At 53.8% G+C, this 60,948-nt stretch overlaps 1 protein-coding gene across 1 annotated transcript; it reads right to left on the bottom strand.

Annotated features, from left to right (window-relative positions):
- Positions 1 to 2,322: 2,322 nt before the first annotated feature.
- Positions 2,323 to 19,865, bottom strand: OAF (out at first homolog). Its single transcript, XM_010981322.3, has 4 exons — positions 19,092 to 19,865; positions 5,574 to 5,708; positions 4,544 to 4,724; positions 2,323 to 3,383 (listed from the first exon to the last, which is right to left on the bottom strand). The coding sequence occupies exons 1-4, from the start codon at positions 19,362 to 19,364 to the stop codon at positions 3,118 to 3,120; spliced, it is 855 nt and encodes a 284-aa protein (XP_010979624.3). The 5' UTR covers positions 19,365 to 19,865; the 3' UTR covers positions 2,323 to 3,117.
- Between the last annotated feature and the right edge of the window lie 41,083 nt (positions 19,866 to 60,948).

Here is a 60,948-nt window from a genome sequence, read left to right as displayed (position 1 = left end):
TGTCTGCCAGCCTCCTGGGCAGCTCCACCCACCCTATCCAGGTTCCGTGAAGACCCTGGGCAGAGGGGCTCCAACTGTGGGGCTCCCCATTCTCCCCACCTAAGATTTCCCTTGACTAACAGATTGCAGGGAGAGGAGCCTGAAGAAAACCCACAGAAAGCACAGGCCCAGGCCAGGTTAGGTGACCTGCCCGGGGCGGCCTGGCACCACTTTAATCTCCTCTGGCTTGAAGAGACACTGGTGGAGTCTGGGCTCCTGGGCTCCCACTCGAGGTCCTTGCTTACCTTGGCAAGAGGGACAATCAGGAGCCCGTTCCTGCCAACACCAGTTGTAGGGGAGCTTTGGGAACCCCCCCATCCAAGTGCTCAGTGACGCTACTGCGGGGCAGGCCTGCTCTCCTCCCCAGTGAGCGGTGCTGAGGTCCCCGCTGGCCCATCTGAGAAACTCCTTTGGGCTGTGGGTGTGCGTGGGGTAGGAAGGGCGGGGACTGGAGCCCAGCTCTGCTCTCTCTGTCTGACCTTGGGTGGGTCCCACAATTTCATAGGTGAGGGACATCCATAGAATGTCACAGAATTGCTACAAGGAGCCAGGGAGCTCATTTATTTGAAGGCACTTTGCGAACCCTGAAACAAATGAGTGCCGTTGTAGGTGTGGTACCTCTCCCACGTGTTCTCACACGTCCACAAAGGCCTTTTGAGGAAAGGAGCACCTTGTCTCTCAGATAGCTGACCGTCTGCATCTGTTTAACAAGCTCTAAGTGATTCTGCTGCACGTGAACTTGATGTGCCCAGTTGGAGGCACCGTGAAAGAGCCAGAGCTGGGCTGGGGAAGCAAGGGGGTGTCGTCTGGAATGATGAGAGGCGTGGACCTTGTCTGAGTCTCAGGGCATCTTCATCCTTATCCACATCCCTAAGAGCAAGTACGAGCCCCAGGCAGGGCGGTCTGAAGTGACAGTGTCCAGAAGCCCCCAGCCTGCAGGGGACAAGTAGGCTTGGAGGGGCTAGTCACTCTGAAGGAAGAGCAGAAAAACACTCCAAGTCTTGAAAACATTACTTATTTTAAAAAATATTATTCTTAGCTACTTGGAAGTAAGTAGGCAAGGTACATGACTGGGGGACCCCCACCTCCAGCAATAGAGGCACACACATAGGGTGGGAGATGCCTTTCCAAGGAGTCCCCTCCCCAACCCGGAGCAGGGGTGGGGCAGGAGGTGAAGGAGGACAAGGCCTGGGGAGCAATACCTCCCTCCCTTGCCCCCCAGCATGGCTGAAGCTGGTCCCTGAAAACAGGGTCAGAAAGGGCATGCCCACCTGAGAAGGATGTCTTCTCCTCCAACTGCTAACTCGACCCCAGCCAAGCAAGCCTGGCTCCCACCACAACCCTCTGGGCAGCACAGTCCAAGGGGCAGCAGCAGCCTGTTCTGGGGGTGCCGGGGAGCAGAGTAAGGGCGGGACTGCCCTGTAAGCCGCTTCCCTCTCCAAGGCCTGTGAGGAAGGATCTGACTCCAGCCTCCTCCCTCCCAAGAAGTTGGGACCCCTGGGACTTGCCCAGCTCCTGAAACACTCCTGTCTCTGCCCTGTGCTCACACAGTCCCCTCCACCTTGCTGAATTCTTACCATCCTTCAGCCTCTTTCCAGGTCCCATCGCGCCCAGGAAACCTTCCCCACTCAATTCAGCTGCACATCCTTCCCTCCGGGACGCCCTCCAGCGCCCAGCCCAGCACTTCACACCACAGCCTCTTTGTGCTGGAAGACACCCTTGAGGTGAAGAGGCCTTCACGATGTCTGGTTTAGTTGTGTCCGGTTTCTAGATGAGAAAATGTCTGCTCTCTTCACTCACAGTAACAATACTAATAACAGCCAACACGGTGAGCACACACTATGCCACGTAGGAGTTCACTGAAGTCTCACAATGAGGCTCATTTTATGGCTGAGAGAGCTGAGGCACAGAGAGGTCAAGTAACTGACTCAAGGTTGCACAGCAAATAAGAATCATGGTCAGTATTTGAACCCTGGAAGTCTGGTTCTGGAGTTTTCACCTTATCTCTTGCTTCAGTCTATCTCACACTCTTGTAATGCCTGGCTTGCTCACCTCTGTATGTCTCATCTTCTTAAGTGCAGAAGTTTTGGTATGTCCTTTCCTGGTACTAATCCCCACTCCCCCATCCTCTCCCACCACACAGGCCGAGCACACAGCAGGTGCTTTAGAAGTTGTCCCAAGACTGTCTCTGATTCAGCACAGGGACACTTCTTCTGACACCAGGTGGCAGCATTGGCCAAGAGTTCTCCCAGAACTCCCTGTCTAGAGCGGCTGTCAGTCAAGTAAAAATTTAAACTTTTATTTCTGGTACAAATGATAAATACTTTGCATTAAAAATCTGGAATTCAAGTTTTCCTCATACTTCATGCTCCCTCCCTGCCCCAGAACCTTACAAAAATATTTCTGTTTTAGGGGAGGGGGGAAGCCAACGCCTGCTCCGTGGCAAAGTCCAGGTCTGAGGAAAGGCACATGTGGTCTGTCTCAGGGTGGTGGGGTGAGGGGCACCCACCTGTCCCCCAGAGGGTGTTGGAGGCCAGGATTGAGAGGGACGCACTGAGATCCGCTGTAGGGGCTATGGCATCTTCCCGACAGACAGCCTCCTCTCCAGGGCAATGACCCCCTCAATGCTGGGCAGTGGGAAGATGGGGGAGGTGCTCCTTCCAGATGGTAGGGCAGTGGTGGGTGGGGGTGTGTGGGGAGGTGGGTGTAATCAGCATAGACGCCTTCCAGGGTCTAAGCCTTCAAAGAGTTAAGCAGGAGAGTCACAGGCCATCACATTTTGGTTGCTTGAAAGAGAACACTTCAGGCGAGATGAAGGGAGGGCCACACTTGGAGAGCCCCCTTCTCCCTCTGTCCCCAAGGAAGGCACTGGGTGGGGGTGGGGGCTGCCTTCATGAGTTAACCCCTGCCCTGCTACACCCGTTTTCACAGTCGTGAGTGAGGGGGTCAGGGGCTGAGGGATTAGAGGAAGGGCGGAAGAGCAGGAAGGCCTCTGCGGGCTGGTCCCCCTCCGGCGGCGGGGGGCGGAGCGGCCGGCCCAGAGCCGTGGCCCCAGGGACCACCGCTCACCCGGCCGGGCTAGGGGTCCTCGTCCCAGAGGCACAGCTGCCTCTGGGGCACGTAGAAGTCGAAGCTGTAGCTCTTCTGGCAGCTGCGGATGCCGCACTTGTAGGGCGCCGGGCGGTCGCGGCTGTGGCAGTACTTGAGCGTGCAGGGGTACCAGGCCAGGCTCAGGCCGTAGCGGCACACGCAGGGCTTCCCGCGGTCCCCCGCCTGCCCGCAGCGAGGCAGCCACATCTGCTCTGAGGCCTTGGGCAGCGCCTCGAACACGGAGCTGTCCACACCTGGGGGAGGAGGCAGAGGTCAGGCAGGGGGCCTCCCTGCAAGGCTTCTTCGGGCATCCCGGCACCCCTGTGAGCTATGTGTTATCATCCCTGGTTTGCAGATGAGAAAACTGGCCCAGAGAGGTTTAATGTCTGGCTGAGGTCACACAGCAGAAATCAGGACTGGACCCCAGGGCTGTCTGACTCCAAGGCCTCCATTCGCCCATGCTGCCACCCTTTAAAACGTCTCTATACTGGAACGTTGATGGCATAGAGGTGTGGGGAGAATGAGGAGGTTGTACTGGAGCAGGGCTAGGTTGGGAAGGGCCAGCACAAACATGCTGGGGAATTCAGGGAGGCCAGGGTGCGGGGTATATCGGAGTGTGCACATGAAGGTTGCTGGGGGGACACAGCAGTGACCTGGCCCCAGGTTTGGCTCAGTGGCCACAGAAGGGACTAGCCTCTGGGGGACGGCATCAGGTTGCAGCTCGGTTTGGGAGGCAGCCCACTGGGGACGGGGTGTGTGTGGAGGGTATGACCACAGCTCTCCTGGGCATTTCTAAATCCAGCGATGCCCTGGGAGGGCCAGGCATTTCTCCTATGCTCAGCCGGGTGGGCAGAAGGACCAGGGACCTGGAGTCAGAATGGTGACATCTCCCTGTCCCTTCTACAGAGAGGACCTGAGGACAGTCCTGGGAAAGGTACCCAGAGATGGGCCAGCAATGAGGTCACATGGCCGGAAGCGCAGGGACCACGCAAAGACGGGAGGAGTTCTCAAGGATCCTGGAGGAGAGATGCTGGCACCAAGGAGGGTGTGAAGGGAAGGAGAGGAGCTGATTTCTGAGAGGTGACAGCAGAGGTAGCAGGTGAAAATGGGTGTTTGGGCTCCATCCGGAGCCTGGTGCCTGTGTCCCTCTCAATGACAGAGGGTCCCATCTGTGTTCTCACTAAGGGCAGAGACGAGGTGGGAGTTGTCTGGGAATTCCCTCCACAGGGCCCAGCAGGGTCACAGTTCTGTATATGCCTACCTGGGAATTGGTCTCTTTTATCTGGCTGACTCTTCTCACTAAAGAACCTCACAGGCACCACTTCCTCCAGGAAGCCTTCCCTGAACTCCCATATCACATCATTGCAGCCCATCATATCTGAGATGATACAGCAGTGGGCAGCACCCAGCTGACCTTGCTCCAGCCAGAACCGGACGTCCTCCTGGCGGGTGTAGATGGCATCTGCAGCCTCGGCACACACATTGCGGAGATGGGGGCTCAGCAGGCCCCCCTGGCTGAAGTTGACGGCGACATCCATGTGCAGATGCTCCAGACCCCGCACCTCCTCAGCCTGCCGCACCGCCCGTGGATTTTTCTGTGTAGAGGAGACGAGCCACTCTCACCGGGCCTTGAAGGCTCCCTGCCTGCTCCCAGGGGAACCCTGGTGGCTGAGAGTCAGACAGGCCCAGGCTGGCTGCCTTCAAATCCTTGGGGCCATCTGCAGGGTGGCAGTCAAGGGGCACCCAGGCCCCCTCCAAATGGGGCCACCCTCTGGGGCCTGATGGAGAATTCTGACATGCTGGGGGTGGTGCAGGAGGTGGGCAGGCCCGGCAAGCTGTCCCAGGGTCAATGACCTCTGGGATCCCATACTTTCCAACATCCAGGGAACTGAGTCTCTCTGGGTAAAGCAGGCAAAAGAGAGGGGCCTAGGACAGGTCCTGTGGATAGCTGAGGATAAGGCTGGGGAGAGGCCCAGGGTCCAGGAAGGGACTGGGAGCAGGGCAACAGGTTGTGGGTTTGCAACACTACACTGAACACTTTACATGTTCCATCCCACCTAATTCTCACTATAATGCATCTCTCAGTGCAAAAATAGGGGCTTTGAAGGTAAGATGACTTGTCCAGCGTCACCTGGATGATGAGTGGTGGTGCTGGGTCTGAAGGCAGATCCGACTTGCTTCCATCATAAGTTGGGGGGAGGTCAGCTTAGGGGACTGGAAGAATCTGGGAGTTGGGGGCTCAATGCAGACTAGAGATCTGGGGCTCTTGGGTCAGGTTTGGTCTGGGGCACAATCAGGGAGTTCAAGATGATAGTGCGAGAGGTGGGTGCCAGGGATAAGGGCTACGGTGGGTCAGGGACTGGGTGGGAGACTGAGGCTGGGGTGGGGTGCAGGCTAGGGGTCAGGCTGGCTGCAGGGGTGGGGGCTCTGGGGTGGGCACTCACCTGTCGGAGCTTGGCCATGGCCTCACTGGGAATGATCTCATTGTGGTGCAGCCGGGTGACAAAGCAGAGGGCCTGGAACTGACTCTGCCCCTTCTCCAGCTCCCCCAGGATCAGAGCCCGGAAGATCTTCACATCCTGATGGGGAAGGGCAGATGGATGGGGACCAGCTGGAGTGGGTGGGGCCTCCTCACTAGCCCCGACCCCAGTGCTCAGCTCAGGCCCTGGAGAGGACACGCCTGGACCCTGCCCTGCAGTAGACGCCTCTCTCCTGCTGGCCTGGGAATTTTGATCTTTCCCATTTAAACCCCGTGACTTAAGAGAACACACCCCAGATGTTCCAAAGCCTCCTGGAAAATTCACAGAGTGAAAGGCTAGAAAGTTTTTCAAAACAAAACGTGTAAAAGTACAGAACTTCACCTTGAAAGAAACAACACCCCGTTTTGGTACCTGGCTTGTTCACAGCTGATGCCCCCCACTTGGGGGGCACCCCCCGATCAGGGTGAGTCAGGGCCCCTACGACCACCTGACCAGGGCATCACTGGGGGAAGGGCAGCACTTTTCGCACGTACAGATCCCAGTTTCTCTCGCGACTTTCCCGTTCAGTAGTTCTGGGGAGAACGCCCCTGATACTTCTGGTCGGCCAGGCTCCGAGCCCACCCGCACCCCAGATGGAGGCACTGGGGTCAGGACCGGGTCAAGGGCAGACACAGCCTCAGCTGTTGTGGGCTTCTGGCCTGAGGGAGCCAGGATGGCTCACCTTTCCCCTTCTCTCTCCACTTCCCCTTTCCCCACAGGGGTTACTAACAGGCATTCTCAGCAGGCCAAGGGCTCCTTCCTGTTAGTGACTCACTGCGTGAATCAAGTCAATTGGGAGGCCAGGGGTGGGGGCAGAGGGAGAAGGGAGAGGGATGGGGTCCCTTCCCAGTCGGGCTGCCAGAACCCTGTGTACCTGTGGTGGTCCTTGCTCCCACCCATCTCTGTGCCTTGGCTCATTGCTCCCAGTGAGAAGTCAGCAGGTCCCAAGCCTAAATCTGTCAAGACCTCTGCCTGCCCCAGAAGGACCCCAGCCACAAGGATGGCTCTCCTCCAGGAACCCCGATGGCCCTGCACCAGTATGGGGGGCTGGGGGGTGTGGTGTACAGCTCTGCGTAACTTTGCATCCATCAATGTCCACGCCCTGGCCCCACCCACTAAGAGCGCCCCCAGCTACTGAGCACTTACTGTCCATCTGCTGGAGTGAAATGCTCGGAGAACAAGGTCTGAGGGTACCCCCTAGATTCTGGTAATGAGGCAATGAGGGGCCCGGGGTTCCACTCCAAGTCTGCAGTGTGTTGGCTGGCCCCCAGACATCTCTCTCAACTTCTCTAAGCTTCATTCGTAAAATGGGGATGGTGACGCTCTTACCTGGCAGGACTGTGGTGACAACTAATTGGGTTAGTGTGGAGGGAACACAGCAGAACCCGCCCGGAGGAAGTGCTCAGCGGTGACAGCTGTGACCATTATCACCAGGCAGGTGACCAGCAAGTACTGCCGGTGATCTGAAACTGGTGAGTGCTGTCATCCCACAAACCCCCATGCCCTTTGGAAGCCCTCTGACTCTGCAGGGACATTTCCCTACTTCCTGTTGCTGTAAATGCTCTCTGAAACAATGATATGTGGGAGTGTATGGGGAGATTTTCCACCAATATTTGCAGAAAGGGAAACTAAGGCCCAGCTGGTGAGAAGGGTTCTGTTAGGTTCCTCATGGCCCCAGACTTGCCGGGAAGGTGAATCAGAGCTCGGGCAACTTTAGCTTCCTCTCAACAGGAAATCTGTCCCGGGGCCATGAGGCTGGAATCTCCTTGCCCAGCCAGCCAGGGCCACACGATCTTCCCCTCCCTCGGGTCAGCTGAGGGGAGATGGGAGGCTGGTACACTTTGTGCATTTTCCACTCCGGGCTCAGTTCCTGCCAGGTGAGACTTGATACCAGACTTCCGTTCCCCGGGGCTGAGTCAGGCAGATGTCCCTGGCAGGACCCCCAGGCAGGATCCAAAATCCACCCCCTGGATTTTCAGCAATGACTCTTTAAAAGAATCCCATCTGGGACAGTCACAGCATCCTCTCCAATACCACAGACACGTGCCATAGCCTGCAGTCTGCTGGCCCCGAGTGGCTTCATTGCTTGGACACTACCTTAGCAGGAGACATCCTGCTTGGACCTCCACCATTAGCAGGAGAAAGTATTTGAATTTTTGGAGCAGACAAGGGGTGAAGGAAATCTGTTGGAGATTTTTTCCCACTGCTTCTGTATTAAATAACAATGTCAATGACAACAACAAAATGCCACAAAGTGGGACCCTGACTAGGGGTGAAGAGAGGGGCTGACTACTTTTTTGTTGAGATAGATTTCCTCCATATCTCCTATTTGTCTGTGCAGGACAAAAATTTATTGAAGTCTGTAACTTTAAGGGACAAGTCACTGTCACCATGAGTCAAAGAGGATATACCATCCTGTTTAAAATCTTTACAACACAAGGTTGGAACTATGATTATTACCAAGTTTAGAAAGGATAACTTGCTCAAAGTCATGGGACTAAGAGGAAATGTAGCTGGAATTCTAACCCAGGCAGCCCAACTCCGGAATCTGAGTTCTCACAACCACAATGCACAACTGTCTCCTAGGCCAACAAGTCCGGTGTCCCTGATGCCCAGTTAAAGAAACTGAAGCTCGGGCCCAGAGAGTGAGCGTGTTCTGCCTCAGGTCCCACAGCTGGTGAGTGGCTGAGCCAGGATGGGAAAGCAGCGCCCTCTTCCAGCTGTGCCCATCTGGCAGTGGTCTGTCTGTCCTCTGCAGACCTGCCCTGGGAGTGTGGCGGCTCCTATTCATGGTTCTGCGTGACTAGTGGCTCACAGACAACAAACAGCATCTGACACAAACATGAGGGTAAGGTGACGCAGGACCACCCTTCTAACCCGCCCGCCTGCCTGCCCAGCCCAGAGCCTCTTTAAACCCTGAATTCTCCAGGCTTCTTAATCCTGTCTCCAGAAAGCCACATTCTACATGCTGAGCCCTGGGAGGGAGAGGGCAGCCTGAGTGCCTGGATCATTCTGGCTCCTTCATGACTGGTGTCCTGCCTGCCTTCTACTCTGCACGCCTCAGACTCTCACCTCTGTTCTAGGGACCCCTTTCCCTCCCACACAGAGGGCAGGGCAAGGGCAGAGTTCCCCCTGCTTCAGGGAACCTCTGATCAGATGCTAAGCCCAGGCCAGATGGGAGCCTGGCTCCCAGATTGCCCCCTTGCCCGGAAGTCCTCTGGGATGATTCACCTGGATGTGGCCAAAGGCCCAAGGCAGATGACACAGCGGGGGAAGAGCCCATGGCAGGCTCCTCAGGTCCAGGGCTCAGGTTAGGGCTCCCGAGATGGGCAGTTTCTGTAAGTTTCCTTCTCCCACGAGCTCCCAGGAACCTCCAGCACACCAGGAGCAGGCTGCAAGGAGGAAGTGGACCGTATTGCACCAGGGTTGAAATCTGTACCACGCAGAGCGTGCGACGAGCGTGCAGTGGAGCTAGTGAGTGTCTACTGAAGTCCTTCGTGTGTGGTTTTCAGGAGCAGGCACAGGCAGGCTCTTGGAGAGCCTGGTAGTTAAGAGTGAAGGTTCCGGAGAGCCTGGTAGTTAAGAGCGAAGGTTTTGGAGCGCCTGCTGCCCGTGTTCAAATCCTGGCTTTGCTGATCCGAGCCACGTCACCCTGGGGATTTACCTCACCTCCCTGTATGTTCGTTTCCTCATGTGTCAAATGAGTGCAGCTAACAGTGCCTGCACCTCAAAGGATGACTGGTGGGAGGGAATGAGTGAAAGGTCTCAGGACAGAGTGGGCTAGACTCTTTAAGTTTTTCTACTATTGTTGTAATCCCTGGCCTTGCTCCAACTGTGATCTCCTCCGGACCTGCAGAGGCAGGAGGGAAGAACTTTCTCCCAGAGACGCACCTGAGGCCCAGAGAAGGCAGGTGACTGCTGGAGCTTGCAGGTAATCAGCAAATCAGTGAGAGAGCTCTGATTAGCATACCTGGGGTGGGGCCATCACAGGCATGAGGAGGGGAGGGGCCAGGGCAAGATGAAGGCCAAGGCCCCTGTCTTCAAGGGGCTCATGGGGGAGGCTGACTTACAACTGAAGTCAGGGCCCCATGATAAGGCCTAGGGTTGAGGTTTATGCTAAGTGCTATGGGGCAAAGGATGGATGAGGGAGTGCTTCTGTCCCGTTAGGGATGGGACTGGGAGGGGTGGAGGGAGGGAAGACTTCCTAGAGTGAAGGACATTTCAGTGGTTCCGGATAAAGAATGGGGGGCATTCTAGCAGAGAGGCATTGACAGAAGATAGGGAGGTATGAGGGTCTCTTAATGCCCCCACCCCATGCAACCCTCCATGCTGCTGTCATACGATCTGCCTAATGTCTTGCCGAGGCCCCTTTTGTCCTTGCAAAGTGTACCCCCCAGAGGCTGGCATCCAGATCTTTGATGACAGCTCTGAGCTTTGAGCCAAAGAGCAGGCAGTTCCCAGACTGAGCAAGGAAGTGTGTCCTTCCATGAGGTCTGTGCGTCACCCCTCAGGATTCAGTTCAAATGCATCCCTCACCCCTGGCCTCACCAACCCTCCAGCAGAGCTGACCAGGCCCGGCCCCTAACCTCCACAGCACCAACGCCACTGTGTTTGCAATCATCTCGTCCCTTGTCTTTCCTTCCAGACTCAGCTCCTAGAGGCTGGGATAGTATCTTATTTGCATATTTGCATGCTGTGTATCCCTGTCCCCTAGAACACAGCAGGTGCTCAGTAAGTATCCGGTAATGAATAAGTGAAGGATGGAGGGAACAGACAAGAGCAGGCCAAGGTTCTGGGGAAAGTGATGAGAGTACCTACTGGGGAGGGGAGGGCAATGAGTGTTGAAGGAAGAGGCTGGCAGGAGGGGCAGGGTACAGGCTCTGAGTGCCCAGCCAAGGAGTCTGAGCTTAATCTAGCAGATCACTGGGAGTCACCGCTGAGTTTTGAGCCTGGATGTGACATGAATGGAACTCTGGCTTAGAGCTGAATCAGAAACTTGAGCTGTGCTGCGCCAGTGTGCATCTGATCTAAAGGCTTCGGCAGAGGGCTCCTGTCCTCATGTGGCATCTTCTGTCCAGGCCACAAGTCAGCCAGGCCCTCCGTGCTCTGCTCCTGGCTCATAAATAAGGCTCCACCTTATTTATGCCGTATCCTCAGTGTCCGCCGGAGCACGACACAGAGCCCATTGAATGGATGACTGCTCTAGGGCCTCCATCGCCCCCCTCTCCTCCAACAAGAAGACTGCTCTTTCTTCTTGGGCTTGATTGCAGCTGGGCTCCTGTGGGCTGGTAGTCCTATAGCTGTGATTTTGGCTTCTAGAGGTTGAGGGGATCATTTAGTTCATGCTCCAGTGAGATCCCAGCAGGGGACGTGGACCTCACAGGTCACACAGCTGCAGAGCCAGGACCAAGAGCCCAGACCTCCTGACTCGGTCCCGTGATCTTTATGTGCTTCCAAACTCCCCCCGAGCCCTTGTCCAGATAGCTGCTCTTCTCTGCGTCCAATCCCTGCCCCGCTGCTTGTTGATCTGCTGTGTCTCACAGAGAGAAGTTGGTTCTGGGAAAAGCAGGGGGCAGCCCTCTGCACTTCAAGAGCAGACACCCCGTGCCAGGCCCTTGATGCTGCCTTCCGGGGGTGCTGGCAACAGGAGGGAACCCACCCATGCATGCAGAGCACACCGGAGCGCTGATGATTGTGGCGCTGTCACACCAGCCCCTGGCTGGCGACGTCCAGCCTTGGGTAAGACTGAAAGGGGAAACGAACTTCTCTCTTGCTTCAGCCGCTGTGGGGTTTTATGTTACTAGCAGCCAAGGTGAATCTTAACTGTACACACAGACGTACACTTGCTTTCCCCATTCACGGGCCACATGTCCATAATCTTTCACCCAGATCTGCTGATTCTGGAACAATCTCCCAACCCCCCACCCAGCAGCACCCCGCTTCCCCAGGCCCCCTCCTGCCCGGGCTCGCACTGCGGCTCAGCTGCGCAGTCCCTCCTCCCTCACATGTGTTGCTCATATGAGCATGTTTCCTCCCTCACAGTCTCTCCCCGGGAGCCTCCACCTCACCCCCATTCTCTCAGTCACACACAGCATCCCTCACAGATAGTCTCGCACGCCTATCTTCTCCCCAACAGTCTCTCCCACACCCTCCCCACCCCTGAATTCCCCTAAAGCCTCTCACACACCACGTCTCACACTCCATCTCGCACACACGACAGTCGAACAGCCTCCACACACATGCTGTCACCCTCACCTGCCTCCAGCAGTCACACCCTCTCGAGTGCAGCTCTCTTCACACACAGCCCCAACCGGGCAGACCTCCTCTTCTCCTCTGCCTTCCTGGCCACCTTCCCATCACCAGCCCCCCACCCTCCAAGCGCCCTTCCTCAGCCCCCTTCTCCTCCAGCCCACCCTGGGGAGCGGTGGTGAGGCTCCCCTGCCTCAGGCCTCACTGCCAGCCCAGCCTTCCACCACAGGGGAACCGAAAACCAAGAGGGCCAGAGGGCGGAGCTGCCCCTCTCTCAAAGCCTCCCTCCCAGCCCGCCTCTGGACCACGGTGCCCGTGCGGCCCAGGCTGGAGGCCATCTCTCCAGGGTCCCTGTGGGGCACCAGCTCCCCTCTCCTCCTGGCCCTGGGACGGCTGGCGCTGTCTCCTGGGAGTTTCCTCTGCCACTTTGGTTTCTTTCCATTCACACTGGAGTGTGTGACTCTGAGGCCTGGGCTGAGCCAATCCAAATATTTATTGCTCTGCTCCTGGCTGGGGCTGCTTTATGGCTGGAGAAGGGCTGGGGAGGTGAGGAGTCGGCCTGAAGGAGCAGCCAGGGACCAATGCCCTCCTAACCCCGTGCTGGCTGCCCTGGGGCAGACACAGGAGCACCTCGGCGGCTCTGCCCAGGCTCCTTGAGCAGGAACAGAGGTGACTGGAGTTAATCCAAAGCCAGGCCAAGCACATTCCCAGGCCGGTGCCCAGGGACATAGGCTGCCCCCATCACCAGCTGCCTGCAGACCTTCCAGAGCCTCAGGCCTGGGCCCAGACAGAGGCTTCTTGTTACGGGACATTAGCACAACCACCAGCTGTGGGTAGCGCCCCCTCCCTCCCCCCACCCCAGTGCCCCCAGCGCCCTGTCAGCCAAATCCCAAAGGTCACCACTGTCCTGACTGCCCCAGAACAATGTGAGACTTTATGTGGATCAAATGCGCCCCAATGTCCTGCTGACTCAGCGCTCCTGAGATGGGGCTCTGTGCTCCCCGCTCACCCACATTCCCAGCCCCCTCGCTCTCTGCCCTTTATCCAAACCCCTAGTGTAGCGGCTTCAACACTGGCCAACTGAGCCCTAATGAAGCTTTGGTCCCTAGAGAAGGAACAATGTGTATAACGGCGGCGGCGCCAGCGGAGGGCGCGAGGAATGAGGGCTGGGGCAGACGGGAGTCGGGGCGGGAACTGCGATTTCGCCTCTCACGTGCCTTCGCAGGCCTCTGCTTCGCTAAGGCCTCTTATTCACCTCTCACAGCATGCCTACAAGCATCGCACTCTTGTCCCTGTCGGGTTTGTGTTGTGTCTGAGCCTGGGGCTCAGAGAGGTTAAGGGACTTGTCAAGTCACACAGCTGGTTAAGGGCAGAAGGATGTACAGTGAGCACTCCAGAGTATCTATGAGATCTTCTAAAAGTGGCTCCCTTACCCCGCTCCGTCTCTCCAGAGGCCATGGCGGGAGGGGAAAGGGGAGCGTCTCAGGCACAAGGCTGTGAAGGGAAGGGGTCAAAACTCAAAATTTACAAAGTGGGGTTGGCAGGGGGTGGAGAGGGTCGTGATGAGCTTGGGGGAGGGGCCCAGCCCATCTCTAATGAGGAGCGTTTCTCTGTAGATTTGTTCCTCTGCACCAGAGCTTTTCTCAGCCTCCTTCTTCCCTTTTCCTTCCCCTTTTCAGGTTTCGCCAGCCTTCTGGAAGGAGCCCATCCAGATGCCGCAGTAGCACAGGCGGTCAGAATGTGGTGGGAGGATCCCTGGTTCCCAATCCTGGACTGTTAGCTGTCGATCTTGTCCAGGTCACTTCATAGCGCTGAGCCTCAGTGTGCACATCTGCACGTGGGATGTAGGGGTGAGGGTCCCGGGAGCCCAGTGTGTGAGGTGAGTGACTGCTCAGTGCATGAAACCCAGGGATACGTGATTCTTAGACAAGGCTGGCCTCTGTACCTTGGGGAGCCTCATAGGAAGAACCTCACTTCTGCCTCCCTCCACCTTCCCACCAGGCCACCCACTTGTCCCAGGTGGCGGTTTTCACAGCTCCACCTGGGATCTTTGGCTAGGACTTCACCTGGGCATGGGCATTCAGGGGTGGGAGATGCTTGCCGGGCTCCAGGGAGCATGTTTGAACTTTAGGGCAGGGCCACTGATCCCTGACTAGGGGAGGAATTCCTTAGACATGGCAGAGGGACCACTGTTAGACCTGAGGGCCCCGTGGACATGAGCTGGGTCATTCTTCCTGGTGAATTCTCATAAACTCCCGTGGGGAAATGCCCTGGACTCCAAAAAGGTCTGGGCCTCTCCTGAAAGCACCTATGCTGCCCTCTGTTCCCTGAGATGTCCTCTCCATCACATGCCTCTAGTCCAAATCACTGAATTGCAGGGACCTGCAGGGACAGAACACAGACAGGGTAGGGGGAGACTGGACCCTAAAGGCTCGTCCTGCCTGACATCTGCATGATCTGATATCCTGTTAGAACAAACAGCCTCAGGAAGTAATGTATTTGCAAATTCCACATCTTCCCTGACTACCTCTCACAGCCTGCAGCTGCTCCCCTGACCAAGACGAGGAGCCCTCAAGGCAGGGAGGCTGGTGCTCTCTGGACTGTTCCTTCCTCTGGCTCCCACTCACTCCCCCATCGGGGCCCAGGGCAGGGCTCAAGTTTCCAGTCTCCCTGGGTCCACTGGAGAGATCTTGAGCTGACCCATCCTGCCACAGGGCTTCCCTTAACTTCGGCTCCAGCCCACAGCCCCTCACGACCCCTCCCTCCACAGGTTGGGAGTCTGTGGCTCCTTCCTCCCCTCTCCAGCTGCAGCCAGGATCCCCGCCATGCAGCTGCACATGACTTTCTCTTATCTTTTAGCCCCACCCTCCCCATCCATCTGGTCAGCACCAAACCAAGCACCAAGCCACTTGAACGTGACTCATCCCTTCCTGCAGCTTTTGGACACTCACACCGGGGGACAGAGGGGAAAGAGAACTTGGACAGGGACAGCAGCCTCGGGGAGGGGAACCAAGAGGGCTGGCAGACCAAAACCAAGTTAGATACTGGGAATGGTGACACACCTGCTATTAGATATGCCCAGTGAGCATGTACATTAGGTATAATTATATATAAAGGATTTGGATTATAAAGAAGAGCATTGCCTATTAAGAGTGTATTATGAATTTGAGTTCTTGCACTGAGGGCATAAAGAATTAGGCCTCAAGTCTATATATTGCTTAAAACACATTAGGGTTATTGTGGGTGAATGACAGGTTTCAAATAGGTTTGAATAGGAATTTGGGCTCCATCTTCATTTAACAGTCTAACCTGGTCCCTCCTCCAAGTCCCTCCTTCCCTGGAGCAGCTATGCCAGTGTTTTCCAAACCATGCTGCTCACTGGAATCACCAGGGGCCCTTTAAGAATAGTGCTGCCTGGCTCCCCCGTCCGATGTTCTGACTTAAGTGGGATGGAGGGCAGCCCAGATGTGGGGTTTTCTGAGGCTCCCCAGGTAATTCAAATGTGCAGCAAAGGTTGGGAGCCACTGAGCTGCAGCATTTCTTTGAGAGCTGCAGCTTGATCTGCCTGGTGGTCAGCAGCCCTTGGGCAGGGCTTACAGTAACGTGTGATGGTCATTTGATAGCTCCAAGCTGTTCATTGAGTTTGTCTCCTTTGCCTGGGCTCCAGCTTACGTGTCCTACAGCGGGATGATTACTGTTACTGCTTCGCCAGCTTTGGGTTCAGCGTAGCAGCGCGGGGGAGCCAGGCCACGTTTGAGCCCTGTCTCCCAGCAGAGCCAAACAGAGAGGGTGGGAAGGGCTGGAGAGAGGGGGCTAGAGAGGATGAGACCAGCTGGACAGAGGGCTGCACTGCACCCAGCACAAGGGGCCGCGCTGCTGCCCTGAGTAGACTGACAGGACAGGGCCGGCTGCTCTCTGCGGAGGGGCTGCCCAGCAGTTTTGGAGTGTGATGGTTAATTTCACTACCACTGGGTGAAGGGAGGCCCACACAGCTGGTAAAATATTACTTCTGGGTGTGCCTGTGAGGGTGGCTTGGGAAAGAAAGCATGTGAATCAGTACGCTGAGTAGAAGGTGGCCCTTACCCAAGTGGGTGAGCATCGCCCCATCCACTGAGGGTGTGAACAGAACAAGAAAGGTGGAAGAAAGGCAAATTTGCTCTCTCTGCGTGAGCCAGGCCATCCATCTTCTCCTGCCCTCAGACAGCAATGCTCCTGGTTCTCAGGCCTTTGGACTCAGGCTGGAATTATACCAGCTTTCCTGGGCCTCCAGCTTGCAGATGACAGACTGTGGGACTTCTGTCTCCATTCTCACGTGAGCCAATGCCTCATAATAAGATCTTTTTCTATTGATTTATACTTCTATCCTGGTATTTCTGCTGTGCGGGGGAACTCCGACTGATACATGGAGCTTCAAAGACAAGGTTATGATTTGGGACTAAGGCTCCTCCAGGCTCAGAGCTGATTTTCCGTGTGACTTTGGGTCCGTCATTCAATCTCTTTGACCCTAAGCTTAGCAGGGAGGGTCCATGCTGAAATGCAACATGAGCCACGGCTGTGAAAGTTAATGGTGACTATTTCTGGAGCGCTTAGCACAGTGGCCAATACACAGTGCGTATGTCATACGCATGACCCTGTTTAGTTCTCACAGTAAGATTGGTACCATTACTATCCCCATTTTACAGATGAAGAAATTAAGGCTTGGAGAGATTGAGTAGCTTGCTCAGGGTTAAACCAAGTTTGTCTCCCAAAGGTGATAAAATGGCCAATGTCATATTCCCAAGTGGACTAAGGGCTATTTCCAAACCACCCCAAATGTACACAAAACAACAGAAACACAAAGTCCAGAACTTTTTCCTACAGGAAAAGTCGTTACTTCTAGATAGAAGCTTCTCGTGGAAATCTGCCAAAGACTTTGAGGCAGAGACTTTGAGGACTGGGTGGGCAATAAGAGAGCCTGGATTCTGTATAAAAGCTGCTTTGGCCAATGTAGACAGTAGACTGGGGTGCGGATTCCAGCTTAGCCTCCCACAGCTCCACCCCTCCCCAGGCTAGCTGAGAAACCCAGAGTTGGAGGGGACCTCGGAAAGCTGGTTCCCTTTCGGTGCCTTCTACTCCCAATTCCCCCCCCTTGCTGATGAAATTGGAGATGCCAGGGGCGGGTGTGAAATGCCAGCTTCTGGGTCAGAGGCTAGCCTGAAAAGCAGACTTTGGAAACCCGGGTGGAGGTGAACTGCTCTGGGGATTAAAATGAGGCTCCTATACTCAGCTCCGAATGGATTCTCTCCCCCACTTTACCCTCAGCCCCAATCCCTAGTCCTCCACCCCACTGCCACCCGGGCTCTCCTCTCCCCTCGCCCTCAGGGTAGAGCAATAAAATCTTTCATGCTACAGCTAGAGGCTATAGAAGCTGAGCCCTACCTGCTCACTCTTTCACCGAAGTCCTAGCCACAGCCTTGGCTGCTGGAGCGGTCCCAGGGGTGGGGAAGTCTCTCTAGGGTTCCAGCACAGCCACAGAACAATGGGCAGCCGGCAGGAAGGTGGGAGACTCACAGGCTGGCCTGAGGCTCACTCACAAGGACAAAGGGCTTCGAAGGAAGGTCAGAGGGAAGATTCGATCCCTGCCTCCTGGGGGTTCCAGCCACTATGTGGGTTTTCCAGCAGAAGAACATACTTGACAAAATTCCCATGGAGTTCAGGTGGAGAGGCAGGAGGTGTTCTGACCCTATCAGATTCCCTTTCTCCACACATAAACTCACCTGCCCCTACCTGAATTTGAGAACCTAGTTTGGGCCTGCTGAGGAAGGGAGGAAGGAAGGAAGGACCACAGAGTCCTGCCAACTGCCCTGGCCCCATCACCCCCCACCTTCCTGCAACTGGTCTACCTACACCCCTAGTCATGACAACTCAATAGTCCTGGGACTGATCAATAGTCAAGCCCCGCCTCCACTGTCCACTGGATCACCCCCACCTGCCTGGTGCTATGGATGGCAGTTTTGCTGGGTCCCTAGCTGACTCCTCAAACTCTGCTCCAATACCTCTCAAGCTCCTAGTCTCTAAGAGGAAGGAGAGAAGTAGCTCAGGCAACAGTCCCACAGACCTGGGCTTCCCCAGCTGCCCAGCTATCTAATCGGCCTCACCTCTCCACTTCCCAGAGACAGCCTCAAAGGGCCTCTTTTTATCAAGAGAGGGACTTGGGGAGGGGGGCTTTAGGAGATCAGGAGACTCCCTTTGAGTACCTATAGCTCACCCACTCTCTTTCCCTCCAGGATTCCTGCTACTGGGTTACCGTTAGTCACTCACGGCCCTTCCAGGCCCACTTCCTGATAAACTCCCAGCAACTCCATTCTCCAACCCCCACCTCCCTGCCGCCATGGTCTTGGGGGCCAGGCCCACCTTTTGGTTCCCTCCACAACATACAGGCACGCTGAGGAGAGGCTGGTCTCTACCCCACTCCCTGCAATCTGGGCCAAAACTGGGGGTTGGTAAGGGGTGGCGCCTCTCAGAGCACAGGAATCTCATCTAGGGCCTCTCCCAGGTCCTTCTGCAGCAAGTCTCCCAGACTTCCAGACCAAAGAGGAGAGGTGGCTTCTCCTTTGTTTGGGAGGGACATGGGACAAGCTCTGCCCAGAAGTCCTCTTCCTCAGCCCAGGAAAGTGAAACAAGGAGAGGTGGTTCAGAGACTCCTAGATGTCAGGGCTGGGAGGCCTGAAGTCACCTTTTGTCCTGTATAGGGGTGAGAAAGTTGGCCCAGAGAAGGAAAGGGACTTGCCCTAGGTCACACAGCAAGAACTCAGGTCCTCTGACTCCTGGGCCAGGACTTTTCCCTGTTAGAGCATGAGGAAATTTCTCCAAATAGGGAGTTGGGGTCATTAACATCAGCTCCCTTGAAGGTCAGCACCTGGAGGGCTCTGGGAGAGCTGGAAGAGGAAGTGGGGAGCTGGTCTGGGGACCTGGGTACCCAGAACAAACAGGTGAATGGCTGGAGTGGTAGTCGGAGGGGCAGCAGAGCAGGGGAGAATGAGGGGCAGGGTCTGGACGCTAGGGAGCCAGGCAAGAGACGTGGAGAAGAGCTAGGGATGACATTGGTTAAGACGCGTCCCTCTCCTGGCCCAGTCTTTCTGCAGGCCTCGGTGCCACGGGGATCCCGGGGCGCTCAGGCTAGCAGGTCCCCCAGGGCGAGCGAAGGAGCCTCACCTTCTTGAAGTCGGCGGTGAAGGAGACCAGGGTGCCGTCGGGCTTGCGCAGCTCCAGGCTGATGCTGTCGGCGTCGCTGTCCGCCTGCAGGCTCTCCTCGGTCACCTGGCCATCGGGCAGCCGCACGCGGACCCGCAGCTCAGCAGGCGCGCCCGCCCCGGTCCCCGCGCCCACGCCGCGCGGCACCCCCAGCGGCGGCACGAGCAGCGGCAGCAGCAGCAGCAGCAGGGCGAGGGGCGCCGAGGGGACCCCGCGGCGGCCGGGCGGGCGCATCCCCGAAGACCGCTGCCGCTTTCGCGGTGCCCGCGCGCCGCGGGCGGGCGGGGAGCGCAGCGGCCAAACTTCGCTCAAACTTGGAGGCTAGTTCGGGGCGCGCGGGCGCGGCTCCCCGGGGGTCTCAGCCGCGGGGCGCCCGCGACGTGGCGCCCACGCCCGTGGGCTGCCCTCCGCCGTGCGACCCCCGGCGGCTCCGAGGCGGACACCGCGCTCCCTGGGCCCGTCCGCTCCCCCGACCCCGGCCCAACGCCGCGGCTCCCGCGGCCCCCGACTCCGGCGCTGCGAGACTCTGTTTTGCACTTTTCATTCAATCCCACCCCCCGTCACTTCCTTCAGAAAACAGAAACCACCAGGACCTGCCTTAAAGAGACCGCGCACCTCTCGGCCCTTAAAGGGCCCGCGGCGGCTCCCCGCGCTCGGCGGCGGCCCGGGCCGAGGGGACCGGCGCGCGGCGGCTTTGTGGGAACAGGGCTTTCTCAATCCACCTCCCTCCTCGCCGCGTCCCGGCAGCGACCGGACTGGGTCAGGAATTGGCTTTCCCGGCAAATCCCTTCCTCCCAGCAGGGGCGGGACGGGTGACTCTTCCCCCGCCCCCCCTTTTTTTGGCTTGTTCTTGTGCCACGTGGATGAAAGAATTGGGCTTGGTGTTTTAGGCGTTTTGTTTGGTCTTTTAGTTTTTCTCACGTAGGGAATTTCTACAAAGTTTCAGCAAAATCGGACCTCACCTCGCATTCAGCCTTGAATGTCCCAGGTGGGGAGAGAGGGGCTGGGGTTCTGCCCGCGTTTACATGCGTCAGGTGTGAGCTCTTGATCAATCAGGCCGCCCCTCTGGACGAGGCCCTCAAAGCGTCAGCATACTGAGTACTTGTGCAACTTTTCTTTCCAGGCTCGTGGCCCTCACTTTCCCAATTCACGACCTTTCCTGAGTCCTGCCCACCTCCCCAGATTCCCGTTCTCTCTACCAGAATAGACTCAGCAAAATCAGGGAAATGTGAGATTCCAGGCCATTCTGGAGAATGTCCAGGGACTCAAGATGCGCTTGACCATTAGAGGCTCTCCCGCAAGCCCCAAGAAAATATGACGGCCATGCCGTGCACCCCAGCAATGATCTGGGCAAGGGCAGGAGGGAGCTGGGTTCCCTCCTCCTCTGATTAGCAGTGTGCATCGGGCACATTTAAAAAATTCTTTGGATCTAAGTGTCCCCCTGGGTATAATGGGAGTTGCTGAGAACTACAACGTCCTGCCAATCCTGTGGAAGAGAAAGCCCCAGGGGCATGCTCAGAACCCATTGTTCACTGATGTCCACTTCACTTCTGTTTATTCTAGGTCCCCTACTCTTTCCAGAGATCTTGATGGCAGGGCGTGAATACCCTTCTCTGTTCTGCAGCCTCCTTCCAGTGTAGGCTTTCCCCAGCACAGAGTTCTTATTAATACCAAAGATGACAGCAGGTACCCAGACACCCAGGTACTGTGAGGGTGCTGATAGCAGAGCCAGAAGCCCTTGAACGGCAGGCGCGGGCCCAGAACCCACCTCCTTACTACCAACCCAGTTCTCTTCTTACGATGCTCTGTTGCCTGAATTTAAGACGAAAAGGGATTCAAGAGATTATCTAACTCAGTGTTTTCCAAATTTGCCTTATCAAAAGAATCGCCTGGGTACTCGTTAAAAACACAGATACCTGGATCCCTGAATCTAGACAATCAGACTCCCTAGGGAAAAGAACTGAAATTTTGCATTTTAAACAAACACCCAGTATGCTTGATGTTAGGGTTTGATAGCTGGTACTTGACAGAGGGTTAAGCCTAGAGTATCTAAAACAAACAGCAGCTTTCTTGGGGAAACACCCCGGCTCCTAAGGAGTTTATCTTCTCATTAGAGAGATAAGGCAGGCTGTCAGAGAACAGTGGATTAGCACAAAGACTGCTCCCCTAGGGCCTCCCACCCTGAACTGGCAGGACTGAAGAGGAGAGATGTCCAGGGTCTCAAAATTGGCCTCCTGCCTGACAGGATACTCAACTCAACTCGGGATGTTCAACTCAACTCAGGATACTCAACTCTTCCCACGTGAGTCAGTCCACACTGTAGTTAGGGCCTCACCCACATTTCCTAACTTCCTCTATTTCAGGTCCTGTCCCCCATCCATCATCAGCTCTGCCCCCAGACATGTCCCCTTGTCTGTCAGATCACAGAAGAAGTAAGCAAAGCAGCCCTGTGTGTCTGGTTTCTTTTTTAGGTCCCTCAGGCTGTCTTTGTCTCTATTCAAATTCTGGGTTTGGAAATAGGGATAGAGAAGACCTCATCTCTTTCCACTATTTCTTCCCCATAATCAGTGCCCTTCTTGAGTTCCACCACAGATCAAACTAGATTTTTCTTTCAAGATAGAGAATTTGAAGTCTCATTCCACTCTGTGAGCCCTACCCCGTCCCTGTTCCTTCCTTTTGATTTTACCTGATCAGCTCTCCAAGATCCAGGATAGAACTCGAATTTCCCAGGAAGACTTTCTCAGCTACTGACCTACAGCCCCACATTGTTCTCTCCCCGCTCTGGACTCCAACAATAACAATTATTATAGCAGCTCTCAGTTCATTGTATCCTTATCATGTCCAAGTTCTGTGCCAAGCACTTTGCATGTATCATCTTATTTAATTTTCATGGCAACCCTCCAAAGTAGTTTCTATTCTTAGCCTCTTTTTACTGACTAGGAAATGGAGGCTTCCAGAAGTTAAGTAACATACAAGGAGGGGAGCCAGCAGGGACTCAAACACAAGGCCACCTGACCACAAAGTTCTCGTTTTTTTAAACCACAGTAGCATCTGTCTGCTTATGGCCTTTGCTTTCTTCCAGTGCCACTCAGACATACATCCTGTGCTATCTTCTCTTGTCATCTAACGGTTCTGCGTGTGGCAATCTTGAACCCCAGTGAGGCTGTCAGTTAGTTCTAACAGGCCAGCCCCGTGCTGGGAACAGAGAGTGCTTCCGCTTAAGCCAGCCAGGCATGGAAGCATCCCTTCAAGGCCCTCCAAGGAAGAGCTCTAACAAGCCCAATTATTCCGACTACAACCAAACAGCCCTCATTGTCAGAACATTCTTTGTGTCTAATCGCAAGCCCTGTGCCACCCCATAAACCAATTTCCTTCCTTTCTGATCTCTAGCCCTAGGAAAGCAGTTGCAAGCAGTGGTTCAAGGCAAGCGTGTCAGGATCTCAGTCCTGGAGCTTGGCCACTCACGAGCTGTGTGATTCAACGAGCCTGTTTCTTCATCTGTAAAATGGGTGCATACATGCTTACCTCACTGGGTCGTTTTGAAAATTAAATGAAATATTACATACAAACACCTGTTTGGCACACTGTAGAGGCCCAAGAAATGGTGGCTGTTATTATTTAAAACAGATCATTCTCCCCTTTTATATCCAATATTAATGTCGGTTTGACCTACAGGTGCCCCCCTCCTCCTCTGGCCCACCCTCCACACACACTCATGCATGATTCTTTCAGGAACGCTTTTTCTGTTTATTCTCTTTTGGTCTTCCAGTTTTATGCTGCTGAGATCTCTGAAACTGGGAAGTGGGCTGCCAGACCCTGGCAGGAACCTCCCCTTTGCTTTTCGGTCTTAGTGTGCCTCAATTTAGCGGGAGGAGAAATGCCACACCATCTCCCAAACTGTGACCAAGAAAACAGGTGCTGACAGAGCCCTGTAGAAAGGGATACTGAACCGGTGAGCTCTCTCCGGAGATGGGGAGAATGTGACAGGGCGCTAGTCTTTGCAACAGTGGAAGGATTTTTCTTTTCATTTCTTTATGTGACTGGCGTTTGGCTTGGGATACGGTACAGTTCCCAGTGCTGGGCCCTTGCAGATGGGGCTGGCTGCTCATGCTTTGAGTCTGGGGGGGAACTGGGGATGGGGTGGGGTACTCTCCTCTGCTCCCAAGGCCACGGCAAAGCTCCAGTCACTTCCCTACCCAAGCACAAGTGCAAATTAGTTTTACAGCATCACACAATTACTCAGGTACATAAATCCAAGGGCGTGGTGGGAAAGCGGACTGGAGAGGCAGCGGGCTGGGCTAGAACAGAGAAAACAGAGACAGAGGGCAGGGACTGCTGAGTGAGCAGCCATTCTCCCCTGGCAGAAAATCAGCCTGAGGGGAAGTTTAGATGGAGTTGGGCTGAATCAATGACTTTTAGGAAGGAATAGGAAGACTGAATGATCAGAACTGCAAGAGAAGTTACATCTCCGCTCACTGATTCCAGACCTGTGGCCCTTGAAGTTCCCAAACATAACCGTCTTCTTCTCTGTGCTCGCTCTTCCAGGAGGCCTTTCCTGCTCTCCTACCTGGATACTCAATCATCCATCTCTTCATTCATTCATGCATTCATTCATTCATCCAATCTGGCAGCCAGTTAGTTATTGGTCAGACACTCTGCTAGACGCTGTGGTCACAGCAGTGGAACGAGGCAGAAACAGCATTTCCTTATCCTGAGATGCAAACTATAGCTGCTAGGGGAGTAGGCATTACAAAGGCATTAAAAACTGCAGAGATAGCTATTTAAATTACAATTATGTGGAATACTACTCAGCCATAAAAAATAATAAAATAATGCCATTTGCAGCAACATGGATGGACCTGGAGAATGTCATTCTAAGTGAAGTAAGCCAGAAAGAGAAAGAAAAATACCATGTGATATCACTTACATGTGGAATCTAGAAAAAAAAAAACAAAAAACCCCCCCAAAAAACCGAACACATTTATATACAAAACAGAAACAGACTCACAGACATAGAAAACAAACTTATGGTTGCCAGGGGAGGAAGGAGGTGGGAAGGGATGAATTGGAAGTTTGAGATTTGCAGACACTAACCACTATATATAAAATAGATAAACAACAAATTTATACTGTATAGCACAGGGAACTATGTTCAATATCTTGTAGTAACTTATGGTTAAAAAGAATATGAAAATGAATATATGTATGTTCCTATATGACTGAAATATTGCGTTGTACACCAGAAGTTGATGCAACATTGTAAACTGACTGTACTTCAATAAAAATTTATTAAAAAAATTACAATTGTAGCTGGAACCATGGAAAATTAGAGACTCTAGCCTACACCCACAATATCTAGGCTGACTTAAAAAATGAATCAGGATTGACATGCAAAAATGATGCCCCAGGCAGAGGGAACAGCTTGTGTACCGGTCTGAGCCTGGTGGGCTTCTCAGAAACTTTGCCACGTACCTGAGGGGTGATGGGAGGAGAGCTGCTGGAAGTAACTCAGGACCTTGCAGGCAATGTTAGGATGTGAGTTTTGTTTTGTTTTGTTTTCCTAAGAACAAGGGGCAGTCACTGAAAGGTATTATGTAAGGGAGTGACATGATCAGACTTGTATTTAAAAAAGCTCACTCTGGAAGAGGGTGGCAGCCGTTCAGAGAAGAGATAATGGTGGCTTGGACCACGGTGGCAACAGCAGGTGAGAGTGTTGGAGTTCAGCCGCACTTTGGAAGTAGAGTTTGGAAATAGGATTTGATGTTTCTTTGGACTCAGGGGTGAGTGAGAGTCAAGGACAACTTCCTGGTTTTGGCTCGGGCTATTGGGTGGCACCATGGACTGAGATTGGAAAGCCTGGGGGAGAAGCCCTGAGGTTACTTTTCGGGTAGCTTTTCAGGTACTTTTTACCCTGTGCCTTTAGTGTTAATGATTTCACAGCATTTGTGTTTGAACCAGAAGTTACGAAAGAACTGAAGCTTGCTGTTAGTGACACTGCTCAGATTAGAAGCCTGGCACTCTGCAGCCAGCCTTAGCTTCTTCTATGATGCCACATGGGTTTTCCATTTCATGGCCTGGGGCAGGGTGTACTGGGTCTGGCCCATCTTTGTATCCACCTTGAGCCCAACATAGCATCTTGTATATGGAAGGGTTTCAATACGAGGTTTTCTGTAGCCGTGTGTACCTGACACTGTACTGTGCAGGTGAGGACCTGAGGCATAGTGCCTGCCCTCAAGAATCTCATTGGTCATGTGGTCCACAGAGAACAGGGACCCCCCTGGGTAGCAGGCTGGGCCACCTCATCAAAATGGAAGACCTTAGCCCATTTGCAGAGGCTGAGGCTGCTCTCTACCTCTGGGAAACCATAAAAGATGTAGCATATAGCACAGACCATGGGTAATATAGATGTGTGTCCCCGAGAGCGTCCTGACCCCTCATGCACCAGCAATTCCAACCATGGGGCACTCTTGGAGACCTTGGAGAAGAAGGGCATTGCCCCTGCTCTGTGGAGCCATGCCCTCAACTCCAGCAGGGACCCTGGACAATAAGCCTGCAGCAAGAGCAGGGGACCTGGCAGGGCTGTATGCCTTGTGTTTATTACATTTTTCTTGAGTAAATGTCCTTTTCTTTATGCAAAGCCCGGAGGAAATTTATTACTAAAAAAAAAATTCAGTTAGATTTTTAGCCAAGCTTTTTACTGCTTTTAAAAATGAATGTACCCATTATGGCTCGGACTGAGAGGTCCTGCTACTCATCAGGAAGCCGAGTATGTGTTAGTTGGGCCTGGACAGAGGCCATTTCTGACCTGAGCCATCAGCTTTTCCCATCACAGGTGCTGCTCGGGGCCTTGAGCATCTCTGGTTCCCTGGCTCCTATTAGATGGGAGAGAGGAAGGGTCAGGTCCTAGATGGGGCCGGAACTGGGGGTTACATCTCTTCTTGACACAGTTCACATGTCATTCTTAATAGTTACAGAGCATGCCATTGTCACAGTTGGTAGCTTACTCTAATCATTTGTTTGTTATCTTTTTTGTCCTGTATGATCTATCTTGTAGAAAAGATTTCAAAGGAGATATGAATATGATTCTCATATGCATCTTTGTAATATAAATAACAACAATGCTCTTTGCCAAGGTTGACTCTCTGGAAATACACTATAATTCATGTCTCCAGCCAGGGCCATATCTAGCAGGCCCTAAAACAGAGTGTTCCATCTCCCTTTTAATGTCTGTGAAGGGAAAGGATCCTACAGTGTCCTGAGGGGACTTATTTACTGCCGTGTAAATATAGGATCTTAGCCAGCTTTCAACTAGAAAGTTCTTTCTCATGTACAACACAAATCTCCTTGACTTGAATTTAAGCTTTCTGCCTTTTCCTCAGCGTGGACAGTTTCTCAGACCTGCGCATAGCATCCCAATGCAAATCAGAAGAGTATGATTGGTAATAGGAATCATTTATATGTGCTAATATTCTGCTGGAGAATGTCAGAGGCTTTTCGTGAATTTTCATCAAATCCCGAACAACACTTAGAGGTAGATACTATTATGATTTCTACTTAACAGGTGAGAAATGAAGATGATCCAATCAACTCCCAGCTTTTAAAAATTATTTCTCATTTTAAATGTCTCCTCTTTGGAATTTTAAATTACTCCCTCCAAATACCCCACTTACTAAAATTGAAGTGGCAAGAAGCAGTGTGACTGTTCATCGACTGCTTACTGTGAGCCTGGGAGCTTTGGATGCATTTTCTTAATTCTTATAGTATCTCCGGGAGGCAGGTATTATTACTCATTTAATAGGTGACGAACCTGAGGCTCGGAGAAGAGAAGGTACCTGTCCAAATTCATACTGGAAAGGAGTGGGGCTCAACCTGGAACTCCAGTTCAGCTCCAAGGTCTTGGGCTTCGTGCTCTGTCCACTGTCTTCCTAAATGTCCTGACATCTGTCTCATCTACACAGAAACTAGCTCTTCATTTTGCTTGTAACTTTTTGCTTCCTCCCAGAAATTGGGAATCTGGAAGTCTGTGTGTGTGTATGTGTGTGTGTGTGTGTGTGTGTGTGTGCGCGCGCGCGGTTGCCCAGATGCCCTTGAACAAGTCAGAGGAGACTAAGCCAGCCTTCAAACCCAAGACCTTGGGTGGTTGGGGGTGGAGGGACCTGGTCATGTCCATCAGGGCGAAGGCAGAAGGGGAAGAATCTGGTTCTCTCCATCTGTTTGGAACCTCCCTCTCATTTCCTGCAAATAACAGAAGGAAACCTGAGAAAGGGCTGTCGGTGGCCACAGAGGACAGAGAGCAGAAACTTTCTTGGGAGCAAGTGGGTTTGCAGTTTGAGCCCATCCCAACCCCATGGTTTAGGGGGTTCCCAGCTTTGAAATCTTGGCTCTGCCATTTACTGGCTGTATGAAATTGGCCCGGTGGTACCCCGGCCCTGCCCAGTGAGTCTCTGCTCACTCACATGTGAAAAGGGGATATTAATTCCTGCTGGCAGGTTATACCGAGGATGATGCTCAGTCAGCCCAGGGCCTACACCAAATGGAGCTCAGTAAAACTTCTTTTCCTCTCTTTCCTTTACTGCCTTCCCTGCCCCTTGCGCCCTGAAGTGTGGAGTCTCACTTTGTGACACTCTTGGGTCACCTCAGTTGCTTCCTGCCCCATGTTTTTCAGACCTCCAGCCATGACCCTGCTGTCTGGGCTGCCCTTCAGTTTTCCTGGAGAGCCAGAGAAGGGAGGAAAGAAACCCAGGCCAAACCTTGGCTTCTTGCCCCGGGGGCAGAGCTCTTACTGCCTCTCCCTCTGCCCAGACACTCCTCCGGGTACTTGGCTCACCTTTGTCCAGCTCCCTGCAGTAAAGGATGACTCACAGATCAAAGGACGCTCCAGCAGGAATCCTTAACCGCGGATAGCTTCAGGGTCCAGAACTCTGGAAATTATAGGCAAACCTTCCTGTGTATTTGCATTTTTCTGAAAATAGAATCTTCAGGGATCCCTGACCTTTTTGGTTAGATTTGAGGTGGGAAAAGGACTCAGTGGGGTTCCTTCTGCGGGGACTAGAAATTCCCTTTGAACTTACATGGCCCGTTGCAACTGGAAGAAGTCTGGTCCCAACCACAAAAGGGAGTGAGCCAGGGATGCAGGGCCCACTCTTCCCTGAGGGAGGGAATTCCTAGAGGAAGGCAGATCTTTGGTCTAGATCCTACAGATATTCTTAGCCTCTTTCTATTCTGCCAACTCACTCACTCATTCACGTTTTTTCATCAGTCGGCATTTACTATTGTTGCCTACTATGTGCCTGGCTTTGCACTAAGTAATACTGGACATACAAATGTCAGACCAGTGTTCCCTGAAGTGTGGTCCTGCAGGCCAGCCTCATTAGCATCCCCTGGGTACTTGTTAAAAATACAGGTCCCTGGACCTCAACCACGGAAGGCATTGCCTGGGACTATGCATTTCAAACAAACTCCCAGGGCTCATTAAATTAGTTGAGAGTCTTTGCCAGAGACTGGCATCCTCACAGCCCCGGGCATTGGTACGTCCGAAGTGCTCATATCATGGTGGCACTGGGAGTGCTGGTTGGCCTGAGAACATGGTCCCGACCCTTTCTTTTCATAGAAGGTAGTAGCTCCGACCCTACCTCTTCCCTAGGTCACCCCGCCCTTCTCACATGCTGGGCCCCATGAAGATAAGGGAGGGGAGGAGCTGCCTGCCCATCCACCTACTGTGGCTTCTCTGGGGATGAAGTCTTGGACAGATGGTGGACCCCAAGGGCAGGAACGCTGTCACAGCCCGCACTGCTCCATCCTGACTGGGCAAAGATCTGATGGTACCAATTAACGTCAACAAGTCTCCCTCACTGCCTGGGCCTGTCCCAAGGCTTTGCTAATTAATACCTCTGTCGTCCCTTGGGTCCCTGGGATGAGAGGTTTGGGGAGATCTGGGAAAACTGCATGGTTTCATTGCATGGTTTCATCCAAAAGGATCTTTCTACTTACAATAAACATAAGGAGACTGAAACCGGAATCAGCAGTGGCATGAAAAATGGAATCTAGAACAGTAACAGCTAACATTTCCAGAGCACTCACTACAAAGGCTTTAAGTACAGCATCCTGCTTGCACTCCAGGAGATAGGAACTATGCCCTCCCCCTCTTTACAGGGGGGCAGTGAGACACGGTGTTCTGTCCAGGGTCACACAGCCAGTGCAGCAGAACTAGGGCCACAGTCTGATCCAAAGTCTGGGCTCTTTTATGCTCTCCAGGGGCTTTTGTCTTTGCACGGCTTTGGGTCCCACCTGAGCCATGACCTTTTGACCAGGACGAGGTGTTCCCTCTGTGCTGGGTCCCACGTGGGGCGGGCAGGGGTGATGTCCGCGCTGCTGCGGCCCTTGGCTCCTACTCCCAGCTCAGCCTTTGGACCTGATCATGGATTTCCTGTTTCTGGGGAGGATAAGGAACAAGGAGCTGGGGTAGGGCAGGGACAGGCCCTTCCCTCTCCAGGGTCAATGGCCTCTAGGGGAATCTATAACCTGGGTCTTCCTGGACTGCGCAGCCGCCCTCTCTATGGCCACTGGAGAGAAGATCCCATCTCCCAGGAGGGCACAGGGGAGGGCGAAGCCGGCTGGAGCATTCTAACACATGGCCAAGAGCTTGCTTGCCCTGGGAGCTGGGCTTCAGCATGACTTGGGGGCAACTCTGAGCCAACTTCAGATTTCTAGGAACGGGTGGGCCTTGGGCGAATGCCATAGCTCCAAAATGGGTACTAGAGCTGGGGCAGTGGAATGAGACTGCCCTGGGTCTGAACCACGGTTCTGCTGTTTTCTAGCTGTGTTGCCTTGGACTAGTGGCTAACCCTCAAAGACAGAGCCCCTCGGTTCTTTGTCAGTAAAATGGACTTGAGAATTCCCATCTCATCGGGTTGATGTGATGGTTGAATGAACTACTGTGTTCAGTGGTAACCTGATCCTCCACCCCTGTCTCGTGGTCAGGGCCCGGCCTTGGCCTCCGCGCTTGGGTCTGTGGCAGAGGTGCTGGGCAGAGGGGAGGTCCACGTAGCTGGAGGCCCAGGCTGCATAGGCAGGGCTACCTGGTAAGTGCTCTGCACACCCTGGCAGTTTTTCCATAGCTGCTTGAGCCATTGGCAACGTTGCCTCCTATCTATTAACTGAATACAGTGGAGGCCAATTTGGGGGGACACTTTTAGAGCCCAATCAGGGGGCACTGAAATTCAGAAATTATTCCAGGGCATCTCTGGTGTTCCTGCCAGGAGTTCTGCTTTCCCAGTTCCCCCTCCTTCTCTCCCCTCCTCCCTCCAGGCTGGCTGCCAGGGCCCCTCCCTCCCGCCATCCACATCTGGATTCAACTAGAGAACAACAGGCTTTCTGTGAATGCCTCCACCTTCCTCTGCCCTCGGTCCTCCAGTTCAGAACTGGTTCTCACAGGCGTGGATGGGGGAGAAGGGGCCGGAAAAGCCGAGCGATCTCTTTTCCCAAACCTACAGTGAACACACTGTCCCCCTCCAACCCCCTGGATTCTTAATGTTCCCTGTTGTCTTGATTCTTACTGTTCTCCGTTGCTCAGGATCCACCGAGGAGCCTGGAGCCCTGGTTCAGAGCTGGGGCTGGCTGTCCCCAGGCAGGGGGCCAGGGTGGCGGTGGGGGTGGGGCAGGGGCAGCGTGGGGGGAGCTGCAGTCCTCCAGCCTCCATCCTCATCCCAGGCCCTAGCCCAGAGCACAGCCACCCTCCCTGCCAGGGAGAAGTCCTGCTGGGCTCCTGGAGGCGAGGCCATAAATCGGAATGCAGCAGTCACAGTTGAAGGCAGCAGTAACTCTCATTAAAGTGACATCAACCCCACCGCAGGAGGATGCTGTAAATCCAGGGAAAGGGGGCATTCATCCAGGGGGAACCGCAGAAGCAAAGAAAAAAACCCCATAAATAGAGGAGACGTGGTGTCTGGAACTAATGGTGGGGCCTGGCCCAGGGCCGCGCTGAACTGGGGGTGGGGAGGGACTCCAGGCCAGAGGAGGGCGTGGGGGTCCTGAGGCAGGCGCTCAGCCTTCTGAAGGGTCAGGGCGCAGCCAAAGCCCCTCCCTGCAGTTCTGTCTCCTCTGCCTTCTCTGCACATTCCAGGGCTCGCTCTGGGAGCAGAGCTGGCTTGTGTCCCCGGGAGAACTGCCGGGGACATATCGCTGTTCATGGGCTTTCCCAGGGACAAGAGGAGCTGTTGGCATTGATCATTAAGATTTTTTTTCCGTGGGAGAAATCAGCCGTGGGTCAAGCTCTGGGCTCGCAGCTGGCCACCTGGGTCCAAATCTGACTCTGCTACTTACTTCCAAGCTGTGGACCTTGGGAGAGCAACTTCTCCCTTGGGAGCCTCAATTTCCCTCCATCAGAGCAGCGGACACAGTCACCCCTACCACACAGGCTTGGGTGTGGATAAGCTTGTGACCCTGTCACGTGGTCTGTATGTGCTGTTTGTTGAATGACTGAACAAATCCCTGTAACCTCAGAGGCTGGGGTTTGCTTTCAGATCCATTCCCTCTGGCCTGAGTCTGGGTTTAGCCATTAATTTTCTGAGAGACTTCGGACAAGTGACTTGACTGTCCAGGGCTTCGGGATTTTCTCCTGGGAAATGAAGGGGTTGTCAGAGGTGGACTCGGGTGGACGGTGCCACATCAGGCGGAAGTAACTCCCCTTTGCCTGGGGTCTGTGGAGCGGCCCAGGTCTCCAGGCCTCTGTGAACTTTGGGCTGCATTCCAGAATCTTCCCCCCGGGGTCCTTCTGGACTCCCTTCTCACCAGCTGCACCAGGAACTTCGGACACTCTGCCACGCCCGCCTCTGCCCTCTTGTCCTGGTCTCGGTGGCGCTAGTGGCCTGTTCTGCGGAAGGCAGAGGCCAACCACGTTCTCCTGAGCTGGATGAAGGGGGCTCCTGCGTGCCCTGCAGTGGGCGGCCCAGTCACCTGGAGAGCCTGTTCAGTGACAGGTGGCGGGGTCTCCCTCCCCAGGTTCTGTTTCAGCAGGTCTCAGATCGGGCCTGAGAATTTGAACAAGTTCTCAGCTGCTGCTTGCTGCTGCTGCTGGCTAGAGTGGTCTTACAGAATTCAGGCTTCCTTTTCTTTATTAAAGCAGCTGAAGCCAATGGGCGGCTTAGGCAGACTCCAAGAGGCCGGTGTGCAGGCTTCCGAGTCGCCTGGGACCCTGTGAGGCCAGCATTCACAGATGCGCAAAGAGCTGGTGTGGGGGGTCTTAGTGGAACACTGACTTCACACCTTTAACCAGCTCTGCGTCCACAGAGGGCACTGCTATTGGAAATTCAGTTTCCTTTGATGGCCTCCCTCACTCTTCTCCACCAAAAAGACTTAGAGAAAAAGGGGGTGAGGAGAGGAAAAAGTAGGAATTAAATCGGGTAAAATGGTTTAGGGGGAGGACTCGCACCAGCGCAATCAGTTGAAGGGAAAAGCAATGCAAGCCGTCTTCTGAAACACCCAGAAATGATGCCCGAAGCTGGGCCTGGGGGAGACAATATGACTCACCTCTGTGGAGGGCCAGACCCACACAGAGCAGGCAGAGGCAGCCTGCTGATTTAAAGGATGCTTCTGGGCACATCTCACCCCAGGGAGGGAGGCTGGTGATGGATGAATGTGGCAGCTGTGACTTCCTAAGGGTCAGGGGCCGACCAGGAGGGCCACCTGCTCCACCACCAGGACGTGGTTAAACAACAAACGAGCCACTCAGAGGAAGCACCCCAGTGCACGGCGTGTGCCGTCTCCAGTCCAGGCACCCCCAACACTGTTCTTCAGTCCCTTGGAAAAGCCAACCCCCTCATCAAAGGTCGGTGCCCAGGGGCTCAGACCCCTGCTGTTGGCACGCCCGCCCCACTTCCGGTCCTCTCACCAGCAGCTCTCTCATTCTGAGGCCCTCTGGGTGGGCCATGGCTAGGGTGATCCGTTTTCCTCCCCTTACAAAAGAACGTCCAGCCTGACAGGAAGGAGTGAACCTCTCGGGGCACACGAGGAAGCAACTAAAATTAGGGCTGACTTTGAATCGATGGTCTGCATGGGGACCACGCTGTGATAGTCCTACAGGTTTCAGAGCATCTCACCATTTCATGATGGCCTCCTGAGCTCCTCACAACCCCTAAGAAAGGCAGAGAAGTGATTAGATCCTATTTAAAAATGAGAAAACTGAGGGTAAAGGAAATGAAAGAACTTGCCCAAAGCCCCACATCTAAGAGTTTGGGCCCAGACTGGAAGGACTGCTTTCTCATTCCCAGTCAGTGTCTCTATTAGAGTGAATTTAACTCACTTCTTGGAAACTGGTATTAGGCTTGGGGCAGGAGGAGAGAGAGGAGAGGTTGTCGTACCGGGTGCTGGGGTACGCCCAGAGCCCCTTTCAGGATGGAGGCACTCGTCACTGTTCAGAGCGGTGTCCCTGCAGAATTGCCCAAGGTTATGCCCCCTCCTGAGGTTGGGGATCGCTTGCATCCAATGACTGGTTGATCGGGGTACAAGGCTTGGCCCTCTTGGCTCAGTGCAGGACATCTCTGCAGGGCCACCCCAGCTCCAGAGCTCCCAGTGGGGTTGGCCTAGACTTTGGTGGCGACTGCGTCGCAGCCCAACTTCTCCCCCTACCCACTCCTGCTTCCCTCTCTCCCCAGCCGGCTTCATCCCAAGAGCACCTCAGTCAGGGCATGCCATTCCCTTAGTGTCTGTTTCTTAGGAACTTAAGACGGAAGAAGAAGTGGACAACATCAACAGGATGCTGTTCTGGTTTTTTTCTTTTTCCAGACTGTCTCATTTAATACAATACATCTGTGAAATGATATTTTTGCTATTTCATGTTAAGGAAAGGGTGAAAACGTTATAAAGACCAAAGAGTTTGTATCGGGCAATGCTGGGAGTCGAAGCCAGGTCCACATTGGCCTTGAAAGCACCCACAGACAGAGGCCCTGACCCTGACCGCTGGGGTCTACAGTGGAAAGAGCTGGTTGGCCAAAGACCTGCCTATGGTGCTCAAGTAGGGATGTCAACACTCACGAGAGGGGCACCTGGGGTACGACCTAGGGGAGCAAGGTAGGAGGAACAGTGGCCACATGTGGCCGTCTTGATGGCTAAGGGGGCAGCAGGCAGCTCTGGTGCAGGAAGACTCAGGCTGATTGAGGGTCCTGGAGCCAGAGCCACAAACTCCGCCAAGGCCCTGCCGGTAGCAAACCGCAAACCCCAAACCCCCTCCCCACAGGCTGGGCGTGGTGGGGCCTATTGTCTCTGCATCTGCCCTGGGATTACAAAGAGGGGTCACCAGACCCAGGCCTGATCCTGTCCCAGCGATCTCTGGCATGTCTCTGGCTATTTGATGCTCTACCTGGTCCCTACGCAGCTGAGGACTCCCACAGCCTGGACTCTGGGGCTGATCTGGTTGTAGTCAGGGACGGAAGAGGGAGTCCCAGGTCAGTTTGCTGCTGCTGCAACAGGCCTGTCAGAGACTTTCCCTCGGGCCCCAGCCCCTGCGCATTCTGGAGACACAGTGGGAAATGGATCTTTCCTGAACACTTGTCTTTTGAGACCTGGTCCCAACTTTTCTTTCTTTTTCTTTTTTGATATATATGTCTTTTATTCTATACTTCATCTCCATATTTCAATGCATCTACATTGTACATAGTTATAAAGCACTTTATTGTGGAGAATCTTGAAAATATACAAAAGTGGCCTGAATAGTATAATGATATTCCATTTCCCAGTTATTTCACTTCTATAATTATCATCCTGTGATCCATCTTGTTTTATATAAACCCTCCTTCACTTCCCCCTCTCCTAAATTATTTTTTGAGCAAATCCAAGACATTGTATCACTTTATCCATAAATAGTTCAGTTTTTTCAGTTAATAAATTGCGAATATTTTTTCATGTCACTAAAAATTTCCCTATTACTTTATTTTTAATGGCTATGTAGTGTTTCATCATATAATTGCTTCATTATTTATTTGGACAAGCCCCTATTGTTGGACATTAAAGTTGTTATTGGTCCCAACTTTAGAGGGGGGTCTAAAGTGAGAGCCATTCCCTGAGGGACAGCAGGCCTGGAACTGCACCCGGGAGGAGAGCAGGCAACGCGGGGCCGGAGGACTTTCTTAGCACTCATTGGCAGCTGCTGTCAGTTAGGCATCTGTCTGGAGAGAGGCTCGTGTGGGCCCATCCAGTTGCCTGGAGATTCTGAACGCTTATTTACAATTCATAGTCATAGAAACAAAAATAACTCGTATCTCCTCCTATTAACCCGGTCCTTCCACTGTAAACATAAACTGCAGACGACACAGCCCTTCCTGTGTCTGGAAGTGACACCTGCTGAATGCACCCTCAGGAAGTGGAACTTTCTGGTTCCTTCAGTTGCTTGACCCATGTGTGCAGAAATTCCCCATCACCTCAGGAGCGGAAATGAGCGCCTTGAAATGAGAATGCACTGGGTCCGGAGCTGCGGTGTGGGATTTGCATGCAGGTCAGTCTTCACTCAGGATGGAGTGGCAGCAAGGTCCTGCCCTGCCCAGCACCGGGCTTTGGTTTTCTCACCTGGTGGGGAATGTGCTTTCAGCCACCGAGGAGGTCTGTTTGTGACTGCTGTCTTTTTCTTTTTTAATCTTTGTGAGAAAAAGCCCGTGGTGCCCCTTGCTTCCTCTGAGCCGTTTTGTTAGTTGAGGTGTTTGCATGCTGAGCTGCACAAACTAATATTTTCCTCTTCAACAAAACATTCATTATCCCACCCAGTCACTTTTCTCTCGGGCATTTATTTTTTTTTAACCACCCCTGAGCTGTTGGGCACCGAGCAATTTCTGTGTTTTCCCATCATCGCAGCAAGCCGGCTGCCTGTCTGGGAGCGAGTTGTCCCATGTGGCTGGGGACAGGCCCTCCTCGTGCCCCAAGTCACCTGCTGGGGGCTGCTCCCCCAGCCCTTCTGATGCCTGGGGAACCGTCTGTTTACATCTCTTGTTTCCCTGCACAAGGCTCTGAACGTACTCACTTCTGTATTCCCCATGTCCAGGATGGTGCCTGGCATGTGCCAGGGTAACAAATAAGGTTCCCTTTTGCCATCTGCCCCCCACTTACCTCTCTCGCCCAGCTGCACAAGGAGCTCTTGAAGGCTCACTTCCGGTCCTTTGCTGTCCCCTCCCCTGCGTCACCCGCAGCTATTCTCAGCTGCCAGCCAGCCAGCCGGTACCTTCTCCGGGAGCCCAGTCTCCTCTCCACCAGTCTCCCCTTGGCTGAGAACAAGAGAGGACAGAAGGGAGAATTCTGGAGTCTAGGGATGGAGGGATCAGGGGACAAATGCAGACCTTAGCGGTCATCTGGTACGAGCTTCTTCTCTCCTAGTTCAAGGATAAGGTCCAGAATGCTGAGCTGTCTGGTTCAAGGTTACCTAGCTGGTGAGTGTTGGAGCTGGGACTCAGACCCCGGCATATACTGAGAAACAAGAGCCTCCTAATTAATTCTGGGTGCGGGGCCTTCCAGTCCCTCCTGCTACCACATCCTGTGAGGAAGGGAGGAGGGGGCGGCCTCATCTTCCCCTTGTGTGCAGCACAAACGACTTTCTTCTCCTGTCTCCTTTGACCCACACGGCATCCCTCTGAAGCAGGCAGAGCGGTGATGGTTATCTCCAGGTTACAGATGAGGAAACTGTGGTGCAGAAAGGGGAACTGTTCTGCCCAAGGCAGCAGAGCTGGTCAGGGGCAGAGGCGGGCTGAATTTCCTTCTCTGGCAATGAGTTCAGAGTCTATGCCCTGACCCACCACTCTGTCAAGTCCGTTCTGCTGCTCTGACCCTTCCCTCCAGGACCCTGGGGCCTCTGAATTGACCTGGCTCCATCAGAGAGGCGAGATGCCCTGCTTCATAAGGGAACCCCGGGGGTCAAGACCACAGCCCAGGATCCCTCCTCCCTGCTCAGGGCCCGGCTCTGCAGACAGTGCAGCCTCCCCACACAGTCCTGATGCTCTCGGCTCTAGGACAGGGAGCTGGGGGGCTGTTGAGTCTCTGGTACACAGGACAGCAGCTGAATGTGCTGAAGGTTCTGAAGGTGCTAAAGGTGCCATAGGGCGCCCCTCCCACACCTCCTGGCCTTCCTGGATATTTGCTGAGATAAAACCTCCCTCCAATGGGAAAGAGTTTGAAGTAAAACTTCCCCATAGTATTCATCCTGCCCCGCTAGGGAAAGTGGGCAGGTAGCTCGTGAAAGGATTCTCTCTCAACATCCCCTACCTTTTTGGTTCTAAAATCAAGCTGTTCCCCAGCAAGAGGGAGACCCTGTGTGCTGGTGGTCCACACTCTAAAGGGTGGAAGGGGGCTCCTAGGAAAGGGTGAGTAACTAAGCCACTGTCCTCTCAGGCCTGTAGGACCAAGCGCTCCTCCTGCGCTTGGGATGAAGGCAAGCAGATGGCGGCTCCGTATACACATGTTTTCTCCAGGACCGGACTTTTGCATAATAACCCATCTCCAACGAGGACTGATTTCTGTCAGCTGGTCTGAGGAAGACGCTAAGGAGGGAAGACTGATCTGAGTTTCTTTTGTTTATCTGACGATCTGTTTCCATCTCACCCCTGCAATGTAAGTTATAATGCTTTAATAGGTTTATACAGAAATCTGATGCTAAAGGTCATACACTTGAATCTTGTACTACACGCAGTTTACCTATCAGTTAGCTGCCTCTGAGACCCAGATGCGCCATAGTCAAAAGCCCTTTGCACTCTCAGTAGCTGGCCTAGGGGCCTGTTCACATCGGTGCCCTGCTCCAAACCTAACGGCTTCCGCAGCCTGGCCTCCACGGCCCAGCATTAGCTTCCTCCTTCCTCACTGAGCTTCGTGTCCCCACACCCGGCACGAGGCTCTCTCCTTCCCTATCTACCTTCCTTCCACGACTTAAAACCAGACCCCGTTCTTGCTTTCACTTCGCTAATACGGGGTGGGGATAGATAAAAACAGGTATTCAAATACGCAAGGTAAATCCAGATAAGTGCTATGCATGCGATAAAGCAGGGCGATGTGCTAGAGAGTTCTGTGGGGGCGGAAGTGAGATCAGATTCTTTGACCCACCCCCATGAGGAGCAGAGGTAAATGCAGGGCATCGGGGGAGGCCTGTCCACATGCCACTGCCCCTGGATGCCCACCTGCACTTAGGGGATGGCTGTGTTCTCTCCCACCTCTGGACATTCCCCCCGTTCCTGGCAGGGTGTCATGTGGGCAAGTCCCGTCTTCTGCTGAGCTGTACGCCACCTATGGGTAGAGAAAACATCTCTGTCAGCCCCAGGCCTCCCACTTGCCCCACACATGCCAGGCACAGGGTAACTCTTCCATGAGAATTTGCTGGCTAGGTGTGCAAGGATCTCTCCCACCTCAGAGGATGAAGGGCAGGTGGGGCCCAGTCTCGGGGCCTTTGGCTCAGAAGAGAGGCACTTTTGTGCCCTGGACAGGGACGAAGAAGGGGCATAGTTGAATGAGAGAACTCATCCCTTGGGGGAGAGGTGGTTTAAGCCAACCCAGGTAATTGTGAGACAGGAGCAAGTCAAATTCTTTTAAAGCTTTAAATAATTTGCGCTGACGAGGAGCCTAAGAACAGTATCAGGCCTCTTCCCTGGCCTGGAAAGGTCTGGAACTGTGTATGGGGGCGGGGGAAATTTTCCGGGCACGGGCACTTTAATGAAGAGTCCAGGATGGTTGTACAGAATCACTGTGGGGGTGGGAGTGTATAGTTTGGAGTTTGTGTGCGGTGGGGGTGTTTGTGTGTCATCTGTGACTGTGGTTCTGAAATATTGGCATAGGATGTGAGGGAGGATGTGTGTGTGTGTGCGTGTGTGTTCAAATGTGGTGGTGATGGCGTGCGTGCGGTCAGGTGTGGTGGGTGGCGGTGCCGTGGTGGCTGGGGCACATGTGTGTTGTGTGGTGCGTCCCTGGCACGCTGCCCATGGTGTGGAGGATGGAGGGGATGGAGGTGTGTTGATGTGTTCTCACAGAAGGCAGTGGGGCACTTGCCCAGGAGAGGGGCCAGGGAGAGGCTGAGGGGCGGTGGGCTGGGTGCTGGAGGTCAGCAACCCTGGTGTCTGGTACGTCGCTGTCCCAGGTAGTAGCCGGGGTCATGTTGAGGACCCTACAACTGGAAGCCGTCAGACCCCCTGGCCCCACACTGGCCTTTGGGGGATGGTCTTGCCTCCTCAGTTTCCCTTTGACCTGCGGTCCCTCTGTTTTGAAGCCCTATCCTCAAGCCCCAGCCCCACTCTCTATCCTACTGCCCAGAGCAGACACCAAAATATTTCTGCATTTCCTCTGGAAAAATCCTGGGAGGTCTGCTTTTGACTGCAGCAAAGCAGCCCACATCTGTGCACAGCTCAGCTGGGACAGCTGGAAACTCAGGAACCGGAGTTGGCTGGAGTTTGGAGCACATCAGTGTTTCCCCATCTCTGCGCAGCCAGCATAGAGGAGTGAATTTACGTGCCTCCAGATGTAGCCCTTCCCGGGTCCCTGTGCGTGCACACCCACACGTGCAGACACGCTCTTGCACGCGCCCGATTTTGGTAAGACAGACAGAGGCCGCTCCAGGACACACAAGCACGCAGGTGAGCCTGCACATGCTGAGAGCCATCTCAAGCAAGGTTCCTCAAAATATAGAAGCCGGCACCCTGGGGCCTGTCCCACACGTAACGCCTGCCTCCCCAGACACGCAGGACAACGCACGCTGATGCAGCACACCCACACGCGGACACGCAGCACACAGGAAAGTGTGATTCACCCCCAGCCACCTACAGAAACCCCCCACACCCAGCCTCAGGCAACACCTGCCCTTTCAGGTAACAGGACAGGCCCGCCCTCCCCTGGGGGAGCCGGGTACTCCGGAGAGGGCAAGTGTCTCTGTCCTTCCCTTTTTCTGCCCTTGCCCTCTTCTTTGGCCCTAGGTACCCTGGATCTCCTACTCACAGGTGGTCCTGAGCGGCCTCAGCACCTGGGTGGTCCTCGGCCTCAGTTTTCTCCTAGTAAAGCAGGGGCTGGGCTGGAGGGCTGCTCAGGCCCGCCCAGTCTGTCACTGGACTCTCCGCCTGTTTCTCTAGGGATGACTGAATGGGGAACAACCCACCCTCCCAGGCCGAGTGTGCAGGCCATCCAGGGAGGCAGGAACTGCCGTGCTCTCTGAGGACCAGAGGCAGGGGCCTGCCTGTGTGGAGGAAACTGGAGGAGTGGAGGGGTCATCCCCTGGGAGCTGGCTGGGCAGGCAGAGGAGGGCCACTGTGTGTCGGGATGCTAGGCACTGTGCAAGACTGGGGAGCTAAAACCAGAGGAAAGCTGTCCAGCTGTGCAAGGGTTAACCTGGGCTGGCGGGGAGGCAGGCAGCCAGCCCTGCTGCTGGGACTTCAGACTGTTCTCAGACACAGTCTCGGAGAGGGTGAGGGCCCCAGCAAGTGCCGTGTGTTTGGTGGCTGCCATGCCTGGTGAGACCCAGGGCGGCCTGTTTGCCGCTGACTTTTCAGCCTCCCCCTGGCTGGGCCCCTCTTCTGGACTTTTGTTTCCCATGGCAGCCTAAGCCAGACGCCCTGGGGGCCCTGAGCTGGGACTGTGGGCTGGTGTAGTGGGAGTGCCTCCCCAGCTCTCCCCCCACCACGGCCCCCTCTGTAGGGCAGGGCAAGGGACCTGAGTGCCCCTCATCCTGCGAAACCCACATCACTCCAAAAGTCTTGTGGCTTCTGGGACCACTCTCTCCCCAGCCCCTCTGCCCCTGCCAGGAGCTCATCTCCCCTCATTGCTAACCCCTCCTTCTGCCCCCCTCACTCCTTCAGGCCTGTTCTTGGATCGGCAATGACTGCCTCTTCTCCCTTAGCCAAACCAGGCCTCCCAGATTCCAGCAGAGCTTCCTGGTCAGGATAGGAATTTGCTCTTCAGGGCAGACAGGGGAGCGGGGAGCAGGCCCTGGAAGCGGGGAGAGGGAGAGGGCAGATGGGAAACAGAAAGTGGAAGGATACAGAAGAGAACTGACATTTGCTTAGGTATAGGAAGGAAGGAGGGACGAGTTTAGTGTGGCTGCAGGATGCCCAGCGAGCGGGTGGCGGGGCGAGGTGTGGCGGGGACAAGGATAGAGTTTCCAAGTTCCCTTGTTTTGCTGGGCAACCATTTCAAGGCCCCAGCAGACCCAGATGGGGACGAGACCTATGCCTTTGGCCTCTCCAGCAATGTATCCCAAAGGCCTGGCCTTCTCAGGCCAGATCAGGAGTCTCCGGGGCTCTTACAGGGGTGTCTTGGGCTTGGGGTGCTCTTTAACACCCCTCCATCCATACACAGGGCCATCTTGGTGGCCTCTGGGTCCAAAGGCATTTCCAGCCCCTTGGGACCCTCGCTGTGCATACCAGCCCAGGCTGCACACAGACCCTCACTATTCTGTGAGCTGGAACATCCCAGAAAGTTTCAGCTTTCTGTCCATACTCTGTGAATAATTCTGGAATTTTCTAACCCAATCATGGGTTAAAACCCCCCTCAAAACTCCACTGGAAGCCTCAAGGTGTTCTCCACCCTTCATTTCATATTTGTGAGATCTGGGGCAAGTTTGCACCTCAGTTTCTTAAAGGCAACATGGGGGCCCCCCACCCCCGCAGCAGGCCAGTGGTGAGGTCAGTGTCTGCTGGGCACCCAGCCCGGTGCCTGATAACAGCAGGAGGCCCCTGATCAATGTTAATTCCCCTCTCCTTCCCCCCGCCACCCCGCTTACACTTCGAATACTATTTAAACCAGAGGAGAGCAAGCTGACCTCACTGCCCTGGGACAAAGGAACGATGGCCTCCATTCAAGGGCAAAGTACAGGAGTTTTTGATTAACTCAGGAACACCACTGCCTTCCAGCCGCCCAGCTGCTGCGGGCGGGGTGGGGTGGATCGGGGATGTCGCTGAGGGAAAGTGCAGACGGGAGATTGAGAAATTCAGAAATCTAGGGAGGACGTGAGGGCAGGGAAGGCTGTGGCCAAGGCCTTCTCCCAACTCTCCTCTCCAGCCTGGGCAATGCCACAGCCTGGCCAGCACCTGTCTGAGAAGGGGGACTCCTGTGGAACTGAAAGGGCTCTGGTGTTCCCTTCCTCTGCCCCAGGCTCCCTCCCCTCAACCCCAAGTGTGTCAGATGCCTATCTTTCTGGACTGGGCTGGGGCGAGGGTCACGCTGGCTTTGGAGGGGAGGAGCTATGCACCCTCTAAGTCAGTGCCCCTGTGGACCAGGGACTTGGCCAGAGAGCACTGGGGGTGGGGAGGAGTATGGGGGGTGGGGGGGCCCAGAGCAACGGGGGACAGTGCTCCCTGAAGAACCCCACTGTGCTCACATCAGAGGGTCTCCCAGGGATCAGGCGGCCCCTCCTCTGCCTGCAGGACAAGGGGCTCCCCGCCCACTCCAGGAAGAAGGCCAACCCTGTCTGTCCTCCACACCGAACATTCCACGTGGTGGCCATCCTGCTCTGCACACTCTTCCTGATTTCTAACCTGAGTCTTTCCAGCCAATCTGATAGAATCCTGGAGGTTTCATGATATCAAGTGAGCAGCTTGTTTTGCCCACTGAGGATGAACCAAACTTTGGGAAGATTCTAAATGGCCCATCTCTACCCTCCATCCAGCTCCCAGCCTCCCAGCCTCCTCCCCACCCAGCCACATGGGAAAATCCCCAGTTAGCCCTCCCAGACCTATGTGAATGAGGCCATGAGTCAAAGGCAGTGGGCAAGAAGGAGGCCACCCAGAGCAGCCCGAAAGAACCAGCCCTTTGTGCTGGACTGGGGTCCTTGGGGGATGAGTGCATTTTTGGCGTATTTAGAAAGATTTCTTTTTTTTATAATGAGCAGCAGAGGGGGAGAGGGGAGGGAGGGAGAGACAGAGAGGCCCAAGGCAGGACTTGGGAAAAGAGAGGGGAGGAGGAGGGGTGTGGGCTGGAGACAGAGGTTGTAAGAGCACATGGAAAAATTAAGAGGAGGCAAATTTCTAGAAACAGGGGGAGACAGAGATGAGCAGGGCAATTCTTCGGACAGGTGGAAATTTCGATGTCACCTGAATGGAGATCTAGAGAAAGGGTGCTAATGTTTGGACGCAGAGGGGTGGATGAAATGAAGGTGGAGAGAAAGGGGTTTACTTCCATCTAACACTTGGGAAAAACAGGCCTCGAAAGGGATGAAGGCACCGGGAGCCAAGCTGACCGAGCTTCTGCCCGGACTGGGCACCGAACCAAGGGCTTTGCTAACTGCACCTGGTTTAATCCCCATGACAACCATGTGAGGCTGCGGGTCTATCATCATCCGTACTCTGCAGGCCAGGAACGTTGAGAGGGTGGGCACCTGCCTGGTACCTAGTGTGACATCAGCCAGTTAAGAAGCGGTGGCCTGGCGCTGAGCCCGCAGATCTCACGGGCGCCTCCTGCCCCTGGGTGAGGCTTGGTGCAACCAGGGGAGGCAGAAGCGGCAGCCTCTTGACTTGAGAAGATACATATATTCTAGCTGTAGACACAGGTCCTTCCTCAGGGTCAGTTCAGAAGGTCCCAGGTAGCCTTCGACACAGGCACCATCTCCTTCCTGCCTGCGAGCCCGCCCCCTGCCATTTGACTCCTTTTGAGAAGAGGCTGTTTTTCTCTTTCATCCAATACCCTGTGCCCTCAGGAGCCTAGGAAACTACCTTCCTCCTTAGCATCTTTGACGCCTCCCACCTCGTGACACTGTCCTCTCACGCCCCTGTTTTCCCCTCAGCATGCCTCATTGCCAGGACTCTGTTCACACATTTGTTTTCCCCAGGGACTGCCTTTACTGGAAGCCCAACACCTGGCCCTGCGCTGGACACAGCTGAATGATAACGCAGGCCTTCCATAAATACTCAGGTCCCTGCGTTCACCGTTCCATGCTTGGAGCATGGGCTGGGGACAAGACATAGTCCCTGTTCTTGGGGCACCAGACAGAGCAGGGGAGAGGGGTGAGTGAATCAGTGATTACACAGCCTGGTGATGGAGATGATGGTGGAGGCCCCAGTGAGTGCGGAGCCTGGACATGGGGCAGGTAGAGGGAGGAGTGGTAAGTCCCCGAGGGCTTCCTGGAGGAGGTTTGAACAGATAAGAGTCTTGAAGAGAGATCCTCAACTCCATCAAATTCTGGAGGATTCTGGTTTACTATTCCCCCTTTCCCCACCCTTACCATACTTTTTTTTAAAAAAAGAAATAGTTCATTCATTTGTTAATTCATTTGAAAAATACTTACTGTCTGCCTGATGTGTGTCAGGCACCGAGTTAGTGCTGGGAGCTCAGCAATGACAAAGACCGAGTCACCGCCTGTCTGGAAGCTCCCAGACATGTAAGTGAGAGCTGACAAACAGGCAAGCGATGACCCCTGGGGAGACCACCTTGGAGCCCGAGCCAGGGTACCCTCTCACTTGACCCTCTCTCCCACAGCCATTTGACATTGGCTGGTGGCTTGCCCAAGGTCATGGGGCAAGTAAGTAGGGGATCTGTGACCCCTCCTCAGCTCTTAAGTTCTGAGCCCCTGTTCTGGGCTCTTACCAGCCTGGTCCCTGCAGGAGGTGGGTTTGCTGCCAGGGGGTGACTGCTCGTGGGGTTGGGCTGCTGGTTCTCCCCTCAGAGAGGGGACCTGTGCCCCTTTCCTCCTGGGCTACCTGTGGAAGGTCTGGTGCTCATGTGGGAAGGGCTGGAAGGTGAAGGCTGTGACGGGTACTCTGTCCCCTGGGGCGTGGCTGAGAGGGGCCCCTCCTGCACCCTGTCGCCTTCTTCCTCCTCCTCCACCTCTCCCTGCCCTCCCCTCTCCTCCCCTCTCCTGCTGCAATGCTCCCCCCACCCTTTCCCTTCCTGCCTGTTTTCTACCCCCACCTTCACCTCCTCTTCTTCCTCCTCCTCCTGCTTTTCTCCTTCGAACTAATTGCTTAAGGGGTGAAGACCAGGTCGACTTGTGAAAACTCTGATCCATCGCCATGGTGATGCTAATTCAAGCTGAGTTCAAAGGAAATTGTTCCAGTTAAAACTAACAAGCTGGAGCTGGGGCCCCAGGAAGGACCGGTGCCAGGAGGCGCGAGCCCTGCGCCCGCCTGGAAAAGTAGGAAAAACATGCCTGTCCGTCACTGGCTCCTCATCATCACACTCCCTCCAGCTCTGCTCGATCCTGCACCCGCCCTGGGCCTTCAGATCTGCCCCAGCTGAGAGGGAACCTGAGCAGTCACTGTAGGGAGCCCCCTGCCTCCGACCAGACTCCACCCAAACCATCAAGCAACCCAGCCGCACTGAAGCCCTCCAGTGAAGGCCTTGCAGGTCGCCCTCCCTCTGCAATTGGTTCTGCGGTTTAACCACCCTTGTTCCTGGGGAGTTCTCCACGATTCCCACAACACTGCTCATCGCTTTCTAAGAAGCGCAGATTTGAAAGCACCAGGAGTAAAGCGCCCAGTACTCCTGAAGTGCCCGCTCTGGGCTGGGCTGTTCTCAGACTTCACCCCTGCTTTTCGGGTTTCCCAGCAAGAGAAAGCTCCCGGAGGAGGCACCTGCTTGACATGAGCTCAGCCAGGTCTGGTTAGCTCAAGGAATGAGACTTGAACGGGGGCGATGCCCACCAATGGACCCGGGAAGTACGAGTGAGCAGCCCCTCTGCTTTGAGTTGCCCAGACCTGCCCTCCCGCCCCAGGCCTGCAGCACGTTGCCTGGACCTCCCTCTGTCTCAGCTCATGTCCCTTTCAGTCTGGGTGGCTGCACATCTTTGCTCCGAGGGCAGGAACCATGTCTTGCTTTCCCGAGGCACACGACTGGCCTGGGCTGGGGCCGGGCTAACCCTTGTCTACCTGTCGGAATGCTGAATGGGGAGCCCTGGTCCCTTGGAACGGGGAAAGTTTGAGGTCATCCAGGGGAAGGTGGTTTGGGGAGCTCTGTCTCAGGGAGGCCAACTGACAACCAGCAGGAGGGGCCTTTCCAGGAGGACGTGGTAGTTCTGACCCACTGGTAGAGGCCAACATGGGAACCCTTCTTGGCAGCCCTCACCTCTCCACTCTAACTTTGCAGAACACCTCACTCCTTTGTTCAGCTTCTGGTTCTTTATCTTAACCCTGACCTATCTAGTGAATCTTCCAGGCAGTGAAGAGGTACTAGTTAAGCAGAAGAAGAAATTCCTTAAGGCCATGCCCCTGCTGGTGCGTCTGTTGTAGCCCTGGTAACACAAAGCACATGGCTGTGGAGCTCCTAGGAGAGCCTCAGTTTTAAAGGAATGAGTAACCAGGGTCTGGCTGCCCTCTGGGGGAAGGACACCAGGAGGCAGAAGGCTTCAGATCTGCTCTCTCCTCAGATGTGCCCTGAGACCTTGGGAAATATCCCCAGCTCTTTGTTCCTCAGTCTCTTCAAGTGTAACAAAAAGGATGCTCGTCCCTGAGCCGGCTCACTCTCCCGGCCTTGGCGAGGGGGAGTCGTGAAGCTGTAAAAGCGTGGTAGCAGCCCCACCAGCATCAAGACCAGCGCACCTCCCTCCCCTCCCAGTGAATGGAGGTTCATGCCTGGCCTGTGTCCTGCACACACTCTCTGGGAACACCTCCCCGCCCCCACCCCACCAGAGCTGTCCTGAAAGGAGGGTTTGGTGTCTCTGGATTACTGAGGTGAAATCCAGCCAGGCTGGAGGAAGTGACTCAGCACGGGGACTGAGGAAGGCCCAGGGCCAGGCCTCCCACTCCCAGGACAACTCGCACTGTGCTTTGTGCTCAACCCAGCGCCTTTCATCGCACCATCTCAAAGCCCCTTTCAAGCTGCAGCAGTCCTGGGAGTTGGGTCATGATCTCAATTAATAGGAGAAAGCTGGGGCCCAAGCTTGGAGGAGGCAACTTTCCCCTGAAGGAGGCCTTGACTGTTACCCAGGGAACCTGGGGTCTCCTAACCCCAGGCCTCTGCCCCAAGCTCTGGGCTCAGAAGCTTGTTGTAGACGGAGCTCGAGCTGGGGTGATCTGCCCTTGCCTGTCCCTCCACAGTGCAGGGACCAGGTTCTGTACAAGGCTTCTGAGGCTGTGTTTGCAGAGCTGGAATTTCCCAGTGGGCAATGCAGTGGGTGCCCCCTCCCATCAGTGTTGCTAGAGGGGACCCTGTGTATCTTGTGCTGTTCTACCAGGGAGGGAGGACGGGTGGTACACAGAGGCTCTGGGAGTAGTCTCAGTTGGCTTTGGGGAGTTCTTCCATCCTGGGCAAACATTACTAAGACCCCAGGACCTGGGAACCCCAAGTGGTTTTAGCAACTGGCAACACTGAGTGTCTCTAGTCTTTCATTGTCAGAATATTCATTGTAGCAAATCAACCAGCAATTGTTGGGCTCTTGTGTACTCATCCCAAGATAAATAGATCGGAGTTCTAAATCCAGCTGTGCAACCTTGGGTAATTGCTTTAACTTCTCTGAACTTCAATGGCTTCCTTGGCAATTGGCTCCTGGATTCAGTATCTAGAATGCAGGAGATCCCAGCCTGACTAATATTGTGAAGGGAAGAATTGCAGAGCACAGGGGCCGGTGAGATCCCTTTTCCCTTTCCTCCAGGGATGAAGCACAGAGAGATGACATGGAGTGCTCCAGGTCACACAGCCGGGAATAGAACCTAGGCCGTCAAGGAGAAGCTTTCAAAGGGCGTCCATTCCTGTCTTTCTAGGCTTGGATGAGGCAGCTTGCCCGCTTGCTGACTCAGAGGGAGAAAGGCTGAGCCATTGATCTCAGCAGGTTGGAAAGAGAGGGAGTGTGAGGGTGGGGTGTCGTGGGGAAGACGGGGGCAGAGGAAAATCTGGATGTTGCACAAGGAAGTGTGGCGGGGAGAGGAGGGAGGGTCCATTTTACTGAGGCAGCCAAAGAGGAGAGGGCTGGCTCCCTGGACAGAAGGCTGCCCGCGCTCGTGATGATGCTCCACGCTCGGATCAAAGCTGCTCTGGGCATCATTCCCTGGGAACGGGGTAACAGTGCAGGGCCCACTAACCCCTGAGATTCTCATAGGACCTGCTTGATGTAGCTGCCTTGATTTCCCTCCTACCCAGCCCACTGCCCGCATTTGTTTCTGAAGAAGCCTGTTCCAGCCCAGTTGCCCTTTCCAGGCCTCCAGCTTGGGTGGCTGACTCAGCCCGTTGAGTTGATGTCCAGGGATGCCTGTGGCTGCAGACCATCCATCTCATCGATGCCAAGCTTCCCTCTCTGGCCCTAGCTGCCTTCCCGCCTCAGCCACCAGCTCCATCTCCCTCTGCCTTTGAACATGGCTCTGGACTCAGTCACGTGTATCTGCACAATAACGTCAGTATCTGACCCTCTGTCTTGTCCTTGGTCTTCATGGGGGCCGGCAAAGTGAGTGCGGTGGGCCTGGCCTTTTCCCCACCTGGACCTTTTTCAAATCCTGGCTCCAGGTTGACCCCTCTGAGTCCTGCCATTAGCTTCCCTACATGTGAGGCTTCTTCCTCTGGGCTGCTGCCTCTGCAGTGTGCCACCCAGAGGCCCAGCTGGGACCAGGAGGCCCTGGTCTGCCTCGGGCTTGTGTGGCCGTGGTGGGTTGACTTGGTTTTGGCACAGGAGCTAGGAGCGGGGGAGGAGGAAGCACCGCCGAAGACAGGACAGCTGGGAGAGACTCCTCGCCAAGTCTGGAGGACACATTAGGGTGGCGATGGATGGAAAGGGCTCTGAAGAGGGAGGGGAGATGGGCTTGGTATCAAAATCGTAAGGAGAAAGGAATTTGAACTTTCTTCTGGGGTTTGTGAGTTTTGGAGAATGGTTTCTTCAGTATGACTTCTTCGATCCTTATCTGAGGCCTCCCTGACTCCCTCTGCTCAGATGCCCCTATATACCCCGCTCCCCTAGCCTCCAGCTCAACGATGTTCTGGAGTTCCTTGCAGTCTTTGGATACATATCAATTCCTGCATTTTGCAGATGAAAAAACAGAGACTTAGAAAGATCTGGTGGTTTACTCAGAGACTCACAACCAGTAATGTCAGAGCTGGGAAACTGACCAGGTCCACCTGGCTCCAAAGCAGGGCTCATTCCATTAAACCCTTGTACAGATGTGTGGGGTGTGTGTGTGTTTGTGTGTTCAAGTATGCGTGATTTCCCAGAAGTCCTCAGAGGATTGTTTACTGGCTTCTCTCCCCTCCCCTCCCTCCCTCCTTCCTCCTTTCCCCCTCCTCGCCTCTCTCTCCCCTCTAAATGATGTAATGCGCTGACTTTGTTCGTGACATGTTTTCTTTCCAGGCCTACAAGGATCAGAAATGCTTGCACTGGTCTCTCTACAGCTTCAGGGCACCCAGCGTCTAGCCTTCTCTCGGGAAGATGGAGGTGGTTTTGCATTTCTTCCCTGGTGTAGCAGCAGTCTTGGCACCAGTCTTGGCTTCTAGGTTGAAATATAAAAAAAAAAAAAAAAAAAGTCAAGTGGAGAAAGCAGGAGGGTCAGGGGGCCTGTGTTCTAGGTTTGACTCAGCCTTTCACAGACTGTATGACCTTGGGCAAGCCTCTGAACTTCAGTGTCCTTAACTGTATGGTGGGGATTACAACACTACCAGCCTCCCAGGAGCTGGGTTAGAAGACATACTGCACGTTAACATTCTTGGTAAACTGCAAAGGGTCAAGTCGTCCATAAATGTCAACCGGGAAATAAGGGATATTTGGACACACTCCCCCCTAGGATTTTAATGGTGACATCAGGAGAACAGCGCCCTCTCCACACCTCTGTCAGAGACAGGATTTTAGCTGGTGGCCCATTCTTTTGTAAGTTCATTTGTCTTTTTTTTTTTTAGAGTGCACATATAAGTGATATCATATAGTATTTTTCTTTCTCTTTCTGTCTTACTTCACTTAGAATGACATTCTCCATGTTATCCATGTTGCTGCAAATGGCATTATTTTATTTTTTATGGCTGAGTAGTATTCCTTTGTATAAATATACCACAACTTCTTTATCCAGTCATCTGTCAATGGACATTTAGGTTGCTTCGGTGTCTTGGCTATTGTAAATAGTGCTGCTATGAACATTGGGGTGCATGTATCTTTTTGATTTAAAGTTCCCTCTGGATATACGCCCAAGAATGAGATTGCTGGATCATATGGTAAGTCTACTTTTAGTTTTTTGAGGACTCTCCATACTGTTTGCCATAATGGCTGCACCAAACTGCATTCCCACTAACAGTGCAGGAAAGTTCTCTTTTCTCCATACCCTCTCTAGCATTTATTGTTTGTGGACTTTTTAATGATCACCATTCTGACATGTGTGAAGTGATACCTCACTGTAGTTTTGATTTGCATTTCTCTGATAATTAGTGATACTGAGCATTTTTGCATGTGCCTATTGGCCATTTGTATGTCTTCATTAGAGAATTACTTGTTTAGGTCTTCTGCCCATTTTTGGATTGGGTTGTTTGTTTTTTTTAATTATTAAGTTGTATGAGCTCAGATGGACCATTCTTGATAACTCTTACTATGGCAGAATGAGCTACCTGGTGGCCTCTCCCCATTTCTTCAAGGGCATGTTAGGAATGAGGACAAATCTAATTAGAGTCATTCCTGATGCTAAAGCACTTAACAACTGATGTAGTGACGCTTCTACGGTGAGCCAAGCTCAGGAACAAGTGATGCTTTCTTAGATGAATTAATGCTTCAGTTCTTGTTTTATAAGGGGCAGGGTCAAAGTCAGTCTAAGAGGAGAAATAGCCCTTCCCAGGATGAGACCAGGCTGTGTTGGCGCTGGGAAAAAAAATGAGTGCTCACCATGACTGGAGCCATGCTTGCTTCTTGGCTAATGAGGACACTGGCTAGAGGTCTCTGGTGGGAGGCCTAGTGGAGTCAGGGAGCCCAGCATTGCTCTCCTGAGCTAGCCACTGCTGCCAAGAGCAGAGTCTCCATGAGCATCTGGCCAAATTCTAGGTCATAAATAAGGGCACTTCCTGTGGGGAGGGAAAGGTTAGGGACACTGGTCCAGGGAACTTGAAAGAAAGGACTTTAGGAAAATGATGGGAAATTGAAGAGACAAAGAGGTCTGCAGGGGAAGGGGACAGATCTCTGTCTCCAGGCCAGCATCTGTTGGGCCTTCTTTCTTTGCTGGTACTTAGAGGTGAGCAAGTTAACTCTCCTTCAGTGTTGTATTGCTGTTAAAGATCTAACTGACCTTGAGTGAAATGAACAAATAAACTTTGCATATCTCCCTTTTAGTTCTCTATGTTTGATCTGGGACATACTCTCTGGGAAGAACGTATTTAGAAGTGCATGGAACTCTTTCCCCATTTTCTTGCAGGGGATTCCACCGAGATGGGACTGGAGGATTGCAGGTTCCTGATGGGTTACCAAGTGGAATCACCATTACTGGTTATCGGCAGCAGAAGAGGGATCCAGGGTCCAGGAGTGGTGGAGATGACCACTCTAACCTACCCATTCAGAGGAGAGACTGAATTCCCTGATGGCTGTTCATAGGTTAGTAAGGAGTAACTTTTGAGAAATCTGAGTAACATCATATGTTCAGAGTCTAGAGACAAATATCCTTCAACACTCACTCTGGCTGTGGACACTTGGGTTAGAAACAGACCCAATAGGTCATCTTGTTCCTCCTCTTGCCTTAGGCAGAACTGATCAACTTTTGATATATGGTTGTCTTAATATTCCTCTTCATCTCCAGGAATCATGGTACTACATATCCCTTCATTCATTTATCCATCCATCCATCCATCCATCCATCCGTCATGTTTTGAAAGATGAGTAAGACAGGGATCCTTCCCTTTTAATAACTCATGGTACAGTCTTTTCAGCGATTCCAGTGCCTATCCAAAAGGAATCATTTCTAATGTCTAATCTAAATGTCTGATGTCATCTGATTTCTAATATCTAATGTCTTCATGTTATAAATAAAGATAAAGATAAAGCAGCATCATTTATTCATTCACTCATGCATACATGAATGTATACTTTTATTTCACTAACATTGTTGAGTGTGTCCTCTGTTCCAGGCACACTGGAAGATATCCCTGTATTTTGGACATGCTACTTACCTTTCAAGCTCACTAGGGACTTTCCGAGGCTGGGAGATGAACCAGCATTACACATGTGATCAAGTAAGGCTCATTTATAACTACCTTTTTGGACAAAATGGAGCTCTCACCACTCCTTCTGTTTAATGATCTCAAAATATCTAAAAGCGTGATCACTCTCCAGGGGAGCAATTGTTTGCTAAGGGTTCATCCCATCTGGCGGGGGATGGCCCCAGAATTCCTAATTATTGGCTATGAAACTTTTTCCAAAGGAGCAGGGCAGCCAGCCTTATGTGCCTCTGTCTGAACCTGCTCCCTGCCCTTCCCTTGGGGTCCCACTGCCCTCCCCTGGGAGCCTCTCAGCTTCCACACTTTCTTAGACAAGTGATGGGGGAGGAAGTGGGCTGCGGAGTGGGACAGGAATACCCCCTCGAGCTCTGAGCTTCTCTTGATTATCCAAGTTGGGTGGGGGGTGGCTACCTGGCTGCTGGAAGGAGTCGGGGAGAAGAGAGGGAGGCTGGGAAAGATCCAGAACTCTCATTAATGTCTGACACCTCCAATAAAAGATGCATATTCCCCAAAAGCAAGTTTTGAAAATCCTGGACTCTTTGAAGCTTGGTATTTAACTGCCACTCCTTCCGCACACTTAATAGGAAGCCAAGCCCCTTGGCTTGCTCACAGGGCCCCTACCTGGGGCCATTCCCCTCCTCCAAGCATTTGAGGCCCTAGTCAGCTACTTGGAGATGGGCATGAAAGGGAGGCGTTGGTCCTCCCAGGGTGAAGAGTGCCGCCCCCGGGGGCTGTGGCTGCAGTGCAGACAGGCTTGGAGGCTGGCGTAGGTCAGCGAGGGGCGGGAAGGAAGCAGGGGGAAGACTTTGCAAGCTGGAAGGCGAATGGACTTGAGAAATGTGACTGAGCCCAAGCAGTTATTTCTCTAGACTGTTTCACTCCCCCTTCATTTAACTGAAAAAATTAGCACATATATAAATGCTAAAACAGGAATATATGGAGAAGCATGTCCCGCTTGATGCAGACTACTTGCCTCTCAAATTGGAAACTCCTATTAAGAGCTTTTTGTGTATCATTCAGAAATTTTCTATGCTTAAATGCATCTTTTTTTTTTTTTTGCCATCAGCAGGAACGTATGATATGTACTCTTCCGTGTATGACTTGTTCTTGATATTATCTTAGAATTCGTCATATAAATCTACTTGCATACACGCACATGTATTTCTTTATATACACACATATCTACCCTATTCTTTGTCTGTTATTATATAGTAGGGATGTATCATAATTTATCTACCCCATCTTCTAACGATAGAAATTAGGTTGTTTTCAGTCCTTAGTTATTACAAACAAAAGTGCCCTAGACAGCCTCATACAGACACATCTGGGCAAATGTAACTGAGGGGTGCATTTCTAGACGAGGACTTGCCATGTCAGAGGTACAGCCTTTAAGCTGACAGGTGTTGCTCAGGTTGTTTTCTGGTTGAAACTGCATCCAAAGTGGAGGGAGAATTCGTTGTCAACCTTCCATCCCACCCCCACCCCATCCCAGAACAATGTGACCCCAAGATGGGATAATTCCCTGAGGGGTGATTGAGAAACCATCTCTGTTTGGCTTTGGGATGCAGGAGGAGAAATGTTTTTGTTTGTTTTTTGTTATTGTTGTTGGGGTTTTTTTTTTGCAGGATAGTCCATCCTCCCAATGACATTTGCTCATGCTGAGTGCTACCTGCTTCCCTGAGCAGAGCCACACTGAAGAGGGACTGGGAGGCGCAGCGGGTGTCAGCTGGGCTCCCCCACAGGCCAGGGCAGGCGAGCTAGTCCGCCCCTGGGAACTCCGCAGGGTTCCCAGCTCTGTTCACCAAACAGCAGTAATGCTGTGCTCGCCTGCCTGCTGGACTTAGCTTTTCAAAGCCTTTTGCAGCCAGAGTTTCATTCCGTTTCAGTTGTGAGGGAGGCCAAACAAACATTGTTGGTTAGGTGAGGAAACAGACCCAGAGAGGCTGTGTGATGGAGTGTGGTCATGAAAAGGTACTGGGTGAAGAGCTGGGTGGGAGTCTAGGGTTCCAGCCCAGCACCGAGGTGTTAACTCGGTGGCCTTGGGCCTCTGTTGAAGCGTTTGGACAGGGTGGTCTCCAAGCCCCTCACCATCAAGGATGTGATGTGATGACCATTAAAGGGCCTGCAGTTAGCCTGGGGGCAAGCTGGCTGTTCATGATTTGCTGGACCATACGGTTCACCCATCGTACAGTGGCTCCAGGCTGGTGCCAGGTCCCGATATGGCTTCTGTAGACCGAGCAAAGAGCTCCCTCTCCTTTGCGTGATGGCATAGCCCCCAAGACTCCTGGGGGGAAGGGGGTCTGTGGGGCGTGTGGAGAAGGGGTGCTGCACAGTGGGCAGGAAGCCCAGCAGGGGCCAGGCTGCTGGGAAAGAGGCCCCACCGCAAACCCCTTTCAAAGGCGCTGTGGAGAGAGCCCTGCTGCCCCATTAAAGCCCCCTTAATGCATGCCATCTGCCCCCCATAAAACCAACCAATCTCCAGAGTCCGGTTCTCCAGATGGCCTTGGGACCTAATCAAAGCCAGAGCCCGCCCTGGCCTCCTCCTCTTCCACTGGTCTGCTAATAGCCTTCAGCCATCCTGGCTCCAGGCCCCCTTAACCCCTTCATCCCTGGCTCCCTCTCTCTCCCCAGGATCTCTGTTCTGCTGCCCTTCCAACCCCCCGGGCTAGGGTCACACAGAGGAGCCTGTTCCAAAGCCAAGTGTGGTTTCTTGGGAGGATCAGTAGGTTGGGATCAGGAGGCTAGGGCCCTCCCTTGGGGCCACCGCTGACTTGCTGTGTGGCTTCGAGAAAGTCCTTTAACCTTGTGTGGCCTCAGTTTCCCTATGTCCAGCAAGCAACATTTATATTTTAGGAAAGAGTTTCAAAATATTTTTCACCTACAAAGCCTCATTTAATCTTTCAAAAGGAGATAATTATGCTTCTTCTAATTACCCTTATGGTGAGAAAAGTTCATGAGAACATGGGTTGTGGCAACCCAGTTACTCTGCCAGACTGGGGAGGGGTCCCCACCGCGGGTGGCATGGGCCTCTCTGTAGGCTGTCAAGGCCCTCTGTGGGAGGGGCCAGGATTTCCTAAAAATGCCTCACCCTGCCGAGATACTGGGGCTGGGGGGACTTGAGGTCATACGCCACCCAGGGGCCGGCGGGATGTGGGCACCCAGGGACAGTAAGTCCTGCTCCAAGCCCCTCAGCTTAGCCCACCAGGGCGGGGGTGTGGGCAGTGACTGGCCTTGCGCTTGCCAACAGTCAGGGTCTGTCTCCTGTGAAGACAAAACAGGAGGAAACGTGCTAAATGGTAGCGGGAAGGACAGGCCAGAGCCTTGAAGGGCTGAGTCAAAGGCAGCCAGGCCTGGGGTGGCTGGTTGAACAGGGGCGTGGAGACACCCTGTGGTGGGAACAAAGAACCACAGGCTGGTTCCCTCTGGAAGGGGATGGGGCAAAGCGGGAATTCGCCTCATTGGACATCACACCTGAGATGGGCAACTAGCTCGCTGAGAGCTCTGGTTTAGTCCTCACGGCGGCTCTGGGAGGTGGGCATTCCAATGCCTCCATTGGTCCGGAAGGGTGGCCCTGTCCGCCTTCTTGCTCCTACACCTACCAGCTGTGTGACCTGGGCAATTTACACACCCCTCGGAACCTCAGTTTTCTCACCTGAGAGATGGAACACTTCCTGGGGTTGTTTCAGGGGTTGCGGCAAGGTGCTCCTCCCAAGGTCTGGCATGGAATAAGACCCAAATACAGGTGGGCCTTTCATACAGACTATCTCCTGCCCCCAGTCACAGCCAGGAGGGGTCCTCACAGCAGGGACTGAACTCGGGTTTCTTCACTCCCTCCCAACAGGCAGCAGAGTTGGGACTGTTGAGTGTCCCGCCTCACAGCACGTTCATTCCTGGGATGGAGAAGGTGTGAGCTAACTCTCACCTCAGGTGGGCAAGGGGGCTCGGATTGGTCCCACCTGGCTTCTGGGAGCCCCGCACTGGCCAACGGGGCAGAGCAGGCAGTGAGAAGAGGTGCGGGGCCAGCCCTCCCGCTTCCCTGGCCCACCTTCCATCAGGACCAGGCACCTGCAGCAGACATGGGGTGTCTCTCTCCATTTTAAGGAGGAGGTCACAGGCTTGGAGAATCCAAGTGACCCAGGCAAGAATCACCTGACAAAGGGCAGCATTGAGAGCGGGCGGCGGGGCTCATTTCTCCGTCTCTGAGCTCGGGCACTGCTCAGCCCGCCCCCTCCGGCCTAGGGCTTGGCGTGTGCTGTGCTTTGACTCCTCCAAGGCCCCTCCAGTGTGGCCCTGCCCTGTCCTGCCTGCACTGCGGTGGGAGGCTCCTCATGGGGCTGCTTACTCAGCCACTACTCCTGGTTCTCCAAGGAGGGCCTCCAGAGAATTGTGAGGGAGAGTGTAGCCGGTCCACTGGTGCCCGAGCTGTGTACGGAAGAGCCACTCCTGCCACCGGCTCCTTGTTTCCTCCCTTCGCCCACGAGAGGGACAGCAGCACTGTTCCCTTCTCTGGAGTCAGCCGGGAGAATAGGCAGCTGGTGGCTGGGTCCTAGTTTGATTCAGGATCCTGGGTGTGGGTGTGGCCTTGCTGGGCTGGGATGCTGTCCCCCAAGAAGCAGGGTGGGACCTCAGCCCCCTGGCTCCCCACTGCTGGGACCCTTCATAGTCTGACATTGGCAGTCTGACATAACACGTCTGTTATGGAGAAGAGATTCCAGGATGCGCCCATGGCATGGCCAGGCAGCCCACCCTGATGGGCCACATCTAGAGCTGGTCTGGCTGAGCTGCAGAGCATCCATCTGTCTGGGTGCCTGGTTCCCATGCCAGACTCCTGACCCCAAAGGAAGGGTCAGCTGGCCCTTGAGTCCCCGAAATGCCCTCTCCTCTGTCCTCAGCTTTCAGACAACCTTCCCTGGGCCAAGGGCAGGGAGGAGGGTGAGGATCCAGTCTCCTTCACCTTTCAGGCCAGAGCCCAGTGAGTGAGCTAATGACAGTAGAAGGGATTGTAGTTGGATACCAGAAGGGACTTACTGAGTGGAAGATGATTCCATGGTGGCACAGAGATCCATCTGCCTAGGCCAAGTTCAGTGACAGAAGGTAAAAGAAAGGGACAGCCTGTTTCCTAGGGTGCTCAGATGACCACCTCAGAGGCTGGTCCCATGGGTCAGTGGCCTGACACCGTTGTCCTCATGGACAAGATGGACACAGCGGGCGTGGAGGCTCTGCTTACTTCTCAGCTCTTAAATCTCCAGGCCAAATCCCAGCTGTCCTCAGTGCCTACCTGCTGTAGCCAGTGAGCGTCCCCCGGGCTCTTGTCGGCTCTGCCTTGTGCCTGCGCCATGGGCCTGCCAAGGGCACTGACTCAGGCTGGGAGCTGGCTGTAAGGGGCAAGCTGGGCATCTTATGTTGGGTGAGGGTAAGGTGCTGAGCCATGTGGGTTGTGGGGTGGGTCACAGTGACAAGATCTAACATTCACCGTGCATCCTCCTGGTGCCGGCAGCAGTGTGCCCACACTCCCTCACAGAGGTCCACAGAGAAATTCAGGAACTGGCACAAAGTCACACGGTAGGAATATGGTGGAGCCAGGATCTGAAATGCAGACAATCGGACTCCACAGCCCACACTTGTCCATTACACCTGCATAAGGAATAGGACGGTTGGGCTGGACCGAAAGTGGGGTTGTGAGGTCAGCAGAGGTAGATTTGGGGCAGCAAGAGGGGCTCCAGATCCTGGAGGGCAGTGGGGCTTAGGGAGATGGGGACAGGCTGTGAGGAGGGAAAACTGAGCTGCATCACTGGGTCCCCCTGTGAGAGGCTGCGCACTCTTGCTCAGGAGGGCTTGAGGTTGTACAGTCCCACCTGCCCGACAGCAGAGTTCCCACCTGTGGGCAGGGCACACCGGTGTGCCAAGAATGGGTTACAGGTGTGTTAACGTAGAGCGCTCCCCCACCAGATCCTCCAGATGGTTTGGGAAGCATCTGCGGCCACCTCCCCGAGCTGTGGCCTCTGGCTGAAAGCAGCCCCTCACTTTACTTCGGTGGGCCATGACCTGTGTCATTTCTCATGGGCTCTGTCTCAGACAGGTGCTCACACGGTCTCTGAATCCTTCCAGGAGCTCAGAACAGCAGACGCGGCTTCAGCTGCTGCCACCACCATCTCTCTGGTGCCAGACACAGACAGCTGTCCGCACCCTCGAGCGCTCGGGGGCCCTGAGGGGCGGGTGGGCTGGGATGAGCTGCTAGGTGGGCTCTCTGCCCTGCAGCTGGCTAGTTAAAGCCCACGAAGCTCAGGGAATCTCCTGTGAGAAGCTGATTTTATGCATCCAGCGCCGCTGTGCCTGCTCACTTCTAGCTCTATGGTTCTGGGCAGGTGACCTCCCTGGGCCCCAGATTCCTTATCAGGAAAATGAAAACAATAAATGCCCCCTCTGAGTGTACTTGTGAGTATTAAATGAGCACATGTGCCTGTTCAGCAAGCCTTTGCCATCTTGCTCTGGGTCAGCGGGTGTTTGGTATCAGGAAAAGGAAGTGAATTAAAACAATGCAGTGCCTGCATGCAGAGAGAGGGGAGTACCTCAAGGTCAGGGAAACAGACCCAGAGACAGAAACCGAGGTACTTAATGAACAGGGCTGGGCACAGAGCGCGTAAACAGCACACCGCCAGTAAACCTGCTGGACCTCCCTTTAGGCTGAGTCCCATCCTTCTGATGGCCTGCTGGCCGTGGATTTCAGAAGAGCCCTCTGCTTCCCTGCTCACTTTGGTCCTTCCCTCCCCACCGCCACCGCAAGCCCTGGGGGGCCAGACGGACCATCCTGGAGCCCAGGCCCCTGCCACCCCCAGATGCTCACTGGACACCAAACTCAGGTCCCTGAATCACTGCCTGCGGGGAACCCGAGGGCTGACATCAAGCCCATTCCAGGGCTGGGCATGAAACAGGCCTTTGTTGGGGGCGGAAGCAGCCATCAAAGCCAAGCGAGCTGGGGCAGGCCCGGGAGCACTGAGAGCCTGAGTGCCGCTGGCTTCCCACCGCGGCCACGGCTCCCATGAGCGCCGCGCGTCCTCGCCCTCTGCCTCTGCTTCCGTCCTCCCACCTTTAACTTCAGTGACGAGGACGCCCCCACTTGGGTAGCACTTTACAGCTTAGGGAGCACCTTCCACTGCAGCTGACTCATTCAATCTGCATCATGAACTCAGACGGATTAGGATGCTACTCAGAGCTGTCAAGTGACGTTATTTGGTCAGTAAGCACCTGCTGTGTGCTAAGCTCCTAGGATACGAGGGTGGGGCCGGACTTTGCGGGGCGCTGGGCCATCTTAAGGACTGGGGTCTTAGTCCTGAGTACAGCGGGTTAGCCACTGGAGGGATTTAGGTGGGACAAGCTTGTGAAGGAGAGAGGTGATGGCAAGATCAAATTTATGCTTCAGGAAGACCCCTGATTGCTTCATGGAGAACGAATTAGAGTAGCCAGTCATGGTGGGGAGAGCAGCAGGAGGCTCCTGAGAAGTGATGGGGTGATGGGGACAGGGTTAGACAAATGCAGCCCATGGCCCAGCCCCTCCTCACTGGGAGAGTGGACACCTCCAGTCATTGATGGTGGCATGCAGACCCTGCCCCTCACGAGGCCCCTTCCACTACCCTAGGGTGTGCATGTCCTGAGGCTTGATCCAGGTTTGCCACATTATTGGTAAGTTGTGACAATAACCACCATCACTGAGCCACAGCCAAGGCAGAGATGTCCAGTTGGGTGTCTGGCTGGACCCTGTGCAAGGACCTCAAAAGAGAGCAGTACCTATTCTGTGTGTGTGTGTGTATGTGTGGTGGGGGGAGTCACCACATTTGTACTCTGTCACTGCTTTCAGATCCTGAAGCTTGAATCTGTCAGTATGCCCCAAAACAGTCTCTGTCCAGGGAACTGATTCATGATAAACAAACTTACAGGAGACTGAAAAAGCATAATGTCAATGCAGTATATAAGATTCTCACAGGGTTGTGTGGGAACTCGCACCGTATTTGGCAGACACAAATATTGAGGATACACGCACACACACAAGACTTAGAACAGTGCTTGTGCCAAGAATGCTAGCTAGTTCTATAAAGAATGTAAAGAGTGTGTGATATTTGGGTTGGGCGAATATGGTGTTTCTCCGGGATGCTGATTAAGTCTTCAGGTTTCTCAGTGAACTTGTTTTCAGAACACATAATGGTTCATCCGTCACTGTGAAGTGTCACCAGGATGTCCTTAGTGAAGCCCAGTGAATTCCCCATGTCCTCCAAAGGCATGTACCTCCCTGGTGCCTGCAATGTCCCTGTTCCCTGCTCCCCACCCCCAGGAGATATATGGTAGGGGTTTGCCAGGAACTGCTGGATGTCATGGAAATACTCTGTCTCTTCTCTTTCTGCCTTCCTGCTGCTCCATCACTTTTTGATTACCACAGTCTTTCTCCAGACAGCCTAATCCTCATACAACTGGGCTTTTTATTTCTAGTTAATGATCAGAGTCCAGTCCTGCCTCTCTATGGACACTTGGTTACTTAAGCTGAACTTGGAAGTTCCCAAATCTTCTCAGTTTCATATTTATGGACAATCTCATGAAATATTTAGGGACAAATTAGCAAAATTTATGCAGTACCCTAAAAACTACAAAATATTGCTGGGAGAAATTAAAGAAGATCTAAATAAATAGAGAGACAGACCATGTTCATGAACTGGAAGACTTGATATTTTTTAGATGTCAATTCTCCCCCAAATTAATCTATAGATTTAGTATATTCCCAGTCAAAAATCCAGGAGGCTTT

This window comes from Camelus dromedarius, chromosome 34, assembly GCF_036321535.1.
Source record: "Camelus dromedarius isolate mCamDro1 chromosome 34, mCamDro1.pat, whole genome shotgun sequence".
Classification (NCBI taxonomy): domain Eukaryota; kingdom Metazoa; phylum Chordata; class Mammalia; order Artiodactyla; family Camelidae; genus Camelus; species Camelus dromedarius.
The sequence above is the reverse complement of the archived record's forward strand: the minus strand, read 5'-3'. Positions and strand labels throughout refer to the sequence as shown.

Bases quoted from the DNA above. Each gene is read 5' to 3' on its own strand.
- OAF (XM_010981322.3), bottom strand. From the start codon at position 19,364: ATGCGCCCGCCCGGCCGCCGCGGGGTCCCCTCGGCGCCCCTCGCCCTG. The intron at 5,709-19,091 runs GTGAGGCTCCTT...CTTCCCCATCAG, and splicing joins TCACCGCCGACTTCAAGAAG to GATGTGAAGATCTTCCGGGC. The intron at 3,384-4,543 runs GTCAGCTGGGTG...CTCCTCCCCCAG, and splicing joins CCGGTTCTGGCTGGAGCAAG to GTGTGGACAGCTCCGTGTTC.